Below are 72,089 nucleotides of genomic sequence, written 5' to 3'. Positions count from 1 at the left end.
GTGTGAGTCCTTTCGTTATTGTTGGGTGTTGTCCTGGAAGTTTCATCGTTCACTTGAGGGAATCTTTGCTGTCCTAGCCTAGATCCAACTGAGCACTGACTACACGTGGTCATCTTGGTTCGTTTGACATTGTGAGATGATAAACTCCAGGTTCGAGGTTATCCTGGCAACCACTTTCACTGGCCCAATGGTTCCGACACAAATTAGATGAATCTGATGAAGTCCTCTCTGCAGGTGAGAGACCTTCTGTCCCTTTTCTGGATTTGGGAAGTTTCGAGCTTGACCACTGATCCTTGAACTTTCCACTAGATTACGTCTAGATACTGGCTTACTTTATTTCTACAGGGTTTGTTATTTGTGTGATTTACATCCTCAGCTGTGGCATGTTTATTTTTCTTTAAGTATAATGGTAATGTTCTAATTTTCTGCCATCCTCTCTACGTGTGGTTTCGAAACACATAATCAATACTCCTTCTACGGTAAGAGATATGGGGAGAGAATCTCACTGATCCCACTGAGCCCTGTAACCTGGGAGGCCAGCCTTCACAAAGGATGGAAGCCCTCTGCAAAAGGGTACTTTTCAGCACACTTCTAGAGCCCTTCCAAACCAAGAGACATACGCAAGCATGGCAGGGGTCCATTCCTTCAAGGCATCAATGAGCTCTCTTGTGACATATTGGCATATACCCAGTGGGCCCCCAAGACTTGAGAGCTGTGGAAAGTGAGAATTCTCTTCAAGAATGCTAGGGGCCTAGGAAAGGAGGCCTCGATTCTTCTCTTCAATGTCCTCAATTGATCATTCTTGACTTTGTATTATGGGTAAGGCAGAAGGACAACGTAGGTCTGATAAGCCCCAGGTCTGGCCTCGTTTTTCAGAACACATTTCCAGCTTGAATCAGCATGGCCTCCCCAGACTTCCGTAGATGACAATGTTGTCCTCTGAGTACTTGACCCTCTATTGTCTCTTCTTCCCAATGATTCCTTTCTCATCCCTTGAATTAGCGTCTCTTTGATGTCTTCAAGTTTCTGTGCCCGGTTTGTGTTTGGAAAAGCTGTTTCTGTGTACCTCTCACTTGAATATTCTAGCCCAGGCCAATCTTTGAGCTGGAAACCTATGGCCAACTTTGGTGACATGGTCACCGTGATGTCATAAACACGCTCAGAATTCTAAGTTGTCCTGACAACCTCCATGCACACAGTGTTTCAGAGCCATCTCATACCAGTCTGACGACTCCTCCTTTCCAGGTGTGATAGTTTTCCTTTTTCTGGACTTGTCAGTTTCTAACTTTATCCTCGAACCTTGAAAGTTCTACTACATTCCTTCTAGACAGTGGTTTCTTTCCTTTAAGATATTCCTGGGATTTATCTCTTATCTTTTGTGGATGTGGCCAAATGTGTGGCCTTTCCCCACAGAAAGTCCTGGAGTCCCTGCAAAGCTGAAGTTACCCAAGCAATCCTCTGATGAGCAATGATCATGTCAACTCATAGCAGTCTGGTGTTTCCACCTTGGCAGGTCAGATGTTTTCCTTCCTTCATCATTTGGGGAAATGTACCTGATGTCTTCATAGATTGTAATATTCTCATGGTTCATTTCCTGGTGTGTAGTCATAAGGTATCCTCACAATTTCTACTTCTTCATGATCTCTGTCGGCACCATACCTTGAAATCTATATTTTCTAATGATCCTAATCGGATCTGGACCTGCGATGCCAGCCTGCCACTCCCAGGCCGCCCAATTGGAACACGGACAGTTACCCACTACACCAGAGGGCTGGCCCTGAAGTGGACTTTTGGACCAACCTTTGGCTTGAACTTGGGAAGATGTTGGTCTGCATTGTTTATTCGTAAAGGTAATTAGCAGTAACAACGTGGACAGCAAAATTTTCAGTTGGCTCAGGTGTTTAGCACGGGTCATGTTCTGTTGGTAGTGTTCCTCTTCATCTCTTTGCAATGTTCTACCTTTATGTTGCATCATTAAACATTTCGAGGTGATTATCAATCCTTTGAAGTTCATAATCTCTAAACTCTTTCAGCCTGCAAACTTTATCCCTTAAACCTGCTTGCCTTTATGGAGTTTTGATTTTAGGTGAATTGATTTCCATAACCTAGCATTAGAAAATCCTATAGCTTTCAGATTTACATCCTCATAGATTTAGACTTCTGTGTATGCTACATCTTCTTCCCCACAGTAAGCCTAATTACAGGCCCACACCGCACACTTGTGCCTAATCAACTCTTTCTCCCACCGTCCACTGCCACCCGTTCCCTCTGGGAACCACCAATCCCATATCACGTTCTACCTGTTTGTTGGTCCTTATTTTAATCTTCTGCTTGTAAGTGAGATGCGATGGTATTTGATTTCTCCCTTGGGCTTGTTTCAGTTCCCCTCCCACCCTCAGGAGTGATTCAGCTGTCACAAATCGAGTGTTTTGCCTTTGTGTGGATATAGCCCAACTTCCTTCTCCATTGGTCCTTTGATGGGCACCAGGGCGGCTTCCAAGTCTTGGATATCGGGAGTAAGGCTGTGGTGAACACAGTGGGGCACGGATCTGTGTGCATTAGTGTTTTGCAGTTCTTTGGATAAACACGCCGGAGAGGAATAGCTGGATCATATGGTAGATGGATTTGGAAATTTCTGAGGCAATTTCACATGGCTATGCCTAGTGGCCTCACCGGTTTGCACTCCCACCAGTGGTGCAGAACTCTTCCCTTCTCTCCACCTTCTCTCTGACACTTGTTGTTTCCTGTTTTGTTCCTTATAGCCACTCTGAACACAGGGAGCTGTCATCTCATTGCCGTGAGGATTTGCGTTGGCCTTATACTTAATGGTGTTGAACATGTGTTCATACAGCTGTTGGCCACCTTTCTGTCTTCTTGGGGTAAATCTCTGTTTCCATCTTCTGCCCAGGTTTTAATGGGCTTGTTGTTTTTTCTCTTGTGGAGACGTGTGTGGTCATTGGGTCTTTTGGCTATTCAGCCCTTCTCAGATGTGTGGTTTGAAACATCCTCTCCCTGTTGTTGTGCTGTCTTTCCATTGAGTGGACGGTTTCCCCGGCTGGACAGAAGCTTCTACTTTGGATGGCGGCCTGCTTCTTTCTTCTTTTCTTTGTTGCCCTTGCCCAGTCACACATGCTTCTTCCAAATAGGCGGCTACCCCAGATGGCAAAGAGCAAGCTGCCTGTGTTTTCTCCTAGAAGTTTCACTGTTTCAAGACTTCCGTTGAAGGCTTTAATCCATTTCGAGGTGGTGTGTGTGCCTGGTGTAACATCATGATCTACTCTTATTGTGTTACATGTGGCTGTGCAGTCTTCCCAGCACCATTTATTTTAGAGACTCTCCTTTCTCCACTGTCTCCTCTTGCCTTCCTCATTGCAAATGCGCTGTCCATATATGTGTGAGTTGACCCTTGTGTTCTCCATTTTGTTCCACTGGGGTTTGTGCCTGTTTTTGGGACCAGGCTGTGCTGGTTCGGTAATAAGCGCTTCGTCCTACATGTTGAAATCAAAGTGTGATAGTCCTGCTTTGTTCGTTCTCCTCAGAATTCCTTTGGGTATTCAGGGTCCCTTGTTGCTGGATAGAGACTTTAGGATTTTCTCTTCTATTTCTGTGGAAAAGATTGCTGCAAATTTGACTGGGATTGCATGCAACCCAGAGACTGCTTTATCCATTGCAGACGTTTCAGGTGTTTCAGATCTTACATTCCTAGAGCACGGAATACCCTTCCATTTCCTTGTGTTTTCTGGAATTTCTTTCCCTAAAGCTTTGCTAGTTTTTGGTTTCCATAGCTTGCACATGTTTGTCTAAGCTTATTCCTAGAAATCTTATTCTTCTTACTTGCATGTTTTTTTCCAGAGGTTCAGTTTTTCTATTCTTTGAAACTTTTCATTGTTTTTGTTTTTGCAGATGTTTATGGCTGTACGCACATCTGGTGGAGATGCTGCTGTATTAGCTGGGCAAGAATGACGCTGTCTGACGTTGCTTCCCATCTGCCTCTACACTACCTTGGACGCCTGCCCCAGTATATCTGGACCATCGGTGAGGAGGTTCACCTCCAGCATTCTGCATGGTCTGCCCTGGGTGCCAACCCAGAATTTGCAGACTTCACCACTGCACCACTGGCCAGCACCTTTCATGTTCCATTGGAAACCTGCATTTGATGTGGAATGTGAGTTGAATATGCTATTTGGGACAAATCTTGCACTGTGTAGACGAGGCCAGTTTGTTTTTCTTCTCCACTCTGATGTCAGATGATTTCTCAGAATTGTGTCTCTGCTATCATGGCAAACTTCATCGACACAGGTTTTCAGAGCCAGATTTTAACAGTCTCATAACTCACCCTTACCAGTTAGCCTAGGTTTGACATTTGCTACAGTTTTTGGGTTTGTGACTTTCTCTGTCTTTCGAACGTTCAGGGAATGTCTAAAACGGACATCTTTCATTGTGGATTATTCAGGTGTGATTTCTGTGTGCCTTCCATTTTCTGGGACGGTTTTTTGTTTTCCATGTTATAATTTTTGATATGGGCTCGGCGAGCTGAAAACTCGAATGAAAGATTTCTCGGACATTGAAGGTCTGGCACTGGTGCTCTTTTATTTAGAGAATAGTATGGGATAGCATGGGGACAGGACCCATGGGTAGTGAAGAGCTGCTGCTGCTCCCTGGGCATGGGACCCATGATCAGTCAAAGCTCCTGCTGCTGCCCTGAGTTGAGGGTTAGGGCTAGTTTTATAAGTCATGGGTACATGATTTATTTTTACTGGAAAAAGAAATGATGTGGTAAAATGTCTTTAAATGATTTCAGTGCAGATGGGGTCTGGTTAATGTGCAGTCATATAACTTTAGATACGGATCTGGCCCTGTAGATCAGCATGTAGGTTAGGATGCGCTGAGCTTCTCTCCCTGAGTCAGCCCTAATTCCACCTGCTCATATAGTTTGGCATGTAGGCCAGATCACCTTGGGCTTCCCTAGCTGGGGAAGCCTTAATCCACATCATAAACACCCCCTGAACCCATTTTGACTGGAGAGGTTTGGGGATATGGACGATGGTCAGTCTTCTGTAACTACTTATGGCTGTACAAGGTTGCAGAGCTGTCCCTAAATGGGGTCATAGGTACAGGTAGGATGTTCAGTGGACTGGAAGCCTTCACCTGTGAAGTTCAAGGCTGACAAGGTATACAGAGCCTCTGGAGACGAGAGAATCATTTGACGAGAGGTGGTCCAGGAGGTGAAACTTTTTTCACGTGCGGATGACAGACAATGAAACAGACAACAAACAATAATAAGAAATACAAGCAGTATGTTTAACTCAATGTATAACGTATTGAAGTAGTGCAGAAACCTGGTCCTGACTTGGAGTTCAACCAATCATTTAGAGTTAGGGTTGATAAGACACGGATTTAATTTGGTGGTTGGGATAGGAAGCCAGAAATATTTTGACAGTAGTCAGGAATATAGACACAACATTCAGTTTTTATAATGGCATAGGTGCCCCCTTGTGCTGCTGTCAAGACATCCAGTGTCATTTGGATTTGGAGGACTGCCTTACACATTTCGGATACTTCTAAATTGAGCAGCGAAATGCTATGTTGTGCATCATTTAATGCCTTCATAATAAATTTGTTTAGGACTTCCATGTGCAAGATGACACTTTCGATTCCTAATTGGGGAAGGAAAATTGCGGAAAGATGGTCATACCAGTGGAAGACAGACCTGGTTCAGCGCTGCTGCAGGTTGGGTAGGATAGCAGGAGGAGATGTAGTAAATGTAGTTCTACCCTGCATCCAGCTAAAGCCTAGTGTGCATCGTGCAATCCACTTAGGTGGCAGCAAAGGCCATAAATTGGAGCCGCATAGCCACTGAGCACGATTAGAGACTAACCAAAGCGTGCTGGGCTGTCTATCCCAGTCAGTCCCAAACCAATCAGTACTTTTTTAAGACTATGATATGAGAACACATATAACAGCGAATTTTTCCCATATGTCGGCTGTTATTAGGCCATGTATCACAAGTGTGATTGGTTTGTTCCCAACAGAGAGTGACCTTTTACTGAGTTGACCACTAGTAGGAGTGAACCAAATACATTCATCCCAAATTTCATATTGTCCATCCTGTGTGTATTGATAAGTTGGGGACTTTCCCTTTGGAACTTGTTTCTGATCCACCTGTGACAAGGCAAATCTAGTTAGTATTTGGGAGTAGTTTTAAAGGAAAATGTTTGATTGTGGCCAGGGAACTCGCAGGTGTCAGACATAGATGAGCACAAGGAGACATTACGATTAGTAATACATGAATCTTGTGGATGAAAAGAGCTAGAATCTAATATCCATGAATGCCTACTATAGCTTCTACAGATACATAATTTTTTCTCTCTTAAATCACCCTCATTTTTACAAAAGATAGCCAAATCAGGATTAACAGGTTTGCAAGTAAAGTGTAGTTTCAATACAACTTGCTCCAATTATTTAGATAACAGCTACAAGAATAGCAATTGTTTATACAGGCTTTTTAAAGTATGCTTTGCTGGAAATTTTTATGAGGAATCACAGATTGAACTGTGAAGGCCTCTAGAGGTCAGAAAAGCCAAGCCAAGGATTTGCCATCAGATTTTGCCTGCAGTACTTACAGATTTGAGTGGAGTTCTCTTTCAGGTCCCCCAAAGTATTTGGAGGTTACTTGCACCTGCCAGATAAGCACGCTTCCTTACTTAACGGGTAAGATTGCCAAAATCTCTGTAAACAAGGTACCAGGCCCGTGTTTCCGAGTGGCCGTATTCCAGAAAGTCCAATCTTTGTTCCTGAAATGCTGTCTTGTCATATCTGAGCCTGTATGTTTCAAATATGACATTCCAGTCAAAGCCTTGGTAATATAACCAATGTGACCTGTTATAAGGAGAACAGATTCTTATGGAACTTATGCAACTATTGCCACAAAATGACCATACTCAGTAACAAAGGGTTTGACAATTCCTTAGGGATAAGGTAGGGAGAAAAAGATAAATGTTTCAGTTTTGCTCATAAAGGTATAATTTCACCAAATTGCTGTAAGTCAAAGTTAGCATAAGAGAAAAGAGAAAAAGACTTCCTTCATTATGAGAAAACAAAACAACACATCAAAACTCAACAATATTTCAAACAGAAGTCCTAAAAAATTATAATCCTCCTCATCAGTTCACACAGTCCTGTATAATCAATTCTTGAGCTAAATCTGTCCTTAGCAGATCGAGGAGCTTAGTTTCTGTTACAATTCTGTAGTTTCTTACTCAGCTCAGTTTTACAATCTGAAAGTTTATCAGAAACCTGTAGTTTAGATCCTCTGTGTCAGAATCCTTTCCCAGAATATCTCGAAAGATGAAACATATTTGCAAAAGAAAAAAGCATCAGAGAAAAGCAACAATTATCTGCAAATGGACAAAGGACTCAAAAGGGCAATTGACAAAGAAACTTGGATACTTCTGTGACATATGACCCTTACAGATAATAAGTGGACTTATGACTGATAACCAGGACAGATCAGAATCTTAGGAATTCTATATAATTTGAAGACATCTATATTAATAACATTTACCCATCTAATACCACCTAAGAATATCTATCATCACTTGCTTCACAATGTTTCCCATGTAATTTAATAGAAAAAATAAGCCTAATTAGTTTATTGTTTTCCTCCTTACAGGAACAGAGAGCAAATTTTTTTGAGAAGACTCAGGGGCCCTCTGAAAATCCTCAGAGTAATTTCTCTTCTGTCCACTAGGTCAAAAGAAAGACTTCATTCAGCATTTGAATATTTTTGAGGGAGAAGCTTGTCAAAACATATCCAAAGTTTTTTAAATGCTTCTTCAAATAGGAAACAACACTCACTGTGAAACAATGCTCAGGTATCTATTCAAAGTGGTGACAGAAAGAGTCAAAAATCTTAAGAGTGATCTCAGTCATTATTTTCACAAAACACGTTTCTCTCTTAGGTAGACTTACTCAAAGGAAGAGCTTTTATAACCGCTTTATCAAGAGCAGATCCAAAGTTCAAGAAAAAGTATCCTTTTAGAGAAAACCAAATTTCAATTTCTGCACCTACTTATTTTGAACATTCAAACTCATTCACTTAATTGAACTTACTTTAGTCTACTTGAGTAGGCATAAAACTCTTTTCAGAATTTCTACTTCACAAACCTTCTACAACTTTCTTTTTCGTTTTCAGAATGTGTCAACAACTCTTTCTTTTTTCCTTTCTAGTACATTAGGATAAATTTATGTTTCTTAACCCATCAAACAAAAATATTTCCATTCTTTATACCTTTTTTACTGAAAGCATACATTTTAACTTCCCTGAATACAGAGCTCTTTTCCTTATTAATTTTCTGTAGCTTTAATTCCATAAGTTAATTAGAACTTTTAAGCCTTAACAGATCTACTAAACACAAAAAAGTAAGCAATTATGAATTGTCTTTTATATCAGCATTCTAAACACTTCATAACTTTAGAAACATGCAGCTTTACAATAAAACACAGGCATGCTTTTTGATACACCCACACGCTTTTAGCCTCTTCAAGAAGAAGCCCAAAGTAGATAACTTAGATATGTTTATTAATAATGATGCAGTGTTTCATCCTATCCAAAAATGACCCGCATATTCATCTTTTTATCATTTAACTTAACTTTCCAAAAGTCAAGATTGTTACACAGAAAAATTTTGAAGCTGCTTTGTTTCAACAAGTATACTGACCATAAAAGTTATTGTACTCCCCTTTATGAGTTTTATGTATTTAAACCATTTGTTTCCAACAACTATGTTCAGATTACCTATGGAAACCTCATGAGGAATTAGACAAAACTGGTCATCATTTAAAGCTATTATTTTACTGACAAATTTAAGAAAGTGAACTTATATGACTAGATAACCCAGGCTGAAATGCCTGCGTCCTATGCAAATACAGACAACTCTGACAAGAAGATAATTTTCAATCAAACCAACAAACTTTAACAAGTTTTCATTTACCAAAGTTTAATTCACATCACATTAACTTTGAAAGGCACTGAGTTAATTTCTACTACATTTAGAATTTATGTAAGCACTTTCTTTAAGCCAACTAAACAGAGATCTTAATTTTGGCCAGACCATCCAGGGGTAAAAATATCACACGTATAATGTACACATAGACACACATAGACACAGACTCTACAACCATTGTTTTAAAAACTACTCCAGTGAATCAGGTACAATAATATAAAGCTCACCAGTTATGAATCCACACTTTGTTTTGTGCCTTTTTATTAATACTTATGGAGAAGACCCTCGAGATGGTAGACATTTTGCAAGGGTGCACTTATGACAATTTATCGTTTCCCCTCCTTTTTTTTTTTTCAGTCTTAAGAATGAGTGATGGGCTAAATAGTAGTTCCTGGAGAGGAGGGATGAGAATCCTTTTCATGATAAAGGAAGTAGGTGGAATCTGAACTGCCTCTAGAGCTGTCTTTCCAGTCTTGCAAGGATTTTGTAAGGACAGTTGCTCTTGATTTCTCAGAAACTGGACTGAAACTTGAAGGACATTCTAGGTTGATCTTCCTGTCCAACTGCACCAGAAAGGCACAGAGATACATCACAAATTTTCTCCCAGATGAAGTTTCTGGGGCATACCCATACAATTGAAAGTGTTTCTAATTAGTTAGAATGACCCTAAGTGCTGAGTCTCTTGGGATGCTTACGTCATTCCCCATGGCAGTAAAGCCAGTGTCAGAGTGACAGTGAACTGGACAAGGGTGCAGTGCCTACAAAGGCCTGGAACATGCTGGAGGCCGGGGCTCCCAGTAGCTGGGTTGAGAGTTAAGTCCCTTGCAAAATATATTCAAGTTTTTGAATTTTACAGAATGTCCAGGTTCTGGTCAACTCCAGCCTGAACTTAACCAAGACTTGGTGACAACAGAGGACATGATGAGCAAAACAAAGAAATTAAAAGAAGACACCAGACCTCACCCTCATGGCCGTTCCCAGAGGGTTATCATGATAAAAGTCACACAACAGTTCCCATGCTGGGGCACACTACCCTAGCATGACAGTTCACAGAATAAATCACAGGTCTGCTACCCTCATAGCCAACTCAGTAGGTGACTAAATTACTCAATGAGTCAACCGCCACCAGAGGGTAGCCTACTTGGCATCACCAGGGTGATCAGGCCCAGAAAGCCAAAGTTGGGGCTCCCAGTGTTGGAGGACTTGACTCTTGAAAGATTTCTTTGTTTCCCAGTTGCAAAGCTCAAAAGAAGACGAAAATGGCCATTGTAACTCTAAGAAAGATGAAAGAGACACGTCCATTACCTTGAAAATCCCCCCTGAACCTAGGGAAGCATCCTACCTGTTGTTCCTACTGTGGGGTGCCTATAGCAAGGGGTGATGGGGGTGTCCCCCAGAATTGCATCCCTTGGATACCTTCCCTGCTATGCCTGGCAGTAACAGGTGCCTGGTGAACATCTTTCCTATTCTGCCTGGAAGTAATAGGTGCCTGGTGAGTGGTCCCCAAGAGAAAAGGAGAAGTTTAAGAGAGAACATGATGGAGAGAAATAGTGAAGACGTTTCCGCCATGCTGGGGTCATTCTACCCAATGCGTGTTGGAGCCATTCTCCAAAGAAGGGTTTCCAATGCTCAGCCAAAGGTTAGATGTTGGTACTTTCCCTGAACTGAAGTCCCGATTGGGACATTCACACAGTTCAGATGGTCAAGTGCATGGGAGGTATCCCAATCCAACTTTAGGGATAGAAACCTTCCACGAGAGTCTTGGAGATTGCCAACCATCCTAATGACTGAAATGGCTGACCCGTTCCCACGTAAAATTTATGTATTAGAGACAGGGTCAGGAAGGAATGGATTAAATCATTCTACATCACTCTTAGGCTTAAGGTACTGATTCTCTTCAAGCTGAATGCCAGATTTGCACCATAGAGTAGCCATGGGCAGCAAACATGAATTCATACAGCTATTCAAGACAGTTCCTGATGGAGAAGTGAATTTAGATCCATCCTCGAAAAAGAGAGAGGCACAAGGAAAGAAAGGGCACTTACCAGAATTCGAGCTCAGAAACCAATGAAGCACGATCCCCATATGGGCCACGAGATATGATGTGGGGTCGGCAAGCTCAAGAGTTGAAAATAAGATTTCTTGGACCCTCAAGGTCTGGCAGTGGTGCTCTTTTATTTAGAGAATGGTACAGGATAGCATGGGGACAGGACCTATGGGCAGTGAAGAGCTGCAGGCATGGGGACAGGACCCATGGGCAGTGAAGAGCTGCTGCTGCCGCTGCATTGGGAAAGGTCCCATGGGCAGTCACAGCTCCTGCTGCTGCCCGGAGTTGAGGTTAAGGACTAATTTTCTCAGGCATGGGTACGTGACTTATTTTTCCTGGAAAAAGAAAAGATGATGTAAAAAGTCATTAAATGATTTCAGTTTAGAAGGGTTCTGGATATTGTGTGGTCATATAACACTAGATACGAAACTGGCCCCATAGATAGGCATGTAGGTGAGCATGACCTGGGCTTCTCTCACTGGGGCACCTCTAATTCATACCAAAAGAAATTCAACGGGTCATATAGTTCTGCATGTTCACCAGCTAACCTTGGGCTTTCGAGTGGGGGCAGCCTTAATCCACATCAATCCTCATGGTCTTTCACAGCTGTCTCCCATAGATATGCTCATCAGTGTGTTCTCCTTCATTCCAAGTTAGGAATTTTGTATTTCTTTAATCACCATGTGTTCTCTAGGCCGATGTGAGTGCTTTCGTGATTGTTGGGTTTTGTCTTTGAATTTCCATCGTTCACTTGAAGGAATCTTGGCTATCCTAACTTAGGTCCAACTGAGCACTGAGAACACGAGGTCATCTTGGTTGGTTTGACATTTTGAGATCAGAAACCCCAAATTCTAGTTTGTCCTGGCAACCACCTTATGGACATAATGTTTCTGAGACAAATTAGACAAATTTGATGAATTCCTCTCTCCAGGTAAGATATTTTTATGTCTTTTTTTCTGTATTTGGGTAGGCTAGACCTTAACTTCGGATCCTTCATTGTGCCAGTAGATTACATCTAGATACTGGTTTACTTTATTTCTGTAGGGTTTGCTAGTTGTTTGGTTTACATCCTCAGCTCTGGCATGTTTATTTTTCGTTAAATATAAGTGTAATGTTCTAATTTTCAGCAAACTTCCTCACATACGGTGGCAAACCACATAATCAATACTCTTCTATGACAAGAGATAGGGGGATAGAATTTCATTGGGGCCAAATGGAGCATTTTTGCTTTGATGGCAGCCTTCACTTTGGATTGGTGGTTCCAAGAGGGAAAGAAAAAATCCAAAAAGCTGTGCAGATTCATGGCAGAAAGCTTTTGAGGCTGAAGGGATTAGAGAAGATAAACTTTCAAGGATTGTGAATCTCCTCCAAATGCTTAATGATGCTACAGAAAGGTAGACCATTGGAAATGTATTAAGAAGAATACTACAAAGACAACGTGTTCCATGCTAAACTCATGAACCAAGGGAAAATGTTACCTTCTGTGAGGTTACTACTCATTACCTTCACGAATAATCACAGCAGGCCAGCTTCTTCCCAAGTTCAGGCAAAAGATTGGTGCAAAAGTAAAATTCAGGGCCAGTCATGTGTTCTGGTGTGTAAGAGCCCACGTTCCTAGTCTGTGGCCTGGGACTCATGGATTCGCATCACGGGTGCTGATCAGATTAGTAACATCAGGAGAGATAGATTTCATGGTATGGTGCGGGCAGAGATCATACATAAGTGGAAATTGTGAGCATACCTTATACATACGCACCAGGAAAACAACATGAAAATATTGCAATCTATGACGCATCTGGTAGACTTCTCAAATACAGAATGGAGGAAGTGATGTGACTTGCATAGGTGGAATTGTCGGACTGCACAAGATGACACGATCATTGAACATCAGAGGATTGGCTGGGCAAATTCAACTTGGGTTGGACTCGTGGACTTTTTCTGGGGAAAGTCTACATATTTGGCCATATCCACAAAATGTGACAGATAAAACCAAGGATAAACTTAAAGTAAAGAATTCAGTGTCTAGAGAGAATGTAGTAGACATTTAAAAGTCCAAAGATAAAGTTATAAACAGACAAGAAATCCAGGAAATGGAAAACTATCAGATTGGTATCAGATGGCTCTGAAATACTGTGTGCATGGACGATGCCGGGACAACTGAGAAGTTTGAGGGTGTTTATGACATCACAGTGAACATGTCACCCAAAAGGGCCTCATCTATATAGTCCGAGCATTGTCCTAGGCTACGATACTCAAGTGAGAGATACCCAGAAAAGAATTTAAAAACAGAAACCAGCACTGAAACTTGAAGAGTTAGAATTGCCGCTGATTAAAGGGATAAGAAAGAAGTCATTGTGGAGAAGCAATAAATAACAGAGAGACAAGCACTGAGTGGAGAACATTGTGATCTACTAAAGTAGATGTGGAGGCCGTGCTGATTGAAGCTTGCAACTTGATTTGAAACCAGAGGCTGGACTTGGGTCTTATCAGACCTACGTTGTCCTTATGCCTTAATCATAATCCCAAATCAAGAATGATCTCCTGAGGACATTGTAGAGAAGGATCGATGCTTCCCTTCCTATGCCCCTAGCACTCATTGAAGAGGAGTCTCACTTTCCATAGCTCTGGCATTACGGAGGCCCACTGGGTACATGCTAATGTGTCACAATACATCTCTTTGAACCCTTGAAGGACTAGAACCCCGTCATGCTCCAGGTATGTCGCATTGTTTGGCAGGGCTCCAGAAGTGTGCTGAGAATCACCCTTTTCCAGAGGGCTTCATTGCTTTGTGAGGGATGCCCTACCAGGCTAGTGTGCTCAGCTTGGCTCCAATGAAATACTCCTCCCCCATCTCTTGGAGAAGAATGATTACTGATGACGTGTATTGACACCATGTGAAAGGAGGTTGTCTGAAAATTAGAACATTACAATTATCTTTATAGAAAAATGAACATGAGGTTGTAAATCAAACAAATAACACCCCTTATAGAAATACAGTAAGCCAGTATCTAGACGTAATCTACTGGAACGTTCAAGGATCGGGGGTCAAGATCGAAACTTCCCGAATCCAGAAATGAGACAGAAAAGTATCTTACCTGGAACGGAATTCATCACATCTGTCTAATTTGTCTCGGGTACATTATGTTCATGAAGAAGGTTAACATGACAAACTAGAATTTGGAGTTTAAGATGTCAGAACGTCAGACCAACCAAGATGAACACGTGTTCACAGTGCTCATTTTGACCAAGGCTAGCATGGTAAACATTGCTACAAGTGACCAATGTAAATTCAAAGACAACACCCAACAATGAAAAGCACTCACACGTAGGCCTATAGAACATAGGGTGGTTAAAGAAATAGAAAATTGATACCTTGGGATGAAGGAGAAGTGGCTGACAAGCACACCAAAGGGGAAAATCTGAGAAAGACCATGATGATTATACTATGGAAAAACAAAATGGGCTCAGAATAGGGAAGGCAAACACAAATAACACCTGAATAATCCACAACGAAAGGTGTCAGACTTTAGACACACTCTGCTTGAACTTTTGAAAGTCAGAAAGTGTCACAAACCAAAAAACAGCAGCGAGGTAAAACCTGGGCTACCTGGAAAGGGTGGGTATGAGACTCCTCCAAACGTCCTATGAAACCCTGTGTCCATGAAGCTTGCCGGGAGAGCAGAGACACAATTATGACAAATTCTCTGACATCGCAGTTGACCGAAAATACAAACTGGCTACATCTACTCAGTGCCAGAGTTGGGCTGAAGTAGCCTATTTAAGTCACATTCCACTCAAATGCAGGTTGCTGAGGAAACATGAATGGGGCTGGTCAGTAAAGAATTGGGGAAGTCCACACACTCTGAGTTGGCAGCCAGGAGTTGGCAGGGTAGAATCCTGGGGGTAAACCTCCTCACCGCTGGTACAGCCATTCTTGGGCGGGAGTGGGAGGTAATGTAGAGGCAGATGAGAAGCGACATTACACAGAGCCACTCTTCCTCAGCAAATACAGGAGCATTTCCAGCAGATGTGAGCACAGTGATAAATCTCTTTCAAAAGGAAACAAATTAAAAGTTGCAAAGAATAGGAAAATTGAACCTCAATAAAAAAGAAAAAGGATGCCAGTAAGAAGAATAAGATACCTAGGAATAACCTCACCCCAACAGGTGAAAGCTCTGTAAACAGAAAACTAGCAAACCTTTGCAGAAAGAAATTGGAGAAGACACAAGGAAGCGGAAGGATATTCCATGCTCTTGAAATGGAAGAATTAACACACTTGAAATGTCCACACCCCATAGAGAAATCTCTTGATTCCATGCAGTCCCAGTCAAAGTTGCAGCAATATTTCTCACAGAGATAGAAGCGAGCATCCTAAAGTTCACATCCAGCAACAAAAGACCCCGAATAGCCAAAGGAATCCTGAGGAAAAAGAACAAATCTCAAGGTATCACACTTTCTGATTTCAACATATAGGACGAAGAAATTGAAATGGAAACAGCGCAGGCTGGGATGCAAAACAGAGAAACAGAACCATGGAACAGAATCAAGAGCCCAGAGGTATAGGGACACATATATGGACAGCCCATTTTCGATCACGGCGCCAAGAGGAGACAGTGGAGAAAGGAAAGTCTCTACAATGAACGGTGTTGGGAAGAGTGCAGAGTCTCATGTAAGACAAGGAGAGTAGACTATGGTGTTACACCAGGCACAAACACCAACTCGAAATGGATTGAAGTCTAGAATGTAATACTGGAAACCATGAGACTTCAGGAAGCAAACGTAGGTAGGGTGCTCTTTGTCATTTTTCTTAGCCTCATATTTGGAAGAAGCATATCTGTCTGGGCAAGGGCAATAAAGGAAACTAGAAACAAATGGGACTACATCAGACACAAAAGCCTCTGCATAGCCAAGGAAATCATTGATTCAATGGAAAGACAGCACAACAACTGGGAGAGGATGTTTGCAAACCACACATTGGTGAAGGGGTGAATAGCCAAAAGATCCAATAAACTCATACGGCTCCACAAGGAAAAAAAAAAAAAAACAAGCCCCATTAAAATCTGGGCAAAAGCTGGAAACAGACATTTCTCCCAGGAAGATAGAAAGATGGCCAACAGGCTGTATGAAAACATGTTCATCATCATTAAGTCTCTGGTCAGTGCAAATCTGAAAGGCAATGAAATAGCAGCTCACGGCAGTCAGAATGGCTATAACGATGAAGAAAGGAAATAAGTTTCGGAGAGGAGGTGGAGAGAAGAGACGCCTCCTGCACTGCTGGAAGGAGTGTAAACAGGTGCAGCCATGACATAAAACGGTGTGGAGTTGCCTTAGACATTTCAGAATACATCGACCATATGATCCAGCTATTCCTCTGTGGTGTGTTTATCCAAAGAACTTGGAAACACTCATACACAGAGATCAGTGCACACCTCTATTTACCCTGGCCTTATTCCCAATATCCAAGACTTGGAAGCCTGCCTGGTGCCCATCAAGGGATGAATGGAGAAGGAAGACGGGCTATAGCCACACAAAGGCATAGCACTCAGCTATAGGAACGGATTCAGGCCAGCCATTTGTGATCACCAGAATGGCTCCTGACGGTTTTAGGGGAACTGAAACAAGCCCCAGGGGTATGGTCAAATACCACAGGATCTCACGTACAAGGAGAAGAGCAAGGACGGACCAAGAAACAGGTATCACATGACAATGGATTGGCATTTCCCAGAGGGAAAGTGGGGCAGTGGCCAGAGAGAGAAAGTGTTGATTAGGCACAGGTGTGTGGTTAGGGACAGTAATTAGGCTTACGTTGGTGAAGATGATGTAACCTACTCTGAAGTCTAAATCTATGTGGATGTAGATCTGAAAGCTATAGGTCATTATAATGTTGGGTTACGGCAATCAATTCACATAAAACCAAAACTCCCAAAAGAGATGCAGATTTACAACCAGAAGCTTTGGAGACAGAAAGAGGTTAGAGAAGATGAACTTCCAAGTATTGGTAATCACCTCAACCTGCTCAATGTTGCTACAGAAAGGTAGACCTTTGCAAAGAGATGAAGAGGAATACTACCAAGAGAACATGTTCCATGCTAAACTCATGAACCAACAGCAAACGTTACCGTTCATGATGTTACTACTGATTCCTTCACGAATGATCGAAGCAGGCCAACATCTTCACAGGTCAGGTCAAAGGTTGGTCCAAAAGTTCAATTCAGGGCCGGCCCTGTGATGTAGCAGGTAGGTTCCTATGTTCCACTTGGGCGGCCCGGGCGTCACCAGCTAGCATCAGGGGTGCGGATCAGATTACTAGCATTAGGAAATATAGATTTCAAGGTATGGTGGGCACAGAGATCATAAAGAAGGAGAAATTGTCACAAGACCTTAACAATATGCACCAGAAAAAGAACCATGAGTATATGACAATCTATGAACGCATCAGGAACACTTCCCCAAATGATGAAGGAAGGAAAACATGTGACCTGCCAAGTGGAATTTTTAGACTGCTAGGAGATCACACGATCATTGTGCATCAGGGGATTGCCTGGGCAACTTCCAATTGGGAGGGCCTCCAGGACTTTCTCTGAGAAGGGTCCAGCCAATTGGGCATATACACAATGGATAAGATATAAAACAAGGCATAATCTTAAAGGAAAGGAACTGGTGGGTAGAGGGAATGTAGCATACCTTTCAAGTTCACCGAGAAAGTTAGAAACTGACAAGAAACCCAGAACAAGGAAAACTATCCTACCTGGAAAGATGGAGTCAGCAGACTGATATGAGATGGCTCTGAAACACTGTGTGCCTGGAGGTTTTCAGGACAACTTAGAATTCTGAGGGTGTTTATGACGTCACGGTGAACGTGTCACCCAAGATAAGAGCAAGTTTAGAGTCCGAGGATTGCCGTGGCTAGGATACCCACGTGAGAGATATCCAGAAACAGCTTTTCCAAACACAAACCCCACACAGAAACTTGAAGAGATCAAAGAGGCACTGATTCAAGGGATAAGAAAGGAATCATTGGGAAGAAGGGACACTAGAGGGGCAAGCACTGAGAGGAGAACTTTGTTATCTACTCAAGTAGATGTGGAGGCCGTGCTGATTGAAGCTTGCAACTTGATTTGAAACAAGAGGCTGGACTTGGGGCATATCAGACCTACGTTTTCCTTCTGCCTTACTCATAATCCCAAGTCAAGAATGATCTCTTGAGGACATTGAAGAGAACAATTGAGACCTTCTTTCCTAGGCCCCTAGCATTCTTTGAAGAGAGGTCTCCCTTTGCATAGCTCTGGCGTCACGGGGTCCCACTGGGTACATGCTAATGTGTCCCAAGACATCTCTGTGAAGACTTAAAGGAATGGATGATTGTCATGCTTGGGGTGTGTCCTTTGGTTTGGAGGGCTGTAGAAGTGTGCTTAAAAGCACCCTTTTCGAGAGGGCTTCGTTCCTTTGTGAAGGCTGCCCTTCCAGGCTACAGTGCTCAGTTGGGCTCCAGTGAAATTCTCTCCCCCACCTCTTGCCATGGAAACAGTATTGATTTCTTGTTCTGACAACATATGGAATGAGGTTTGCTGAAAATTAGAAAATTGCCATTATGTTTAAATAAAAATACACCTGCCAAAGTTCAGAATGAAAATCACACCAATAGGAAACCATGTAGAAATAAAAAGCCCAGTATCCAGACGTACTCTGTTGGAGCATTCAAGGATCAGGGGTCAAGTTTGAAACTTCCCAAATCCAGAAAAGAGACAGACAAATCACTTACCTGGAGGGAGGAATTCATCAGATTTCTCTAATTTCTCTCGAAAACATAATGTCCGTGAAGGTGGTTGTCGGGACAACCTCGAATCTGGAGTTTCTGATCTGAGAATCTCAAACCTACCAAGACGACCATGTGTTCTCAGGGCTAAGTGTCACCTGGGCTGGGATAGCAAAGATTCCAAGTGACCGATGGAAATTCCAAGACCACACCCAACAATCACGAAATGACTCACACGTCGGGCTACAGAACCTATGGTAATTAAAGACATACAAAACTCCTAACTTGGAAGGAAGGAGAACGCACTGATAAGCAAATCGAATGGAGATATCTCAGCAAGACCATAACAAGTAGACTATAGAAAAGAAAAAAGGATCCCGGAATATGGAGGCCAACAGAAATCAAAGCTGACTAATCCACAGTGAAAGACGTCAGTCATTAGACACACTCTGAACGTTTGAAAGTCAGAGAAAGTCACAACGCCAAAAAGAGCAGCAAAGGTCAAACCTGGCCTAAATGAGAAGGGTGAGTTATGAGACTGCTCCCTGCGGGCTCTGAAAGCAGGTGTCCACGAAGCTAGACTGGACAGCAGAGACACGATTCTGACAAATCACCCAACATCACAGTGGGCCAGAAAATCAAGCTGGCCTCATCTACACAGGGCCAGAGTTGGGCTCAAGTAGCATATTCAAGTCACAATCCACTCAACTGCAGGTTGCCAATGGAACATGAAAAGGGCCAGCCAGTGGGGCCGTGGTGAAGTCTGCACATTCTGGTTCAGCAGACCAGGGTTGGCGATGTGGAATCCTGGGGGTGAGCCACCTCACAGCTCGTCCAGCCATTCTGGGGAAGGCGTCTGAGGTAGTGTAGAGGGAGATGGGAAGCGACGATAGACATCGCCATTCTTCCTCAGGAAATGCAGCAGCATGGCCAGCAGATGTGAGCACAGCCATAAACTTCTGTCAAAACAAAACCAATTGAAAGTTGCAAAGAATAGGAAAACTGATCCTCAAAAAAGAAAGCATGCCAGTAGGAAGAAAAAGATATCTAGGAATAAACGTGGCCAAACAGCAGAAAGCTATGGAAACAGAAAGCTTGCAAAGGTTTGGGCGAAGATATTACAGAAGACACAAGGGAACGGAAGGCTATTCCATGCTCTTCCAATGGAAGAACGAACACACTTCAAACATCCATACCGCATAAAGCAGTGTCTGGATTGCATGCAGTCCCAGTCAAAGTTGCAACAATCATTCCCACAGAAATAGAAGACAGAATCCTAAAGTTTCTATTCAGCAACAAAGGACCTGGAATAGCCAGAGGAATCCTCAGGAAAACGAACAAAGCAGCAAATCTCACACTTTCTGATTTCAACATATAGGACGAAGCCCTAGGTACGGAAACAGCACAGCCTGGCGCCCAAAAGAGGCACACAGACTCATGCAACAGAATGAGAGCCTGGAGGCCAACTCACACATCTACTGACAGCGCATTTTCGAACAGTGAGCCTAGAGGAGAAAGTGGAGAAAGGAGAGTCTCGACAAGAAATGGTGCTGAGAAGACTGCACACCAACAGGTAACACAATGAGAGTAGACCATGATGTTACACCAGACATACGCACGACCTCGAAATGGATTAAAGCCTTGAATGGAATACTTGAAACCGTGCAACTTCTAGGAGACAACCCAGGCAGCTTGCTCTTTGCCATCTGGCTTGGCTGCCTATTTGGAAGAAGCACGTGTCAGTGGGCAAAGGCAACAAAGGAAACAAAAAGCAAGCGGGACTCCATCCAATGCAGAAGCTTCTCCCCAGCCAACGACTCCATCGACTCATTGCAAAGACAGCACAACTGTGACAGGCTGTTTGCAAACCACACATCAGAGAAGGGGTGAGTACCTAAAAGATCCAATGAACTCATACGTCTTCACACGAATAAAAACAACTAGCCCAATAGAACCTTGGCAAAAGATGGAAACAGACATTTCTCCCAGGAAGATAGCAAGATAGCCAACAGGCTGTATGAAAACATGTTCATCATCATTAAGTCTCTGGTCAATGCAAATCCGAACGGCAATGAGATAGCAACACACAGTGGTCAGAATGGCTATAAGGATGAAGACGGGAAACAATAAGTTTCACAGAGGAGGTGGAGAGAAAGGAAGCCTCCTGCACTGCTGGTAGGAATGTGAACCTCTGCAGCCACTACACAAAGTGGTGTGGAATTGCCTCAAAAATTTCAGAATCCACCTACCACATGATCCATCTTTTCCTCTGTGGCGTATATATCCAAACATCATGGAAACACTAATGCACAGAGATCGATGCACTGCTATGTTCACCACAGCCTTACTCCCGATATCCAAGACTTGGAAGCGTCCGTGGTGACCATCAAGAGATGAATGGAGAAGGAAGATCGGCTATAGCCACACGATGGTATAGCTCTCAGCTGTAGGAATGGATGCAGTCCAGCCATTTGTGACCACCAGAATGGCTCCTGATGGTCTTACGGGAACTGAAGCAAGGCCCAGGGATAAAGTTGAATACCACAGGATCTCATGTACAAGGAGAAGAGGAAAAACGGAGCAACAAAAAGGTAGGACGTGACATGGGATTGGTAGTTCCCAAAGGGAAATGGATGCAGGGGTCTGAGGGAGAAAGAGTTGATTAGGCACAAGTGTGTGGTGAGGGCCTGTAATTAGGCTTACAGTGGTGAAGATGATGTAACGTACACAGAAGTCTAAATCTATGAGATTGTAGATGTGAAAAGCTATAGGATGTTATAATGCTGGGTTACGGCAATCAATTCACATAAAATCAAAACTCCAAAAAACGGTGCAGATTTACGGCCTAAGCTTTGGAGGCTGAAAGAGAGTAGAGAAGATGAACTTCCAAGGATTAGTAATCACCTCCAAATGCTTAATGATGCTACAGAAAGGTAGACCTTAGCAAAGAGATGAAGCGGAATACTAGCAAGAGAATATGTTCCTTGCTAAACTCATCAACCAAAGGTAAATGTTACCGTCATTCATGTTACTACTGATTCCCTTCACTAATAATCGAAGCAGGCTAACATCCTCCCACGATCAGGCCAAAAGTTGGTCCAGAAGTCCAATTCATTGGCGGACCTGTGATGTAGCAGGTAAGTGCCCGCTTTCCGCTTGGGTGGCCGGAGCTTCACAGGATAGCACCACGGTTTTGGATCAGATTACTAGCATTAGGAAATCCAGATTTCACGGTCTGGTGGGCACAGAGATCATAAAGAAGTAGAAATGGTGAGGGAAACTGAGCAATATGCACCAGAAAAAAACCATGTGAATATTACAATCTATGAACGCATCAGCTACACTTCCCCAAATGATGAAGGAAGGAAACATGTGACTTGCCTGGTGGAATTGTCAGACTGCTAGGAGATGACATGATAAGTGTGCATCAGGGGATTGCCTGGACAACTTCAACTTGGGAGGGAGTCCATGACTTTCTCTGGGGAAAGTCCACCCATTTCACCATATCCACAAAACATAAGAGATAAAATCTTTGATAATCGTAACGGAAAAAGACTGGTGTGTAGAGAGAATTTAGTAGACCTTTCAAAGTTCGAGGAGAAAGTTAGAAACCGACAAGAAATCCAGAGAAAGGAAAACTATCCTACCTGGAAATGGGGAGTGGTCAGACTGGTATTCGATGGCTTTGAAACACTGTGTGCATGGAGGTTGTCAGGACAACTTAGAATTCTGAGGGTGTTTATGAACATGTCACCCAAGATGGCCACATCTATACAGTCCGAAGTTTGGCCATTGTGTGGCTATAGATCGTCTTCCTTCTCCATTCGTCACTTGATGGACACCACGTAGGCTTCCAAGTCTTGGATATTGGGAGTAAGGCTGTGGTGAACACAGTGGTGCATGGATCTCTGAGCATTAGTGTTTCCAAGTTCTTTGGATATATATGCCACAGAGGAATAGATGGATCATATGGTAGATGGATTCTGAAAATTCTAAGGCAATTCCACAGCACTTTGGGTAGTGGCTGCACCTGATTACACTCCCCCCAGCAGTGCAGGAGTCTTCCCTTCTCTCCACCTCCTCTCCGAGACTTGTTGTTCCCTGTCTTCATCCCTATAGCCATTCTGACCACTGTGAGCTGCTATCTCAGTGCCGTTCGTATTTGCATTGCCAAAGACTTAATGATGATGAACATGTTTTCATACAGACTGTTGGCCATCTTTTATCTTCCTGGGAGAAATATCTCTTTCCATCTTTTGCCCACGTTTTATGGGGCTCGTTGTTTTTTTATTGTGGAGACATATGAGTTCATTGGATATTTTGACTAATCACCCCTTCTCCGATGTGTGGTTTGCAAACATCCACTCGCAGTTGTTGTGCTGTCTTTGCATTGAGTCGATGGAGTCGTTGGCTGTTCAGAAGCTTCTGCGTTGGATGGAGTCCTGCTTGTTTCTTGTTTCCTTTGTTGCCCTTGCCCAGTTACACATGCTTCTTCCAAATAATCAGCTAAGCCAGATGGCAAAGAGCAAGCTGCCTGCGTTTTCTCCTAGAAGTTGCATGGTTTCAAGCCTTCCATTCAAGGCCTTAATCCATTTCCAGGTGGTGTGTGTGGCTGGTGTAACATCATGGTCTACTCTCATTGTGTTACATGTGGCTGTGCAGTCTTCCCAGCACCGTTTCTTGTCGAGACTCTCCTTTCTCCGCTGTCTCCTCTTGGCTCCTTGGTCTAAAATGGGCTGTCCATATATGTGGGAGTTGACCTCTGGGCTCTCGATTCTGTTCCTTGTGTCTGTGTGCCTCTTTTTGTGGCCAGCCTTTGCCGTTTCGGTACCTAGCAGTTCGTCCTATATGTGGAAATTCGAAAATGTGGTACTTGCTGAGTTGTTCGTTTTCCTCAGGATTCCTTTGGCCTTCCCTGCTCCTTTGTTGCTGGATAGAAACTTTAGGATTCTCTCTTCTATTCCTGTGGGAAAGATTGCTGAAACTTCGATGGGGCTTGCGTGGAATCCAGAGATTGCTTTATCCAATATGGACGTTTCAAGTGTGTTTGTTCTTCCATTTGAAGAGCGGTGAATAGACTTCCGTTTCCTTATGTGTTCTTTAATTTCTTTCCGCAAAGCTTTCCAGTTTGTTGGTCCTTGTTTGTCTCTTCTCCTTGTAAGTGAGCTCCTACGGTACTTGAGTTTCTCCCTGCGAGCTGTTTCACTTCCAATGAAACCCTCAAGAGCCATCCTTCTGGTCACTAATGGCTGGATTCTCTCTTTTGTTATGGCTCAGAGATATGCCATTGTGTTCATAAAGCCCAGCTTCCTTCTCCAATCTTCTTTCTCTATTCGTCCTTCTGCCTTGATGGGCATCAGGGCGGCTTACCAGTCTTGGATAACGGGAGTAAGGCCAGGGTGAACACAGAGGTGCACATATATCAGTGCACGACTTCTTCCAAGGTCTTTGGATAAACCCGCCACTGAATAATAGCTGGATCATATGGTAGAATCCATCTACCATGGATGGATTCTGACATGACTGAGGCAATTCCACACTGATTTGCGTCGTGGCTGCACCAGCTTACACTCACCGCAGCACTGTAGGAGTCTTCCCATCTCTGCAGCTCCTCTCTGACACTTGTTTCCTGACTTTTTACCTATAGTCATTCAGACCACAGTGAGCTGCTATCTCACTGCCATTTGGATTTCAATTGCCCTGAGTCTTGATGATGATTAACGTGTTTTCATACACCTGTTGGCCATCTCTATCTCTTCTTGGGTGAAATCTCTGTTAGCACCTACTGCCCTGGTTTTAATGGGCTTATTTTTTTTTCTCTTGTGGACCCATATGAGTTCACTGCATCTTTTGGCTATTCACCCGTTCACCGATGTGTGGTTTTCAAACATCCTCTCCCAGTGGTTGTATTGTCTTTTCATTGAGTCGATGGTTTCCTTGGCTGGGCAGAAGCTTTTGCATTTGATGTAGTCCCATTTGTTTCTTGTTTCCGTTGTTGCCCCTGCGCAAGCAGACATGCATCTTACTTATAGGAGGCTAAGACAGATGTCAAATAGCATGCTGCCTAGGTTTCCTTCCAGAAGTCTCGTGGTTTGCAGTCTTACATTCAAAACTTTAATGCATTTTGTGTTGGTGTTTGTGCCTGGTGTAACATCGTGGTCTACTCTCCTTGTCTTACATGAGGCTCTGCAGTCGTCCCAGCACCGTTTATTGTAGAGACTTTCCTTTCTCCACTGTCTCCTCTTGGTTCCGTGGTCGAAAATGGGCTGTGCATGTATGTGTGCGTATACCTCTGGGCTCTCGATTGTGTTCCATGGTTCTGCGTGTCTGTTTTCATCCCAGCCTGCGCCATTTCCAATCCTATTTCTTCATCCTATATGTTGAAATCAGAAAGTGTGATACATTGAGCTTTGTTCATTTTCCTCAGGATTCCTTTGGCCATCCGTGGTCTTTTGTTGCTGGATGTGAACTTTAGGATGCTCGCTTCTATCTCTGTGAGAAATATTGCTGCAACTTTGCCTGGGACTTCATGTAATCTAGAGATTGCTTTATCCGGAGTGGAGGTTTCCAGTGTGTTAATTCTTCCATTTCAAGAGCATGGAATATCCTTCTGCTTCCTTGTGTCTTCTCCCATTTCTTTCCACAAGGTTTGCTAGTTTTCGATTTACCGAGCTTTCACCTGTTGGGGCGAGGTTATTCCTAGGTATCTAAAGCTTCTCACTGGCATTTTTTTTTGAGGTTCAATTTTCCTATTCTTTGCAAGTTTTAATTTGCTTCCTTTTGACAGAAGTTTATCGCTGTTCTCACATCTGATGACAGTGCTCCTGTATTTGCTAAGGAAGAGTGGCCCTGTCTATCGTCACTTCTCATCTGCCTCTACACTCCTTCCCAAGCCTGCCACAGAATGGTTTGGCCAGCGGTGAAGAGGTTTACCCCCACTATTCCACCCTGTCAACTCCAGGCTTCCGACCCAGAATGCACAGACTTCCCCAATTCTCCACTGGCCGGCCCCTTTCATATTCCTTTGGCAGCCTGCAGTTCAGTATAATGTGACTTAAATATGCTACTTCAGCCCAAGTCTGGCACTGAGTAGACGTAGCCAGTTTGCATTTTTGGTCAACTGCGAAGTCAAACAATTTGTCAAAATTGTGTCTCTGCTGTTCCGGCAAGCTTCATGGACACAGTGTTTCTGAGCACGTTTGGAGCAGTCTCATTCTCACCCTTCCCAGGTAGCCCAGGTTTTACCTCACTGCGGTTTTTTGGTTTGTGACACTCTCTGACATTCAAAAGTTCAAGCATAGTCTGCCTAAAGTCTGACATCTTTCATTGTGGATTATTCAAGTGTGATTTGTGTTTGCTTTCCCTTTTCTGAGCCCATTTTGCTTTCCATAGTATAATCATCATGGTCTTTCGCAGATTTCTCCCTATGGTATGCTTGTCAGTCAGTTCTCCTTCATCCCAAGGTATCAATTTTCTATTTCTACAATCACCCTATGTTCTATAGGCCTACGTGTGAGTGCTTTTCATTTTGGGTGTTGTCTTTGAATTTACATTGGTCACTTGTTGCAATCTTTGCCATGCTAGCCTAAGTCAAAGTGAGCTTGAGAACACGTGGTCATCTTGCTTGGTCTTACCTCCTGAGATCTTAAACTCCAAACTATAGGTAGTCATGGCAACCTCCTTCATGAACATAATGTATCTGAGACAAATTAGACGATTCTGATGAATCCGCTTCAGGGAAGGTACTTTTCTGTTTCATTCCTGGATTTGGGAAGTTTCGAACTTGACCACCGATCGTTGAACGTTCCCTTAGACTACGGGTAGATATTGGTTTACTTTATTTCTATAGGGTGTGTTGTTTGTTTGATGTACATCCTCAGATTTGGCATGTTTATTTTTCTATAAAGATAATGGTAATGTTCTAATTTTGAGCCAACCTCCTTACATATGGTGTCAATACACGTTATCAATAATCGTTCTACTCCAAGAGATGGGGGAGAGTATTTCATTGGAGCCAAAGTGAACACACTAGCCTAGCAGTGCAGCCCTCACAAAACAACGAAGCCATCTGGAAAAGGGTGTGTCTCAGCGCACTTCTGGCGCCCTGCCAAAAAATGAGGCATACTAGAAGCATGACGGGGTTCCATTCCTTCATGGGTTCCAAGAGATGTATTGTGACACATTAGCATGTACCCAGTTGGCCTCCGTAATGCCAGAGCTATGGAAAGTGAGACTTCTCCTCAATTAATGCTAGAGGCAAAGGAAAGGAGGCATCAATCCTTCTCTACAATGTCCTCAGGACACCATTCTTGATTTTGGATTATGATTAAGGCAGGAGAATTTGTACGTCTGATAAGCCCCAAGTCCAGCCTCTGGTTTCAAATCAAGTTTCAGGCTTGAATCAGCATGGCCTCGCCATATACTTGAGTAGATAACAATGGTCTCCACTCAGTGCTTGTCCCTGTATTATTGCTTCATCACGATGACTTCTTTCTTACCCATTTAATCAACGTCTATTCTATGTCTTCAAGTTTCAGTGCTTGGTTTCTGTTTTTAAATTCTTTTCTGGGTATCTCTCACTTGAGTATCGTATCCCAGGATAATCCTCAGACTATAAAGATGAGGGCATCTTGGGTGACAGGTTCACTGTGGTGTCATAAACACCCTCAAACTTCTAAGTTGTCCCGGCGTCTTCCTTGCACACAGTATTTCAGAGCCATCTCATACCAGTCTGACACTCACCCTTTCCATTTCCTGGATTTCTTGTCGGTTTCTAACTTTATCCTTGAACGTTTAAATGTCTAGTACATTCTCTCTAGACACTGGATTCTTTATTTTAAGTTTATCCTGGGTTTTATCTGTTACATTTTGTGGATATGGCCGAGTGTTTAGATTTTCCCCAGTGAAAGTCTTGGAGTCCCTCCCAAGTGGAAGCTGCCCAGGCAATCCTCTGACGTGCAATGATCGTGTCATCACGTGCAGGCTGACAATTCCACCTATGCAGGTCACATCACTTTCTTCCCTCTGTATTTAGGGAAGTGTGCCAGATGTGTCATAGATTCCAGTATTTTCATGTTTTTTTCCTGGTGCATATCTATAAGGTATGCTCACAATTTCCACTTATTTATAATCTCTGTCTGCACCATACCATGAAACCTACCTTTCATAATGTTACTAATGTGATCCGTACGTGTCATACGAATCCATGAATCCCAGGCCGCCCACTAGTAACATGGACTCTTACACACCAGAACACATGGCTGGCCCTGAATTTTACTTTGGGACCAATTTTTTGCCTGAACTTGGGAAGAAGCTGGCCTGCTGTGATTATTCATGAATGTAATTAGTAGTAACCTCATAGACGGTAACATTTTCCCTTGGTTCATGAGTTGAGCACGGAACACGTTCTCTTCATAGTAGTCCTCTTAATCTATTTGAAATGGTCTACCTTTCTGTATCATCATTAAGCATTTGGAGGAGATTCACAATCCTTGGAAGTTTATTTTCTCTAATGTCTTTCAGCCTCAAAAGCTTTTTGCCACAAATCTGCATGCCTTTTTGGATTTTTTCTTTCCCTCTGGGAAACTCACATCCAAAGTGAAGGCTGCTATCCAAAGCTAGAATGCTCAGTGGCCCCTGTGCAATTCTCTCCCCCAATGTATTACCATAGAAGAGTATTGATTATGTGTTTTGACACCATAATGAGGAAGTTGTCTGAAAATTACAACATTACACTTATATTTAATGAAAAATAAACATGCCAGAGCAGAGGATGTAAATCAAACAACTAACAAATCCTACAGAAATAAAGTAAACCAGTATCTAGACATAATCTACCCAAACGATCAGGGATCTGGACTCAAGTTCGAGCCTTCCAAAATTCAGAAAAGAGACATAAAAATATCTTACCTGGAGACAGGAATTCATCAGATTTGTCTAATTTGTCTCAGAAACATTATGTCCATAAGGTGGTTGCCAGGACAACCTAGAATTTGGAGTTTCTGATCTCAGAATGTCAAACCAACAAACATGACCACGTGTTCTCAGTGCTCGGTTGGACCTAGGCTAGCTTAGCAAAGATTCCTTCAAGTGAATGATTGAAATTCAAAGACAATACCCAACAATCAGGAAATCACTCATACATCAGGCTGGAGAACATATGGTGATGAAAGAAATACAAAATTAATAACTTGAATGAAGGAGAACGGACTGATAAGCATATCTATCGGAGATAGCTGAGAAAGTCCATGACGATTGATGTGGATTAAGGTTGCCCCAGCTCAAAAAGCCCAAGGTTACCTGGCCTACATGCCAAACTACATGACGCGGTGAATCATTTTTTGGTATGAATTAGAGGTGCCCCAGTGAGAGAAGCCCAGGTCATGCTCACCTACATGCCTATCTATATGGCCAGATTCGTATCTAACTTTATCCGATCACACAATAACCAGACCCCAATTGAACTGGAATCATTTCATGACATTTTACATCATATTTTCTTTTTCCAGCAAAAGTAAGTCACGTAACTATGCTTATAAAATTAGCACTTACCCTGTACTCAGGGCAGCAGCAGGAGCTGTGACTGCCCATGGGTCCTGTCCCCATGCAGCAACTCTTTAGTGCCCATGGGTCCTGTCCCCATGTCTGAAGCTCTTCACTGCCCATAGCTCCTGTCCCCATGCTATCCTGTACCGTTGTCTAAATAAAAGAGCATCACTGCCAGACCTTGAGAGTCCAACAAATCTTTATTTTGACTTTTCAGTTCGCCAACCTCGCATCATATCTTGTGGCCCTTACGGGGATTTTGCTTCATCGGTTTGTGAGCTTGACTTCTGGTAAATGCCCTTTTCTTCCTTGTGCCTCTCTCCTTTTCGAGGATGGATCTAAATTCACTTCTCCATCAGGAACTTTCTTGGATAGCTTTATGAATCCATGTTTGCTGCCCATGGCTACGCTGTGGGGCAAATCATGGCATTCGGCTTGAAGAGAATCAGTACCTTAAGCCTAAGGGTGATGTAGATGAATTAATCCGTTCCTTCCTGACTCTATCTCTAATATATAAATTTTACGTGGGCACGGGTTGGCCACTTAAGTCATTAGGATGGTTGGGAATCTGCAAGACTCCTGTGGAAGGTTTCTTTTCCTCAGGCTGTATTCAGATACCTCCCATGGCACCTGACCATGCTCTGAACTGTGTGAATGTCCCAATTGGGACTCCAGTTCAAGGCAAGTAAGAAAGTCTAACCTTTGGTTGAGTATGGAAAACCCTTCTCGGAGAATGGCTCCAACACGCAATTGGGTAGAATGTCCCCCAAAGCGGCGGAAAATTCCTCACTATTTTTCTCTATCCTGTTCTCTCTTAAACTTCTCCTTTTCTCTCAGGGACCATTCACCAGGCATCTATTGCTGCCAGGCAGAATAGGAAAGATGTTCACCAGGCACCTGTTACTGCCAGGCATCTGAGGGAAGGTACACAAGGGATGCAATGCTGGTGGACTTCCCCATCACCCATTGCTATAGGAACCCCACATTAGGAACGACGGTTGGGATGCTGCCCTAGATTCACAGGGGATTTTCAAGGAAATGGACGTGTCTCTTTCATCTTTGTTAGAGTTACACGGGCCATTTTCATCTCCTTTTGAGCTTTGCAACTGGGGAAACAAAGGAATCTTTGAAGAGTCAAGGCCTCCACGCCTGGGAGCCCCAACTTTGGCTTTCTACCCTGATCACCACGGCAACACCAAGTAGGGTGCCCTTTTTTTCAGATGACTGATTGAAGATTTTAGTCACCTACTGAGTTGGCTATGAGCGTAGCAGACCTGTGATTTATTCTGTGAACTGTCGTGCTAGGGTAGTGTGCCCCAGCATGGGAACTGTTGTGTGACTCTTATCTTGATAACCCTCTGGGAGTGGTCATGAGGGTGAGGTCTGGTGTCTTCTTTTCCTTTCTTTGTTTTGCTCATCATGTAGTCTGTTGTCACCAAGTCGAGCTTAAGTTCAGGCTGAACCTGACCAGAACCTGGACCTTCTGTAAAATCGAAAAACTTGAAAACATTTTGCAAGGGACTTAACTCTCAACCCGGCTGCTGGGAGCCCTGACCTCCAGCCAGTTCCCGGCTTCTGTGGGCACTGCACCCTTTTCCAGTCCACTGTCAGTCAGACACTGGCTTTACTGCCATGGGGAATGCCGTAAGCATCCCAAGAGACTCACCACTCAGAATCCTTCTAACTAATTAGAAACACTTTCAATTGTATGGTGATGCCCCAGAAACTCCAACTAGGAGAAAATTTGCGAGGTATCTCTGTGCCTTTCTGGTGCAGTTGGACAGGTGGATCAACCTAAAAGGACCTTCAAGTTACAGTCCAGTTTCTGGGAAATAAAGAGCAACTGTCCTTACAAAATCCTTGCAAGACTGGAAAGACAGCTCTAGAGGCAGTTCAGATTCCACCTAGTTCCTTTATCATGAAAAAGATTATCATCCTCCCTCTCCAGGAACTACTGTCCAGTCCATCACTCATTCTTAAGACTGAAAAACAAAAAAGGAAGGGAAAGGAAAATGAACATAAGTGTGCCTTTGCCAAAAGTCTAGCATGTCAAAGGTCTTCTCCATAAGTATTAGTAAAAAGGCTCAAAACAAAGTTTGGATTCATAACTTGTGAGCTTAATATTATTGTTCCTGACTCACAGCAGTAGTTTTTAAAAGGATGGTTGTACAGTCTCTCTGTATGTGTGGCTATGTGTATGTTATAGGTGTGATACTTTTATCCTGGATGCTATGGCCAAAATTAAGATCTCTGTTTAGTTGGCTTAAAGTAAGTGCTTACTTAAATTCTAAATGTAGTAGAAATTAACTCAGTGCCTTTCAAAGTAAACGTGATGTGAATTAACCTGTGGTAAATGAAAACTTGTTTAAGTTTGTTGGTTTGATTGAAAATAGTCTTCTTGTCAGAGTTGTCAGTATTTGCATAGTATGCAGGCATTCATCCTGGGTTTACTAGTCACATAAGCTCACGTTGTCTGTTAAATGTTTTCAGCAAAATAATAGCTGTAAACGATGACCAGTTTTTTCAAATGCCTCATGAGGTTTATGTAGGTAATCTGAACATAATTGTCGGAAAAAATGGTTTAAATACATAAAACTCACAATAACTTTTACAGTCTGTATACTTGGGGAAAAAAACAGCTTCGAAATTCTTTTTGGTAACAATCTTGAGTTTTGCCAAGTTAAGTTAAATGATAAAAATCTGAATATCTGGGTCATTTATGGATAGGATGAAACACTGAAACATTATTAATAAACATAGCTAAGTTATCTGATTTTGGCTTCTGAGTGAAGAGGCTAAAAGCGTTTGGGCGTATTAAGAAGCATGCCTTGTGTTTTGTTGTAAAGTACCACGTTTCTAAATTTATGAAGTGTTTAGAATGCTGATATAAAAGACAATTCATAATTGTTTACATTTTAGTGTTTACTAGGTCTGTTAAGGTTTAAATGTTCTAATTAACCTATGGAATTAAAGCTACTGGAAATTAATAAGTAAAAGAGCTGTGTATTCAAGGAAGTTAAAATGGATGTTTTCACAAAAAAGGTATAAAGAATGGAAATATTTTTGTGTGATAGGTTAAGAAACATAAATTTGTCATGACGTACTAGAAAGGAAAAAGAAAGACTTTGGGACAAAGTTGTAGAATGCTTGTGAAGGAGAAATTCTGAAAGGAGTTTTATGCCTGGTCAAGTAGACTAAAGTAAGTTCAATTAAGTGCATGAGTTTGAATGTTAAAAATAAGTAGGTGCAGAAATTCAAATTTGGTTTTCTCTGAAAGGATACTTTTTCTTGAACTTTGGATCTGCTCTTGATAAAGAGGTTATAAAAGCTATTCCTTTCAGTAATTCTACCTAAGAGACAAATCTGTTTTGTGAAAATAATGACTGAGGTCACTCTTAAGATTTTTCACTCTTTCTGTTATCACTTTGAATAGATAGCTGAGCATTGTTTCACAGTGAGTGTTGTTTCCTATTTGAAGAAGCACTTTAAAAACTTTTGATATGTTTTGACAAGTTTCTCCCTGAAAAATATTCAAATCCTGAACGAAGGTTTTCTTTTGACCTGGTAGACAGAAGAAAAATTACTCTGAGGATTTTCAGAGGCCCCCTGAGTCTTCTCAAAGAAATTTTCTCTCTCTTCCTATAAGGAGGAAAATACCAAACTAATTAGGCTTATTTGGTCTATTAAATTACATGGAAAACATTGGGAAATAAGTGAAGATAGACTTTCTTAGGTGGTATTAGATGGGTAAATGTTATTAATATAGATGTCTTAAAATTATATGGCATTCTTAAGATTCCGATCTGTCCTGGTTATCAGTCATAAGTCCAATTATTATCTGGAAGTGTTATATGTCACAGAAGTAGCCAAGTTTCTTTGGCAATTGCCCTTTGGAGTCCTTTGTCCATTTGCAGATAGCTGTTGTTTTACTCTGATGCTTTTTTCTTTTGCAAATATCTTTCATCTTCCGTGAAATTCCTGGAAAGGATTCTGACACAGAGGTTCTAAACTACACGTTTCTGACAAACTTTCAGATTGTAAAACTGAACTGAGTAAGAAATGACAGAATTCTAACAGAAACTAAGTTCATCAATCTGCTGACAGAAGATTCAGCTCAAGACTTGATTATACAGGACTGTGTGAACTGATGAGGATGATTATAATTTTTTAGGACATCTGTTTGAAATATTGTTGAGTTTTGATGTGTTGTTTTGTTTTCTCACAATGAAGGAAATATTTTTTCTTTTCTCTTATGCTAACTTTGACTTACAGCCGTTTGGTGAAATTATGCCTTTATAAGAAAAACTGAAACATTTATCTTTTTCTCCCTACCTTATCCCTCTGGAATTGGGAAACCCTTTGTGACCGAGTATGGTTATGTAGTGGCAATATTTGCATAAGTTCCATAAGAATCTGTTCTCCTTATAACAGGACACATTTGTTATACTACCAACGCTTTGACTGGAATGTCATATTTGAAACATACAGGGTCAGGTATGACAAGACAGCATTTCAGGAACAAAGATTGGACTTTCTGGAATACAGCCACTTGGAAACAGTGGCCTGGTACCTTGTTTACAGAGATTCTGGCAATCTTACCCAGTAAGTAAGGAAGCTTGCTTATCTGACAGGTGTAAGGAACTCCGAATATTTGGGGGACCTCAAAGAGAACACCACTCAAATCTGTAAGTACTGCAGGCCAAATCTGATGGCAAGTCCTTGGCTTGGCTTTTCTGGCCTTGCAAGACCTTCACAGTTGAATCTGAGATTCCTCATAAAAAAGTCCAGCAAAGCAGATTTTAAAAAGCCTGTATAAGCAATTACTATTCTTGTTCCTCTTATGTAAATAATTGGAGCAAGTTGTATTGAAGCTACACTTTATCTGCAAACCAGTTCATCCTAATTTGGCTATCTTTTGTAAAAATGAGGGTGATTTAAGAGAGAAAAAATACGTTTATGTAGAAGCTATAGTAGGTATTCCTGGATATTAGATTCTAGCTGTTTTCTTTTGCAAGATTCATCTATTGCTAGTCATAATGTCTCCTTGTGGCCATCTATCTCTGACACCTGGGAGTTCCCGGGCCACCATCAAACATTTTCCTTCAATACTACTGCCCGAATACTAAATAGATTTGCTTTGTCACGGGTGGATCCTAAACAACATGTTCCAAATTTAAAGTCTCCAGCTTATCAAGACACAGGATGGACCATTTCAAATTTGGAATGAATATATTTGGTTCACTCCTACTAGTGGTCAACCCAGTAAAAGAGCACTCTCTGTTGGGAACAAACCAATCACACCTGTGATACATGGCCTAATAGCACTCGACTTATGGGGAAAATTCCCTGTTATTTGTGTTCTCGTATCATAGCCTTAAAAAAATACTGACTGGTCTGGGACTGACTGGGATAGACGGCCCAGCACGTTTTGGTTAGCCCCTAATGGTGCTCAGTGTTGATGTGGGTCCAATTTATGGCCTTGGCTGCCACCTGGATGGATTGGATGATGCACCCTAGGCTTTGTCTGCATGCAAGGTAGAACTACATTTAATATATCTCCTCCTGCTAACCTACCCAACTTGCAGCAACACTGAACAAGCTGTGTCTTCCACTGGTATTTCCATCTTTACTCAATTATCCTTCACCAATTAGGAATTGAAAATGCTGTCTTGCACATGGAAGTCCTAATCAAATTCAGTATGAAGGCATTAAATGACGCACAATATAGCATTTCGCTGCTCAATTTAGAAGTATCCCAAATGTGTAAGGCAGTCCTCCAAATCCAAATGGCACTGGATGTCTTGACAGCAGCACAAGGGGGCACCTGTGCCATTATAAAAACTGAATGTTTTGCCTATATTCTTGACTACCGTCAAAATATTTATGGCTTCCTATCCCAGCCACCAAATTAAATCCATGTCTGACCAACCCTAACTCTAAACGATTGGTTGAACTCCCAGTCAGTACCAGGTTTCTGCACTACTTCAAAACCTTATTCATTGGGTTAAACATACTGCTTGTATTTCTACTTGTAGTTTGTTGTCTATTTCGTTGTTTGACTTCTGCATGCCAAAATATTTCACCTCTTGGAGCACATCTCATCAAATGATTCTCTCCTCTCCAGGGGCTCTGTATAACTTAGCCTTGGACTCCACAGGTGAAGACTTCTGGGCCACTGAACTTATACCTGTGCCTATGGCCCCATTAAGGGACACCTCTACAACATTGTACAGCCAGAAGCATTTACGGAAGAGTGAACATCGTCCATATCCCCAAATATTTCTGGTCCAAATGGGTTCGAGGAGGTTTATGTCGTGGATTGAGTCTGCTCCAGCTAGAAAAGCCCAAGGTGACCTGGCCTACATGCCAATCTATATGACCCGGTGGAGTTTTTGTTGATATGAATTAGGGCTGTCCCATGCAGAGCATCTCAGGGCATACTAACCTACATGGTAATATATATGGGCAGATCTGTATCTAAAGTTATATGACCGCACAATAACCAGACCCCATCTGCACTGAAATCATTTAAAGACATTGAACATCATCATTTCTTTTTCCACTAAAAACAAGTCATGTACCCATGCCTTATAAAATTATCACAAACCCTCAAATGAGAGATGCAGCAGGAGCTCTGACTGCTCATGGGTCCCTTCCCCAGGGAGCAGCAGCAGCTCTTCACTGCCCATGGGTCCTGTCCCCATGCCATTCCGTACTATTCTCTAAATAAAAGAGCACCAATGCCAGACCTTGAGAGTCCAAGAAATCTTATATTTGAGTCTTCAGCTCGCCGAGCCCATATCAACAATTATACCATGGAAAAGAGAAAACGGTCACAGAAAATGGAAGGCACACAGAAATCACATCTGAATAATCCACAATGAAACAATTAAGTTTTAGTCATACTCTGAACGTTCGAAAGTCAGAGAAAGTCACATCCACAAAAACTGGAGCAAATGTCAAACTTAGGCTAATTGGTAAAGGTGAGTTACCACACTGCTAACATCGGGCTCTGAACACCTGTGTCAATGAAGTGTGCCAGGACAGCAGAGACAGAATTCTGACAAATCTTCTGACATCACAGTGGAGAAGAAAAATAAACTGGCCTCATCTACACAGTGCCACATTTGGCCCAAGTAGCCCATTCAAGTCACGTTCCACTCAACTGCAGGTTGCCAATGGAACATGAAAGGTGCCGGCCAGTGGTGTAGTGGTGAACACTGCATGTTGTGGTCAGCAGCCCCGGGCAGGCCATGCGGAATCCTGGGTGTGAACCTCATCACAGCTGGTCCAGCCATTCTGGGGCAGGCGTCTGAGGTAGTGTAGAGGCAGATGGGAAGCAACGTCAGACAGTGTCAATCTTCCTCAGAAAGTACAGCATCATCGCCAGCAGATGTGAGCACAGCCATGAACATCTGCCAAAACAAAACCAATGAAAAGTTGCATAGGATAGAAAAACTGAACCTCAGAAAGAAGAAACATGCACGTAAGAACAATAGGATTTCTAGGAATTAGCTTAGACAAACAGGTGCAAGCAATGGAAACCGAAAACTAGCAAAGCTTTGGCGAAAGCAATTCCAGAAGACACAAGCAAACGGAAGGGTATTCCATGCTCTAGGAATGTAAGAACTAAAACAACTGAAATGGCCGTAAAGGATAAATCAATCTCCAGATTCCATGGAATCCCAGTCAAAGTTGCAGCAAACTTTCCCACGGAAATAGAAGAGAGAATCCTAAAGTCTCTATACAGCACCCAGAACCCTGAAAACCCAAAGGAATCCTGAGGAAAAAAGCAGGACGAACAAAGCAGGATGTAAAACACTTTCTGATTACAACATGTAGGACGAAGAGCTAGGTACCGAAACATAGCCTGCTCCCAAAAACAGGCACACAGACCAATGGAACAGAATCCAGAGCCCAGAGGTCAACTCACCCATATATGAACAACTCATTTGCAACGAGGAAGGCAAGAGGAGACAGTGGAGAAAGGTGAGTCTCTAAAAGAAATGGTGCTGGGAAGCCTGCACAGCCACATGTAACACAATGAGAGTAGACCATGATGTTACACGAGGCACACACCCCACCTCGAAATGGATTAACCCCTTCAAGTTAAGACTTGAAACCGTGAAACTTCTAGAATAAAACCCAGGGAGCTTGCTCTTTGCCATCTGGCGTAGCCGCCTATTTGGAAGAAGCATGTGTGACTAGTCAAGGTCAACAATGGAAACAAGAAACAAACGGGACTCCATCCAACGCAGTAGGTTCTGTCCAGCCAAGGAAACCCTCGACTCAATGCAAGGACAGCACAACAGCAGGAAGAGAATATTTCAAACCGCACATCGGAGAAAGGCTGAATAGCCAAAAGATCCAATGACCTCACACGTCTCGACAAGAGAAAAAACAACAAGCCCATTGAAACCTGGGCAAAAGATGGAAACAGAGATTTACACCAAGAAGACAGAAAGGTTGCCAACAGCTTTATGAACTCATGTTCATCATCATTGAGTCTAAGGCCAATGCAAATCCAAATGACAATGAGATAGCAGCTCACTGTGGTCAGAATGGCTATAAAGAACAAGACAGGAAACAACAAGTGTCGGAGGGGTGGTGGAGAGATGGGAAGAGTTCTGCACCGCTGGTGGGAGTGCAAACCAGTGAAGGCACTAGGCATAGCCTTGTGGAATTGCCTCAGAAATTTCAAAATACATCTACCATATGGTCCAGCTATTCCTCTGCGGCGTGTTTATCCAAAGAAATTGGGAACACTACTGCACAGAGATCCGTGCAGCGCTGTGTTCACCACAGCCTTCCTCCCGATATGCAAGACATGGAAGTTCCTCTGGTGCCCATCAAGGGACCCATGGAGAAGGAAGGTGGGCTATATCCACACAATGGCATAGCACTCAGCTGTAAGAAAGGGTGCAGTCCAACCATTTGTGACACCAGAATGGCTACTGAGTGTACGAAGGTAACTGAAACAATCCCCAGGGAGAAAGTCAAATACCATAGGATCTCACTTACAAGGAGAAGGTTAAAACAAGGAGCAACAAAGAGGTAGCATGTGACAGAGGATTGGTGGTTCCCAGAGGTAACACGTGGCAGGGGACGGAGGGAGAAACAGTTGATTAGGCACAAGTGTCTGGTGTGGGCCTGTAATTAAGCTTAGAGTGGTCAAGATGACGTAGTATACACAGAAGTCTAAATATATGAGGATGTAAATCTGAAAGTTATAGGATGTTATAATGCAGGGTTCCGGAAACCAGTTCACATAAAATCAAAACTCCATAAAGGCAAGCAGGTTTATGGCATAAAGATTGCAGGCTGAAAGAGTTTAGAGAAGATGGGCTTCCATGGATTGATAATCACCATCAAATGCTTAATGATGCTACAGAAAGGTAGACCATTGGAAAGAGATGAAGAGGAACACTACCAAGAGAACACGTTACATGCTAAGCTCATGAGAGAACGGAAAATGTAGCTGTCTATGATGTTACCACTAATAACCTTTATGAATAATCAAAGCAGGCCAACATCTTCCAAAGTTCAGTACAAATGTTGGTTCAAAAGTCCTATTCAGGGTCGGCCCAGTGGTGTAGCGGGTAAGTGCCCATGTTCTGCTTGGGTGGCCTGGGCTTTGCTGGCCGGCATCACAGGTCCGGATCAGATTAGGAGCATTTGGAAATATAGATTTCAAGGTATGATGCAGACAGAGATCATGAAGAAGTAGAAATTGTGAGGATACGTTATGAATACACACCAGAAAAAGAACCATGAGAATATCACAATCTATGAACACATCAGGTACACTTTCCCACATGATGAAGGAAGTAAAACATGTGACCAGCCAAGGTGGAATTGCCAGAGTGCTATGAGATGACACGATCATTGTGCATCAGAGGATTGCTGGGAACATAAAGTTGGCAGGGACTCCAGGACTTTCTGTGGGGAAAGTCCACACATTTGGCCACATCCACAAATGATAAGAGATAAATCCCAGGACGATCTTAAAGGAAAGAAACCAGTGTCTAGAAGGAATGTAGTAGACCTTTCAAGGTTCGAGGAGAAAGTTAGAAACCAACAAGTCCAGAAAAAGGAAAACTGTCCTACCTGGAAAGGGAGAGTAGTCAGACTGGCATGAGATGGGTCTGAAACACTGTGTGCATGGAGGTTGTCAGGACAACTTAGAATTCTGAGGGTGTTTATGACATCATGGTGACCATGTCACCCACGTTGGCTGAGGTTTCCAGCCCGAGGATAGGCCTAGGACAGTATATTCAAGTGACAGTTACCCAGAAACAGCTTTTCCAAACAGAATCCTGGCACAGAATCTTGAAGAGATCAAAGAGACGCTGATTCAAGAGTTGAGAAAGGAATCATTGGGAAGAAGCGATACTAGAGGGGCAAGCACTGAGAGGAGAACAGTGTCATCTACTCAAGTAGATGGGGAGACTGTGCTGATTCAAGCTTGAAACTTGTTCAGAAAAAAGAGGCTGGACCTGGGGCTTATCAGACCTACGTTGTCCTTCTGCCTTACTCATAATCCAAAGTCAAGAATGATCACTTGAGGACATTGAAGAGAAGAAGCGTGGCCACCTTTCTTAGGCCTCAGCAAACTTTGAAGACAAGTCTCCCTTTCCATGGCTCTCAAGTCATGGGGGCCCACTGGGTACATGCAAATGTGTCTCAAGAGATCTCATTGAAGCCTGGAAAGAATGGCCCCCTGCCATGTTTGGGTATGTTGCTTGGTTTGGAAGGGCTGTAGAAGTGTGCTGAAAAGCACCTTTACTAGAGGGCTTTGTTCCTTTGTGAAGGCTGCCCTCCCAGGCCTGAGTGTTCAGTTGGGATCAATGAGATTCTCTCCACCCTCTCTTGCCGTAAAAGGAATATTGATTACGTGTTTCGATACCACACGTAAGGAGGTTTGCTGAAAATTAGAACATTACCATTATATTTAAAGAAAAATAAACTCGCCACAGCTGAGGAGGTAAATCAAACACATAAAACCTGTAGAAACAAAGTAAGCCAGTATCTAGCCATAATCTAGTGGAAAGTTCAAGCATCAATGGTGAAGTTTGAAACTTCCCAAATCCAGAATAGAGACAGAAGGTCTCTCACCTGGACAGAGGAATTCATCAGATTCATCTAATTTGTTTCAGAAACATTGGGTTCCTGAAGGTGGTTGCCAGGACAACGTCGTACCTGGAGTTTCTCATCTCACAATGTCAAACGAACCCAGATGACCACGTGTACTCAGTGCTCAGTTGCACCTAGACTAAGAGAGCAAAGACTCCCTCAAGTGACCGATGGAAATTCAAAGACGACACCCAGGAATCACGAAAGCACTCACACATCGGCCTACAGAACATATGGTGATTAAAGAAATATAAAATTCCTAACTTGGAATGAAGGAGAATGTACTGACAAGCACCTCGAAGGGATATACCTCAGAAAGACCATGACGATTAGACTATGGAAAAGAAAACAGGGTCCCAGAAAATGGAAGCCCAACAGAAATCACACCTGAATAATCCACAGTGCAATACGTCAGTCTTTAGACAGACTATGCTTGAACGTTGGAAAGACCGAGAAGGTCACAACCCCAAAACTTGCAATGAAAGTCAAACCTGGGCTAACTGGGAAGGGTGAGTTATGAGACTGCTCCAAGCGGGCTCTGAAACCCTGTGTCCATGAAGCTTGCTGGGACAGCAGAGACACAATTCTGACAAATCCTCTGACATCACAGTGGACCAGAAAGAAAACCAGGCCTAGTCTACACAGGGCCAGATTTGGGCTTATGTAGCATATTTAATTCACATTTCACTCAACAGCAGGTTGGCAATGGAACATGAAAGGGGCCAGCCCGTGTTGTAGCAGTGAAGTCCGTGCATTCTGGGTTGGAAGCCCGTGCTAGGCCACATGGATTCCTGGGGGTGAGCCTCCTCACCGTTGGCCCAGCCATTCTGGGGCAGGCGTCCGAGGTAGTGCAGAGGCATATGGGAAGCAACGTTAGACAGGGCCACTCTTCTTCAGCAAATACAGCTGCAGTGTCAGCAGATGTGAGCACAGCCATAAACATTTGCCAAAACAGAACCAATTAAAAGGTGCAAAGAACATAAATACTGAACCTCAAAAACAGAAGCATACCAGTAAGAAGAATAAGATATCTATGAATGAACTTAACCAAACGGGTGCATGCTATGTAACCCGAAAGGGAAGAAAGCTTTTGGGAAATAAATTCCAGAAGAGAGAAGGAAACGGAAGGCTACACCGTACTCTTGGAATGGAAGAACTAACACACTTGAAAAGTTCGTAACAGATAAAGCAATCTCTGGATTCCATGCAATCCCAGTCAAAGTTGTAGTAATTTTTCCCACAGAAATAGAAGAGAGAATCCTAAAGTCTCTATCCAGGCATAAGGGACACTGAATAGCCAACGGAATCCTGAGGAAAATGAACAAAGCTGGACGTATCCCCCTTTCTGATTTCACCATACAGGACGAAGCACTAGGTACTGAAACAGCACAGTCTGGGCCCCAAAACAGGCACCCAGACGAATAGAACACGATCAAGAGCACAGAGGTCTACTCACACAAATATGGACAGCTCATTTTCGACCAGAGGGACAAGAGAAGACAGCAGAGAAAGGAAAGTCTAGAGAAGAAATGTTTCTTGGAAGACTGCACAACCACAGGTAACAAAATGAGAGTAGGACATGATGTTAAACGAGGCACATGCCACCTCGAAATGGATTAAAGCCTTGAATGGAAGACTTGAGTCCGTGGAACTTCTAGGAGAAAACCCAGGCAGCGTGCTCTTTACCATCTGGCTTAGCTGCCTATTTGGAAGAAGCATGTGTGACTGCGCAAGGGCAAGAAAGGACACAAGAAACAAACGGGACTCTATCCAACGCAGAAGGTTCTGCCCAGCCAAGGAAACCATAAGTCAATGCAAAGACTGCACAGCAACTGGCAGTGGATGTTTGCAAACCACACATCAGAGAAGGGCTGAATAGCCAAACGATCCAATAACCTCACACGTCTCCACAAGAGGAAAAACAACAAACCCAGTAAAACCTGGGCAAAAGATGGAAACAGAGATTTCTCCCAAAGAGAGAAAGATGGGCAACAGCTGTATGAAAACATGTTCACCATCATAAATTCTCAGGCCAGTGCAAATCCAAACGGCAATGGGATAACAGCTCCCTGTGGTCAGAATGGCTATAAGGAACAAGACAGGAAACAACAAGTGTCAGAGAGGAGGTGGAGACAACGGAAGCCTCCTGCACCACTGGTGGGAGTGTAAACCGGTGCAGCCAGTAGGAAAAGCAGTGTGGAATTGCCTCAGAAATTTCTACCATATGATCCAGCTATTCCTCGGCAGCTTGTCTATCCATAGAACTTGGAAACACTAATGCATAGAGATCCGTGCACCACTGTGTTCACCACAGCCTTACTCCCGAGATACAAGACTTGTAAGCCGCCCTGGTGCCCATCAAGGGACGAATGGAGAAGGAAGATGGGCTATATCCACACAATGGCATAGCACTCAGCTGTAGGAATGGATGCAGTCCAGTCATTTGTGACCACCAGAATGGCTCCTGAGGGTATGAGGGGAATTGAAACAAGCCCAGGGAGAAGGTCAAATACCATGCGATCTAAGTTACAAAGAGATATAGAAAAAAAAGGACAAACAAGCTGGAATCACGTGAGATGGAACCGGTGGTTCCCAGAGGGAATGGGAGCCTGGGCCCCGAGGGAGACATAGTTGAATAGGCACAAGTGTGTGGTGAGGGCCTGTAATTAGGCTTATGGTGGTGAAGATGATGTAACCTACACAGAACTTTAAATCTGTGAGGATGTAAATGTGAAAGATATAGGATGTTATAATGCAGGGTTACGGCCACCAATTCACATAAAATCAAAACTCCAAAAAGGGGTGCAGATTTACGGCCTAAAGCTTTGGAGGCTGAAACAGATTACAGAGGATGACCTTCCAAGGATTGGTAATCACCTCAAAATGCTTAATGATGCTACAGAAAGGTAGACCTTTGCAAAGAGATGAAGAGGAATACTAGGAAGAGAACATCTTCCGTGCTAAACTCATGAACCAACGGAAAATGCTACCTTCCATGTTGTTACTACTGATTCCCTTCATGCATGAGCCAAGCAGGCCAACATCTTCCCAATTTCAGGCCAAAGTTTGGTCCAAAAGTCCAATTCAGGGCCTGCCCTGTATTGCAGCAGGTAAGTGCCCACGTTCCGCGTCGGTGGCCGGGGCTTCATTGGCTAGCATCACGTGTGTGGATCAGATTACTAGCATTAGGAAATCCAGATTTCATGGTCTCGTGGGCACAGAGATCATAAAGAAGTAGAAAGTGTGAGATGACCTTATCAATACTCACCAGAAAAAGAACCATGAGAATATTACAATCTATGAACGCGTCAACTACACTTGCCCAAATGATGAAGGAAACAAAACATGTGAGATGCCAAGGTGGAATTGTCACACCGCTAGGAGATCACATGATCATTGTGCATCAGGGGATTGCCTGGACAACATCAACTTCTTACAGAGTTCAGGACGTTCTCTGAGGAAAGTCCATTGGCCATATCCACAAAAGATGAGAGATAAAACCAGGGATGATCTTTAAGGGAAGAAACCGGTGTCTAGAGGGAATATAGTAGACCTTTCAAAGTTCGAGGAGAAAGTTAGAAACTGACAAGAAATCCAGAACAAGGAAAACTATCCTACCTGGAAAGGGGGAATAGTCAGACTGGTATGAGATGGGTCTGAACCACTGCGTGCATTGAGGTTTTCAGGACAACTTAGAATTCTGAGGGTGTTTATGACATCGCGGTGAACATGTCACCCAAGATGGCCACATGTTTCCAGTCCTAGCATTGGACTAGGCTAGGATAGTCAAGTGAGAGATACCCAGAAACAGCTTTTACAAACAGAAACCAGGCACAGAATCTTGAAGCGACCAAAGACACGCTGGTTCAAGGGATAAGAAAGGAATCATTGTGATGATACGTCATGATTTCTTTGTTTTCCTCAGGATTCCTTTGGTTCTTCAGGGTCTTTTGTTGCTGGAGAGAAACATTAGGATTCCCTCTTCAATTTCTGTGGGAAAGATTGCTGCAACGTTGACTGGGATTGCATGGAATCCAGAGATTGCTTTATCCAGTACGGACGTTTCAAATGTGTTACATCTTCCATTCCAAGAGCACTGAATGCCCTTCCAGTTCCTTGTGTCTTGTGGAATTTCTTTCCTCAAAGCTTTGCTATTTCTCGGTTTACATAGCTTTCACCTGTTTGGCTCAGGTTATTCCTAGATACCTTAATCTTCTAAAGCATGCTTTTATTTTTTTTTGAGGGTAAGTTTTTCTATCATTTGTAACTTTTAATTGCTTCTGTTTAGGCAGAAGTTTATTGCTGTGCTCACATCTGTTGGCAATGCTCCTGTATTTCCTGATGAAGAGGGCCCTGTCTAACGTCTCTTCCCATCTGCCTCTACACTACCTCGGACGCATGTCCCAGAGTGGCTGGACCAGCCGTGAGGAGGTTCACGCCAGGATTCTATGCGGCCACCCCTGGCTGCCGACCCAGAGCGTGTGGACTTCACCGTTGAACCACTGGCCGGCCCCTTCATGTTCCATTGACAGCCTGCAGTTGAGTGGAACGTGACTCGAGTATGCTACTTGAGCCCAACTCTGGCCCTGTGTAGATGAGGCCAGCTTGTTTATCTGGTCCAGTGTGATGTCAGAGGATCTGTCAGAATTGTGTCTCTGCTGTCCCGGCAAGCTTCATGGACACCGGCTTTCATAGCCCTCTTGGAGCAAACTCGTAACTCACCCTTCCCAGGTAGCCCAGCTTTGACCTTCGCTGCAGTATTTGGGATTGTGAATTCCTCGGACTTTCAAACATTCCAGCAGAGTCTGTCTAATGAATGACATATTTCACAGTGGATTATTCAGGTGTGATTTCAGTTTGCCTTCCATTTCGGGGACCTTGGTTTCATTTCCATAGTCTAATCATCATGGTCTTTCTCAGCTATCTCCCTTACATATGCTTATGAAGCCGTTCTCCTTCATGCCAAGTTATTAATTTTGTATTTTTTTAATCACCATATTTTCTGTAGGCCGAGGTGTGAGTCCTTTTGTGATTGTTGGGTGTTGTCTTGGAATTTCCATCTGTCACTTGAAGGAATCTCTGCTATCCTAGCCTAGGCCAAACTGAGCAATGAGAACACCAGGTCCTCTTGGATGGTTTGACATTCTGAGATCAGAAACTCCAGATTCATGGGTGTCCTGGCAACCACCTTCACGGAAATGATGTTTCCGAGACAAATTAGACAAATCTGATGAACTCCTCTCTCCAGGCAACAGATTTTTCTGTCTCTTTTCTGGATTTGGGAAGTTTCTAACTTGAGCCCTGATCCTTGAACATTCCACTAGCTTACGTCCAGATACTGGCTTGCTTTATTTCTATAGGGTTTATTTGTTTGATTTACATCCTCAGATCTGGCATGTGTAGTTTTCTTTAAATGTCACTGTAATGTTCTAATTTTCCACCAACTCCTTACATAAGGTGTCAAAACACATAATCAATACTCCTTCTAGGGTCAGAGATAGGGGGAGAGAACTTCATTAGAGTCCAATGGAGCAATCTAGCCTGGGAGGGCAGCCTTCACAAAGAAACGAAGCCCTCTGGAAAAGGGTGCATTTCAGCACACTTCTGGAGCCCTTCCAAACAAGGAGACATACCCCAAGCATGACAGGTGCCCACGCCTTCAGGGCTTCAAAGAGTACTATTGTGAGACATAACCGTCTACCCAGTGGGCCCCCATGATGCCAGAGCTATGGAAAGGGAGACTTCTCCTCAAAGAATGCTAGGGGCCCAGGAAAGGAGGCATGGATTCTCCTCTTTGATGTCCTGAAGACTTCCTTCTTGACTTTGGATTAAGATTAAGTCAGAAGGACAATGTCGGTCTGATAAGCCCCAAGTCTGGCCTCTTGTTTCCAATCAAGTTTCAAGCTTGAATCAGCATGGTCTCCCCATCTACTTGAGTAGATGACAAAGTTCCCCTCTTGGTGCTTGTCCCTCTATTATCGCTTCTTCACAATGATTCCTTTCTTATCCCTTGGATCATAGTCTCTTTGATCTCTTCAAGATTCTGTGCCCGGTTTCTGTTTGTAGCAGCTGTCTCTGGGTATCTCTCACTTGAATATCCTAGCCTAGTCCAACGCTCCGACTGGAAATATGCGGCGATCTTGGGTGACATGTTCACCGTGATATCATAAACACCCTCAAAGTTACAAGTTGTCCTGACAACCTCCCTGCACACCATGTTTCAGAGCCATCTCATACAAGTCTGACCACGCACCTTTTCCAGGAAGGATAGTTTTCCTTTTTCTGGATTTCTTGTCGGTTTCCAACTTTATCCTCCAACTTTGAAAGGTGTACTACATTCTCTCTAGACACCGATTTCTTTCCTTTAAGATTATCCTAGGTCATCTCTCATAATTTGTGGCTATGACCAAATGGGTGGACCTTCCCCATAGAAAGTCCTGGAGTACTTCCCAAGTTGAGGTTGTCCAGGCAATCCTGTGATGCGCAATGATCGTTTCATCTCATAGCACTCTCACAAGTCCACCTTGGGAGGTTACAAGTTTTCCTTCCTTCTTCATTTGGCAAGTGTACCAGCTGCGTTCACACATTGTAGTACCCTCATGTTTCTTTTTCTGGTGCATATTGCTAACACATCCTCACAATTTCTACTTCTGCACCATACCGTGAAATCTACATTTCCGATTGCTACTAATCTGATCCCCACACCTGATGTGAACCACTGAAGCCCGGGCCGCCCAAGCGGAACGTGGGCACTTACCCCCTACACCACAGGGCCGGCCCTGAATTGGACTTTTGGGCCAATCATTGGCCTGAACTTGGGAAGATGTTATCCTCCTTTGATTATGGGTGAATGGCATTACTAGCAACATCATGGACGGGAACATTTTCCGTTGGTGCGTGAGATTAGCACGGAACATGTTCTCTTGGTAGTATTCCTCATCATCTCGTTGCAATGGTCTACCTTTCTGTAGCACTATTAAGCATTTGGAAGTGATTGTCACTACTTGGAAGTTTATCTTCTCTCATCTCTTTCAGAGTCCAAAGCTTTATGCCGTAAATCCACACGCCTTTCTGGATTTTGGATTTTATGTTAGTTTATTGTTGTAACCCTGCGTTATAACATCCTGTAGCTTTCAGATTTACACCCCCAGAGATTTAGACTTCTGTGTAGGTTATATCATCCTCCCCTCCAGAAGCCTCATTACAGGCCTGAACCACATGCTTGTGGCTAATCTTCTCTTTCACCCTCCCTCCGCCCCCCAGTCCCCTTGGGAACCACCAATCCACTGTCCCATGGTACCTGTACATTAGCCCATGTTTTTCTGTTCTCCTTGTAAGTGAGAACCTACGGGATTTGACTTTCTCCCTGTTACCGGTTTCACTTCCCATAAGACCCTCAGGAGCCATTCTGGAGGTCACAAAGGGCTATTACATCCTTACTTATAGCTGAGTAGTATGCCCTTGTGTCGCTATAGCCCATCTTCCTTCTCCATTGGTCCCTTGATGGGCACCAGGGCAGCTTCCAAGTCTTGGATATCAGGAGCAAGGCTGTGGTGAACACAGCGGTGCAGGGATCTCTATGCATTGATGTTTCCAAGTTCTTTGGATAAATACACCACCGAGGAAAAGCTGGATCATATGGCAGATGGAATCTTAAATTTCTGAGGCAAGTCCACACTGCTTTGTGGAGTGGCAGCATCGGTTTACACTACCACCAGCAGTGCTGGAGTCTTCACTTCTCTCCACCTCCTCTCAGACACTTGTTTCCTGGCTTGTTACTTAGGGCCATTGTGACCACAGTAAGCTGCTATCTCATTGAAGTTTGGATTTGCACTGGCATGGGACTTCCTGATGAGGAACATGTTTTCATACAGCCTATTGGCCATCTTTCTATCTTCTGGGGAGAAATCTCTGTTTGCATCTTCTGCCCAGGTTTTAGTGGGCTTGTTGTGTTTTCTCTTTTGGAGCCATATGAGGTCATTGGATCTTTTGGCTCTTAACCCCTTCTATGATGTGTGTTTTGAAAACATCCTCTCCCAGTTGTTGTGCTGACTTTGCACTGAGTTGATGGTTTCCTTGTCTGGGCAGAAGCTTCTGCAGTGTATGAAGTCCCGTTTGTTTCTTGTTTCCTTTGTTGCCCTTGACTAGTCAAACATGCTTCTTCCAAATAGGTGGGTAAGCCAGATGGCAAAGAGCAAGCTGCCTGGGTTGTCTCCTAGAAGTTGCACGGCTTCAAGTCTTCCATTCAAGGCTTTAATCTATTTCGAGGTGGTGTGTGTGCCTGGTGTAACATCATGGTCTACTCTCATTGTGTTACATGTGGCTGTGCAGTCTTCCATGCACCGTTGCTTGTCGAGACTCTCCTTTCTCCGCTGTCTCCTCTTGGTTCCCTTGTCGAAAATGGGTTGCCCATATGTACGTAAGTTGACCTCTGGCCTCTCGATTCTGTTCCATGTGTCTGTGTGCCTGTTTTTGGACCCAGACTGTGCCATTTCGGTTCATTGCGCTCCGTCCTACATGAGCAAATCAGACAGTGTGATATGTCATGCTTTGTTCGTTTTCCTCAGGATTCCTTTTGGTATTCAGATTCCTTTGCTGCTGGATAGAGGCTTTACTATCCTCTCTCTATTTCTGTGAGAAAGATTGCTGCAACTTGGAGTGGGATTGCATGGAATCCACAGATTGCTTTATGGGGTATGGAGATTTCAAGTGTATTAGTTCTTCCATTTGAAGAGCGTGAAATAGCCTTCCGTTTCCTTAGGTCTTCTGGAATTTCTTTCCGCAGAGATTTGCCAGATTTTAGTTTACATAGCTTGCATCTGTTTGGTGAAGCATAGTCTTAGATATCTTATTTCTCCTACTGGCATGCTTCCCTTTCTGAGGTTCATTATTTCTATTCTTTGCACCTTTTAATTGGTTCTGTTTTGGTAAACGTTTATTGCTATGCTCACATCTGCTGACAATGCTGCTGTACTTGCTGAGGATGAGTGGCACTGTCTAACGTCGTTTCCCAACTGCCTCTACACTACCTCGGACGCCTGCCCCAGATGGCTGTAACCACCATGAGGAGGATCACCCCAGGATTCCACACTCCCGACCGCGGCCGGCCGACCAAGAACACGTGGACTTCACCCCTGCAACACTGGCTGGCCATTTACATGTTCCATTGCCAAACTGCAGTTGAGTGGAATGTGACTTGAATATGCTACTTGAGCCCAACTCTTGCCCTGTGTCGACTAGGCCAGGTTGTTTTTCCGGTGCAATGTGATTTCACAGGATTTGTCAGAATTTTGTCTCTGCTGTCCCGGGAAGCTTCATGGACACACGGTTTCAGAGCCCGTTTGGAGCAGCCTGAGAACTCACCCTTCTCAGTTAGCCCAGGTTTGACCTTCACTGCAGGTTTTGGGGTTGTCACTTTCTCAGACTTTCCAACATTCAAGCAGAGTCTGTCTAAAGACTGACGTTTTTTACTGTGGATTATTGAGGTGTGATTTCTGTTGGCCTTCCATTTTCTGGGACCATGTTTCCTTTTCCATAGTCTAATTGTCATGGTCTTTCTGAGCTATCTCCCTTTGACATGCTTATGATTGCATTCTCCTTCATTCCAAGTTAGGAATTTTGTATTTCTTTAATCACTGTATGTTCTGTAGGCTGGTGTGTGAGTGCTTTTGTGATTGTTTGGTGTTATCTTTGAATTTCTATTGGTAACTTGAAGTAATCTTTGCTATGCTAGTCTAGGTGCAACTGAGCACTGAGTACATGTGGTCATCTTGGTTCGTTTGACATTGTGAGATGAGAAACTCCATGTTGTCCTGGCAACCACCTACAAGGACCCAAGGGTTTCGAGACAAATTAGATGAATCTGATGAATTCCTCTCTCCAGGGGGGAGGTCCTTCCATCCCTTTTCTGGATTTGGGTGGTTTTGTACTTCAGCCCTCATCCCTGAACGCTCCACTAAATTACGTGTAGATCGTTTCTTACTTTATTTCTACAGGGGTTTTTTATTTGTTTGAGTTACATCCTCAGCTGGGGCATGTTTATTTTTCTTTAAATATAATGGAAATGTTCTACTTTTTCAGCCAACCTCCTTACATGTAGTTTGAAACACATAATCAATACTCCTTCTAAGATAAGAGATGGGGGAGAGAATCTCATTGATCCCAACTGAGCACTCTAGCCTGGAAGGGCAGCCATCACCAAGGAACAAAGCCCTCTGGAAAAGGGTGCTTTTTAGCACACATCTAGAGCCTTTCCAAAGCAAGAAACATAGCCAACCATGGCAGAGATCCATTCCTTCCAGGCTTCAATGAGATCTCTTGAGACACATTGGCATGTACCCAGTGGACCCCTGTGAAGCCAGAGCTATGGAAAGAGAGACTTGTCTTCAAGATGCTAGGGGCCTAGAAAAGGAGGTCTTGATTCTTCTCTTCAATGTCCTCAAGTGATCATTCTTGACTTTGGATTATGAGTAAGGCAGAAGGACAACGTAGGTCTGATAAGCCCCAGGTCCAGCCTCTTTTTTCTGAACAAGTTTCAAGCTTGAATCAGCACAGTCTCCCCATCTACTTGAGTAGATGACACTGTTCTCCTCTCAGTGCTTGCCCCTCTAGTATCGCTTCTTCCCAATGATTCCTTTCTCAACTCTTGAATCAGCGTCTCTTTGATCTCTTCAAGATTTTGTGCCAGGATTCTGTTTGGAAAAGCTGTTTCTGGGTAACTGTCACTTGAATATACTGTCCTAGGCCTATCCTCGGGGTGGAAACCTCAGCCAACTTGGGTGACATGGTCACCATGATGTCATAAACACCCTCAGAATTCTAAGTTGTCCTGACAACCTCCATGCACACAGTGTTTCAGACCCATCTCATGCCAGTCTGACTACTCTCCCTTTCCTGGTAGGACAGTTTTCCTTTTTCTGGACTTGTCGGTTTCTAACTTTATCCTCGAACCTTGAAAGGTCTACTACATTCCTTCTAGACACTGGTTTCTTTCCTTTAAGATCGTCCTGGGATTTATCTCTTATCATTTGTGGATGTGGCCAAATGTGTGGACTTTCCCCACAGAAAGTCCTGGAGTCCCTGCCAACTTTATGTTCCCAGCAATCCTCTGATGTACAATGATCGTGTCATCTCATAGCACTCTGGCAATTCCACCTTGGCTGGTCATGTGTTTTACTTCCTTCATCATGTGGGAAAGTGTACCTGATGCGTTCATAGATTGTGATATTCTCATGGTTCTTTTTCTGGTGTGTATTCATAACGTATCCTCACAATTTCTACTTCTTCATGATCTCTGTCTGCATCATACCTTGAAATCTATATTTCCAAATGCTCCTAATCTGATCCGGACCTGTGATGCCGGCCAGCAATGCCCAGGCCACCCAAGCAGAACATGGGCACTTACCCACTACACCACTGGGCCAACCCTGAATAGGACTTTTGAACCAACATTTGTACTGAAATTTGGAAGATGTTGGCCTGCTTTGATTATTCGTAAAGGTTATTAGTAGTAACATCATAGACAACTACATTTTCCGTTCTCTCATGAGCTTAGCATGTAACGTGTTCTCTTGGTAGTGTTCCTCTTCATCTCTTTCCAATGGTCTACCTTTCTGTAGCATCATTAAGCATTTGATGGTGATTATCAATCCATGGAAGCCCATCTTCTCTAAACTCTTTCAGCCTGCAATCTTTATGCCATAAACCTGCTTGCCTTTATGGAGTTTTGATTTTATGTGAACTGGTTTCCGGAACCCTGCATTATAACATCCTATAACTTTCAGATTTACATCCTCATATATTTAGACTTCTGTGTATACTACGTCATCTTGACCACTCTAAGCTTAATTACAGGCCCACACCAGACACTTGTGCCTAATCAACTGTTTCTCCCTCCGTCCCCTGCCACGTGTTACCTCTGGGAACCACCAATCCTCTGTCACATGCTACCTCTTTGTTGCTCCTTGTTTTAACCTTCTCCTTGTAAGTGAGATCCTATGGTATTTGACTTTCTCCCTGGGGATTGTTTCAGTTACCTTCGTACACTCAGTAGCCATTCTGGTGTCACAAATGGCTGGACTGCACTCTTTCTTACAGCTGAGTGCTATGCCATTGTGTGGATATAGCCCATCTTCCTTCTCCAAGAGCCCTTGATGGGCACCAGGGAGGATTCCAAGTCTTGGATATCGGGAGTAAGGCTGTGGTGAACAAAGCAGTGCAGGGATCTCCATGCCTTAGTGATTCCAATGTCTTTGGATAAACACGGAGATGAATAGCTGGATCATATGGTAGATGGATTCTGAAATTTTTGAGGTAATGTCACATGGCTTTACGTAGTGCCTGCACTGGTTTACACTCCCACAAGCTCTGCAGGACTCTTCCCTTCTCTCCACCTCCTCTCCAACACTTGTTGTTTCCTCTCTTGTTCCTTGTAGCCATTCTGACCACAGTGAGCTGTTATCTCATTGCCGTTTGGATTTCCATTGGCCTTAGACTTAACGATGATGAACATGTGTTTATATAGCTATTTCCCAACCTTCTATCTTCTTGGGGTAAATTTCTGTTTCCATCTTTTGCCCAGGTTTTAATGGGCTTGTTGATTTTTCTCTTGTGGAGACGTGTGTGGTCATTGGATGTTTTGGCTATTCAGCCCTTCTCTGATGTGTGGTTTGAAACATCCTCTCCCTGTTGTTGTGCTGTCTTTGCATTCAGTAGATGGTTTCCTTGGCTGGACAGTAGGTTCTGCATTGGATGGAATCCCGTTTTTTTCTTGTTTCATTTGTTTCCCTTGCCCAGTCACACATGCTTCTTTCAAATAGGTGGCTAAGCCAGATGGTAAAGAGCAGGCTGCCTGCGTTTCCTCCAAGAAGTTTCACGGTCTCAAGACTTCCATTGAAGGCTTTAATCCATTTCGAGATGGTGTGTGTGCCTGGTGTAACGTCATGGTCTACTCTCATTGTGTTACATGTGGCTCTGCAGTCTTCCCAGCACTGTTTCTGTTAGTCTCTCCTTTCTCCACTGTCTCCTCTTGCCTTCCTCGTTGCAAATGTGCTGTCCATATATGTGTGAGTTGAACTCTGGGTTCTGGATTCTGTTCCATTGGTCTGTTTGCCTGTTTTTGAGACCAAACTGTGCCGTTTCAGTACCTAGCACTTCGTCCTACATGTTGAAATCACAAAGTGTGATACGTCCTGCTTTGCTTGTTTCCCTCAGGATTCCTTTGGGTATTCAGCGTCCCTTTTCACTGGATAGAGACTTTAGGATTCTCTCTTCTATTTCTGTGGGAAAGATTCTGCAACTTTGACTGGGATTGCATGGAATCCAGAGATTGCTTTATCCATTATGGAAGTATCAAGTGTTTTAGTACTTACATTCCTAGAGCACGGAATACCCTTCCGTTTGCTTGTGTCTTCTGGAATTTCTTTCCCCAAAGCTTTGCTAGCTTTCAGTTTCCATAGCTTGCAGCTGTTTGGCTAAGCTTATTACTAGAAATGTTTTTGTTCTTACTGGCATTTTTTTCTTTGAGTTTCAGTTTTTCTGTTCTTTGCATCTGTTCATTGATTTTGTTTTGGCATATGTTTATGTGTGTGCTCACATCTGCAGGCGATGCTGCTGTATTTTCTGAGGAAGAGTGATGCTGTCTGACATCATTTCCCAGCTGCTTCAACACTACCTCGGAGGCCTGCCGGTAAACGGCTGGACCAGCAGTGAGGAGGTTCACACCCAGGATACCACGTGTCCGGCCCAGGGCTGACGACCCAGAACATGCAGACCTCACCCCTGTGCCACTGGTGGCGCCTTTCATGTTTCATTGGCAACCTGCAGTTGAGTGGAATGTGACTTGAATATGCTACTTGAGCCCAACTCTGGCGCTGTGTAGATGAGCCCAGTTTGTTTTTCTTCTCCACTGTGATGTCAGAGAATTTGTCAGAATTTTGTCTCTGCTATTCCAGCAAACTTCATCAACACAGGTTTTCAGAGCCCGATTTTAGCAGTCTTGTAAATCACCCTTCCCAGTTAACCTAGGTTTGACCTTCGATGCAGTTTTTGGTGTTGTGACTTTCTCTGATTTTAGAACGTTCAGAGTATGTCCAAAATTGACGTCTTTCATTGTGCATTATTCAGGTGGGATTTCTGTGTGCCTTCCATTTTCTTGAACCATTTTTTCTTTTCCATGGTATAATCGTTGATAGGGGCTCGGCGAGCTGAAGACTCGAATGAAAGATTTCTTGGAATCTAAAGGTCTGGCATTGGTGCTCTTTTATTTAGAGAATAGTACGGGATAACATGGGGACAGGACCCATGGGCAGTCAGAGCTCCTGCTGTTGCCCTGAGTTAAGGGTTATGGCGAATTTTATAAGGCATTGGTACATGACTTACTTTCACTGGAAAAAGAAATTATGATGTAAAATATCTTTAAATGATTTCCGTGCAGAATGGGTCTGGTTATTGTGTGGTCATATAACTTTAGATACGAATCTGGCAATATAGATCAGCATGTACGTGATGATGCCCTGGGCTTCTCTCCCTGGCTTCTCAGCCCTAATTCATACCATAAAGAAATCCAGCTGGTCACATAGTTTGGCATGTAGGCCAGGTCACCTTGGGTTTCTCTAGCTGGGGCCGGCTTAATCCACATCATAAACCCCCCTGAACCCATTTGGACCGGAAATCTTTGGGGATATGGACGATGGTCTGTCTTCTGTGACTACTTCTGGCTGTACAAGGTTATAGAGCTGTCCCTAAATGGGACCATAGGCACAGGTAGGAAGTTCAGTGGACCGTAAGTCTTCACCCATGGTGTTCAAGGCTGACAAGGTATACAGAGCCTCTGGAGACAAGAGAATCATTTGACGAGAGGTGGTCCACGAGGTGAAACATTTTTGACATGCAGAAGACAAACAACGAAACAGATAAGTTATCACAAGAAATACAAGCAGTATGTTTAACCCAATGAATAAGGTTTTGAAGTAGTACAGAAAACTGATCCGGACTAGGAGTTCAATGAATCGTTTAGAGTTAGGGTTAAGACATGGATTTAATTTGGTGGTGGGGATAGGAAGCCAGAAATATTTTGATGGTAGTCAAGAATATGGACACAACATTCAGTTTTTATAATGGCACAGTGCTGCTCTTGTGCTGCTGTCAAGACATCCAGTGCCATTTGGATTTGGAGGACTGCCTTTCACATTTGGGATACTTCGAAATTGAGCAGTGAAGTGCTATATTGAGTGTCATGCAATGCCTTCATAATAAATTTGTTTAGGACTTCCATGTGCAAGACGACATTTTGGATTCCTAATGAGGGAAGGAAAATTGAGGAAAGATGGTCACACCAGTGGAAGACACAGCTTGTTCAGTGTTGCTGCAAGTTGGGTAGGTTAGAAGGAGGAGATATAGTAGATCTCGTTGTACCTTGCATCCAGACAAAGCCTAGGGTGCATCATCCAATCCATCCAGGTGGCAGCCAAGGCTGTAAATTGGAGCCACATAGCCACTGAGCACAATTAGGGGCTAACCAATGTGTACGGGGACATCTATCCCAGTCAGTCCCAAACCCATCAGTATTTTTTTAAGCCTATGATATGAGAACACATATAACAGCGAATTTTTCCCATCGGTCAGGTGTTAATAGGCGATGTATCACAAGCGTGATTGGTTTGTTCCCAACAGAGAGTGACCTTAGACTGAGTTGACCACGAGTAGGAGTGAACCAAATATATTCATCCCAAATTTGATATTGTCCATCCTATGCGTATCAATAAGTTGGGGACTTTACATTTGGAACTTGTTGTTTAGGATCCACCTATGACAAGGCAAATCTAGTTAGTATTTGGGCAGTAGTATTGAAGGAAAATGTTTGATGATGGCCAGGGAACTCCCAGGTGTCAGACATAGATGGCAACAAGTAGATATTACGATTAGTAACAGATGAATCTTGCCAAAGAAAACAGCTAGAATCTAGTATCCAGGAATGCCTATTATGGCTTCTACAGAAACATAATTTTTGTCTCTTAGATCACCCTCATTTTTACAAAAGATAGCCAAATTAGGATTAACTGGTTTTCAAATAAAGTGCAGTTTCAATACAACTTTCTCCAATTATTTACATAGCAGCAAGAATAGTAATTGCTCATACAGGCTTTTTAAAATCTGCTTTGCTAGAATTTTTTCTGACGAATCTGAGATTGAACTCTGAAGGCCTCTCGAGGCCAGAAAAGCCAAGCCAAGGACTTGTCATCAGATTTTGCCTGTAGTACTTACAGATTTGAGTGGAGTTCTCCTTGAGTTCCCCCAAAATATTCGGAGGTTCCTTACACCTGGCAGATAAGCAAGCTTCCTTACTTACCGGGTGAGATTGCCAGAATCTCTGTAAACAAGGTACCAGGCCCATGTTTCCAAGTGGCTGTATTCCAGAAAGTCCAATCTTTGTTCCTGAAATGCTGTCTTGTCATACCTGACCCTGTATGTTTAAAATATGACATTCCAGTCAAAGCCTTGGTAGTATAACAAATGTGTCCTGTTATAAGGAGAACAGATTCTTATGGAACTTATACAAATATTGCCACCAAATAACTATACTCAGTCACAAAGTGTTTCCCAATTCTGGAGGGATAAGATAGGGAGAAAAAGATAAAAGTTTCAGTTTGGTCATAAATGTATAATTTCACCAAATTGCTGTAAGTCATAGTTAGCATAAGAGAAAAGAGAAAAAGATTTCCCTCATTCTGAGAAAACAAAACAACACATCAAAACTCAACAATATTTCAAACAGAAGTCCTAAAAATTTATAATCATCCTCAACAGCTCAGACAGTCCTGTATAATCAAGTCTTGAGCTGAATCTTCTGTCAGCAGATCGAGGAGCTTAGTTTCTGTTAGAATTCTGTAGTTTCTTACTCAGTTTAGTTTTACAATCTGAAAGTTTATCAGAAATCTGTAGATTAGATACTCTGTGTCAGAATCCTTTCCAGAAATTTCTCGGAAGTTGAAACATATTTGCTCAAGAAAAAAGCAGCAGAGTAAAACAAGAACTAACTGCAAATTTGCAAAGGAATCAAAAGGGCAATTGACAAAGAAACTTGGCTACTCCTGTGACATATAACACTTCCAGATAATAATTGGACTTATGACTGATAACCAGGACAGATCAGAATCTAGGAATGCTATATAATTTTAAGACATGTATATTAATAACATTTACCCATCTAATACCACCTAAGAAGATCTATCATCACTTATTTCCCAATGTTTCCCATGTAATTTAATAGACCAAATAAGCCTAATTAGTTTAGTATTTTCTTCCTTATAGGAAGAGAGAGCAAATTTCTTTGAGAAGTCTCAGGGGCCCTCTGAAAATCCTCAGAGTAATCATTCTTCTGTCTGCCATGTGAAAAGATAGCCTTCATTTAGGATTTGAATATTTTTGAGGGAGAAGCTAGTTAAAACATATCAAAAGTTTTTAAAATGCTTCTTCAAACAGGAAACAATACTCACTGTGAAACAATGCTCAGGTATCTATTCAAAGTGATAACAGAAAGAGTCAAAAATATTAAGACTGACCTCAGTCATTATTTTCACAAAACAGATTTGTCTCTTGGGTAGACTTACTCAAAGGAACAGCTTTCATTACCTCCTTATCAAGAGCAGATCAAAGGTTCAAGAAAATTTATCCTTTTATAGAAAACCAAATTTGAATTTCTGCACCTACTTATTTTTAACATTCAAACTCATTCACTTAATTGAACTTACTTTAGTCTACGTGACCAGGCATAAAACTCCTTTCAGAATTTCTCCTTCACAAACCTTCTAAAACTTTCTTTTTTGGTTTCAGATTTTGTCCCAAAATCTGTCTTTTTTCCTTTCTAGTACATTAGGACACATTTATCTTTCTTAACCCATCAAACAAAAATATTTCCATTCTTTATACCTTTTTTACTGAAAGCATAGACTTTAACTTCCTTGGATATGGGCTCTTTTCCTTAGTAATTTCCAGTAGCTTTAATTCCATAGGTTAATTAGAACTTTTAACCCTTAACAGACGTAGTAAACACTAAAAAGGCAAACAGTTATGAATCGACTTTTATATCACCATTCTAAACACTTCATAACTTTAGAAACACGCCACTTTACAATAAAACACAAGGCATGCTTTTTATACACCCAAACGCTTTTAGCCTCTTCAATAAGAAGCCAGAAGTAGATAACTTAGATATGTTTATTAATAATGTTTCTGTGTTACATCCAATCCAAAAACAACCCAGATATTCAGATTTTTATCATTTAACTTAACTTGGCATAACTCAAGATTGTTACCAAAAAGAATTTTGAAGCTGTTTTTTTTTCAACAAGTATACTGACCATAAAAGTTATTGATACTCATTTTTATGAGTTTTATGTATTTAAACCATTTGTTTCCAACAATTATGTTCAGATTACCTAGAGAAACCTCATGAGGCATTAGACAAAACTGGTCATCATTTAAAGCTATTATTTTGTTGACAAATTTAACAGACAACGTGAACTTATATGACTAGAAAACCCAGGCTGAATGCCTGCATGCTATGCAAATACCAACAACTCTGACAAAAAGACTATTTTCAATCCTTAATCCACATCAATCGTCTTTTTCTTTCTCAGCTCTCTCTCATAGGTATGCTTATCAGTCCATTCTCCTTCATTCCAAGTTATTAATTTTGTATTTCTTTAATCACCATATGTTCTGTAGGCCGATGCATGAATGCTTTTGTGATTGTTATGTATTGTCTTTGAATTCCCATTGTTCACTAGAAGGAATCTTTGCTACCCTAGCCTAGATCCAACTGAGCACTGAGAACACATCGTCATCTTGGTTGGTTTGACATTCTGAGATCAGAAACTCCAAATGCTAGGTTGTCCAGCCAACCAACTTATGGACATAATGTTTCTGAGACAAATTAGACAAACCTGATGAATTCTTCTCTCCAGGTAAGATATTTTCATGTCTCTTTTCTGAATTTCTGAAGGCTCGAACTTGATCGTTAGAGTAGATTACGTCTAAGGACTCCTTTACTTTAATTCTGTAGGGATTGTTAGTTGTTTGATTTACATCCTCAGCTCTGGCATGTTTATTTTTCTTTTAATATAAGTGTAAAGTTTCAATTTTCAGCCAACTTCCTCACATATGTTTCAAAACACATAATCAATACTCTTCCAAAAAGGCATGCAGATTTGCACCATGAAGCGTTTGAGGCTGAAAGACGTTAGAGAAGATGAACTTACAAGGATTGTGAATCTCCTCCAAATGCTTAATGATGATACACAAAGGTAGACAATAGCAAATAGATTAAGAGGAATACAACGAAGAGAACGTGTTCCATGCTAAGCTCATGAAGCAAGGGAAAATGTTACCATGAGTGAGGTTACTACTAATTACCTTCATGAATAATCACAGCAGGGCAGCTTCTTCCCAAGTTCAGGCAACAGACTGGTCCAAAAGTAAAATTCAGGTCCAGCCATGTGTTCTGGTGTGTAAGTGCCCACGTTCCTAGTGGACGACCTGGGATTCATGGATTCAATGATGGGTGCTGATCAGATTAGTAACATTAGGAAAGATAGATTTCTGAATCTATCACCATGGTATGGTGCAGACAGAGATAAAAAATAAATGGAAATTGTGAGCATACCTTATAGATACGCACAAGGAAATAAACATGAAAATATTGCAGTCTATGACACATCTGGTACACTTCTCTAAATACAAAATGAAGGAAGTGATGTGACCTGCATAGGTGGAATTGCCGGACTGCACGAGATGACATGATCATTGCACATCAGAGGATTGGCTGGGCAACTTCAACTTGGGAGAGACTCCAGGACTTTCTCTGGGGAAAGTCTACACATTTGGCCATATCTTCAAAATGTAACAGCTAAAACCCAGGATAAACTTAAAGTAAAGAAACTAGTGTCTAGAGAGAATGTACTAGACGTTTAAAAGTTCAAGGATAAAGTTAGAAACCGACAAGAAATCTTTGAAATGGAAAAGTATTCTAGCTGGAAAGCGTGAGTAGTCAGACTGGTATGAGATCGCTCTGAAATGCTGTGTGCATGTAAGATGCCAGGACAACTGAGAAGTTTGAGGGTGTTTATGACATCACAGTGAACATGTCACCCAAGATGGCCTCATGTTAATAGTCCGAGGATTGTCTTAGGCTACTGATACTCAAGGGAGAGATACCCAGAAGAGAATTTAAAAAGAGAAACCAGGCAGTGAAACTTGAAGAGATAGAATAGACGCTGATTAAAGGGATAAGAAAGAAGTCATTGTGAAGATACAATAATAGAGGGACAATCACTGAGTGGAGACCACTGTGATCTACTCAAGTATAGGGGGAGGCCATGGAGATTCAAGCTTGAAACTTGATTTGAAACCAGAGGCTGGACTTGGGTCTTATCAGGCCTACATTTTCCTTCTGCGTTAATCATCATCCAAAATCAAGAGTGATCTCCTGAGGACATTGTAGAGAATGATTGATGCTTCCTTTCCTATGCCACTAGCATTCATTGAAGAGAAGTATCACTTTCCATAGCTCTGGCATTACGGAGCTCCAAAGGGTACATGCTAATGTGTCACAAGACATCTCTTTGAACCCTTGAAGGAATGGACCCCCGTCGTGCTTTGCGTATGTCTCATTGTTTGGCAGGGCTACAGAAATGTGCTGAGAAGCACCCTTTTCCAGATGGCTTCCTTGCTTTGTGAGGGCCACCATAACAGGCTAGTGTGCTCAGTTTGGCTCCAATGAAGTTCTATCCCCGTATCTCTTGGAGTAGAATGATTATTGATGACGTGTATTGAAACCATATGTAAATAGTTTGGCTGAAAATTAGAACATTACAATTATCTTTATAGAAAATAAACTTGCCAGAGCTGAGGATGTAAATCAAACAAATAACACACCCTATAGAAATAAAGTAAGCCAGTATCTAGACGTAATCTAGAGGAACGTTCAAGGATGGGGGTCAAGATTGAAACTTCCCAAATCCAGAAATGAGACAGAAAAGTATCTTATTTGGAGCGGAATTCAGCAGATTTGCCGAATTTGTTTCGGCTACATTATGTTCATGAAGGAGGTTGCCATGCCTACCTAGAATTTGGAGGTTAAGATCTCAGAATGTCAGACCAACCAAGATGAACACGTGTTCTCAGTGCTCATCTTCACCAAGGCTAGCATGGCAAAGATGGCTACACGGGACCATGTAAATTCAAAGACAACACCCAACAATGAAAAGCACTCACATGTAGGTCTATAGAACATAGGGTGCTTAAAGAAATAGAAAATTGATACCTTGGGATGAAGGACAACCGACTGACAAGCATACCAAAGGGGGAAATCTGAGAACGACCATGATGATTATACTATGGAAAAACAAAATGTGCTCAGAAAAGGGAATGCAAACACAAATAACACCTGAATAATCCACAACAAAAGATGTCAGACTTTAGACACACTCTGCTTGAACTTTTGAAAGTCAGAAAGTCACAAACCAAAAAGCTGCAGCGAGGTAAAACCTGGGCTACCTTGAAAGGGTGAGTCTGAGATTGCTCCAAACCTGCTCTGAAACTCTGTGTCCATGATGCTTGCCTGGACAGCAGAGACACAATTATGACAAATTCTCTGACATCACAGTTGAGCAAAAATACAAACCGTCTACATCAACTCAGTGCCAGAATTGGGCTGAAGTAGCCTATTTAAGTCACATTCCACACAACTGCAGGTTGCAAGGGAACTTGAAAGGGGTCGGGCAGTGGGGAACTGGGGAAGTCCGCGGGTTTTGGGTCGGCAGCCTGCACTTGGCTGGGTGGAATCCTGGGGGCAGACCTCCTCACCGCTGGTCCAGCCATTCTGGGGCAGGCGTGGGAGGGAGTGTAGAGACAGATGAGAAGCGACGTGAGACAGGGCCACTCTTCCTCAGCAAATACAGGAGGACTTCCAGCAGATGTGAGTCCAGCAATAAACCTCTGTCAAATGGAAACAAATTAAAAGTTGCAATCAATAGGAAAATTGAACCTCAAAAAAAATGCCAGTAAGAATAATAAGATACCTACGAATAACCTCACCCCAACAGGTGAAAGCTCTGTAAACAGAAAACTAGCAAACCTTTGCAGAAGAAAAATGGGAGAAGACACAAGGAGGCGGAAGGATATTGCATGCTCTTGAAATGGAAGAATGAACACACTGGAAACCTCCACACCGGCTAAAGCAATCTCTAGATTACATGAAATCCCAGTCAAAGTTGCAACTATATTTCTCACAGAGATAGAAGCGAGCATCCTAAAGTTTACATCTAGCAACAAAAGGCCCCAAATAACCAAAGGAATCCTGAGGAAAAAGAACAAAGCTCAATGTATCACATTTTCTGATTTGAATATAGAGGACGAAGAACTAGGAATGGAAACGGCACAGGCTGGGATGCAAAACAGACACACAGAACCATGGAACAGAATCAAGAGCCCAGAGGTATAGGCACACCTATATGGACAGCCCATTTTCGACCACGGCGCCAAGAGGAGACAGGGGAGGAAGGAAAGTCTCTACAATAAATGGTGGTGGGAAGACTGCAGAGCCTCACCTAAGACAAGGAGAATAGACCACGGAGTTACACCAGGCACAAACACCAACTCGAAATGGATTAAAGTCTTGAATGTAAGACTGGAAACCATGAGACTTCTGGAAGAAAACGCTGTTAGCTTGCTCTTTGTCATCTGCCTTAGCCTCCTATTTGGAGGAAGCCTTTCTGTCTGGGCAAGGGCAATAAAGGAAACAAGAAACAAGTGGGACTACATCAAATGCAAAAGCTTCTACCCAGCCATGGAAACCATCGACTCAATGCAAAGACAGTACAACCACAGGGAGAGGATGTTTGAAAACCACACATCAGTGAACGGATGAATAGCCAAAAGATGCAGTGAACTCATATGGGTCCACAAGAGAAAAAAAAATAAGCCCATTAAAACCAGGGCAGTAGGTGGAAACAGAGATTTCAAACAAGAAGAGATAGAGATGGTCAACAGGTGTATGAAAACATGTTAATCATCATTAAGACTCAGGGCAATTGAAATCCAAATGGCAGCGAGATAGCAGCTCAATGTGGTCAGAATGACTATAGGTAAAAAGTCCGGAAATAAGTGTCAGAGAGGAGCTGCAGAGATGGGAAGACTCCTACAGTGCTGCTGTGAGTGTAAGCTGGTGCAGCCACGATGCAAATCAGTGTGGAATTGCCTCAGATATGTCAGAATCCATCTACTATATGATCCAGGTATTATTCAGTGGCGTGTTTATCCAAAGACCTTGGAAAAAGTCGTGCACTGATATATGTGCACCCCTGTGTTCACCCTGGCCTTACTCCCGTTATACAAGACTTGAAAGCCGCCCTGATGCCCATCAAGGCAGAAGGAAGAATAGATAGGGAAGATTGGAGAAGGAAGCTGGGCTTTATGAACACAATGGCATATCACTGAGCCATAACAAAGTAGAGAATCCAGCCATTAGTGACCAGAAGGATGGCTCCTGAGGGTTTCATTGGAAGTGAAACAACTCGCAGGGAGAAACTCAAATACCGTAGGAGCTCACTTACAAGGAGAAGAGACAAACAAGGACCAACAAACTGGAAAGCTTTGTGCAAAGAAATTAAAGAAGACACAAGGAAACGGAAGTCTATTCCACACTCTTCGAATGGAAGAACGAACACATTTGAAACGTCCGTACTAGATAAAGCAATCTCTGGATTCCACGCAAGGCCCATCAAAGTTTCAGCAATCTTTTGCACAGATATAGAAGAGAGAATCCTAAAGTTTCTATCCAGCAACAAAGGAGCAGGAACGGCCACAGGAATCCTGAGGAAAACGAACAAGGCAGCAAGTACCACATTTTCGAATTTCCACATATAGGACGAACTGCTAGGTACCGAAACGGCAAAGGCTGGCCACAAAAAGAGGCACACAGACACAAGGAACAGAATCGAGAGCCCAGAGGTCAACTCCCACATATATGGACAGCCCATTTTAGACCAAGGAGCCAAGAGGAGACAGCGGACAAAGGAGAGTCTCGACAAGAAATGGTGCTGGGAAGACTGCACAGCCACATGTAACACAATGAGAGTAGACCATAAGGTGACACCAGCCACACACACCACCTGGAAATGGATTAAGACCTTGAATGGAAGACTTGAAACGGTGCAACTTCTAAGAGAAAACGCAAGTAGTTTGCTATTTGCCATCTTGCTTAGCCAATTATTTGGAAGAAGTGTGCGTGACTGGGCAAGGGCAACAAAGGAAACAAGAAACAAGCGGGACTCCATTCAATGCAGAAGCTTCTGCCCAGCCAATGACTCCATCGACTCAATGCAAAGACAGCACAACAACTGCGAGTAGATGTTTGCAAACCACACATCGGAGAAGGGGTGATTAGTCAAAATATCCAATGAACTCATATGTCTCCACAGTAAAAAAACAACGATCCCCGTAAAACTTGGGCCAAAGATGGAAACAGCTATTTCTCCCAGGAAGATAAAAGATGGCCAACAGTCTGTATGAAAACATGTTCATCATCATTAAGTCTTTGGCAATGCAAATACGAACGGCAATGAGACAGCAGCTCACTGTGGTCAGAATGGCTATAGGGATGAAGACAGGGAACAAGTCTCGGAGAGGAGGTGGAGAGAAGGGAAGCCTCCTGCACTGCTGGGAGGAGTGTAATCAGGTGCAGCCACTACCCAAAGTGCTGTGGAATTGCCTTAGAATTTTCAGAATCCATCTACCATATGATCCATCTATTCCTCTGTGGCATATATATCCAAAGAACTTGGAAACACTAATGCTCAGAGATCCATGCAGCACTGTGTTCACCACAGCCTTACTCCCAATATCCAAGACTTGGAAGCCTACGTGGTGCCCATCAAGTGACGAATGGAGAAGGAAGACGATCTATAGCCATACAATGGCCAATCTTCGGACTGTATAGATGTGGCCATCTTGGGTGACATGTTCATAAACAGCCTCAGAATTCTAAGTTGTCCTGACAACCTCCATGCACACAGTGTTTCAGAGCCATCGCATACCAGTCTGACCACTCCCCATTTCCAGGTAGGATAGTTTTCCTTTCTCTGGATTTCTTGTCAGTTTCTAACTTTCTCCTCGAACTTTGAAAGGTCTACTACATTCCCTCTACACACCAGTCTCTTTCCGTTACGATTATCAAAGATTTTATCTCTTATGTTTTGTGGATATGGTGAAATGGGTGGACTTTCCCCAGAGAAAGTCATGGACTCCCTCCCAAGTTGAAGTTGCCCAGGCAATCCTCTGATGCACACTTATCGAGTGATCTCCTAGCAGTCTGACAATTCCACCAGGCAAGTCACATGTTTCCTTCCTTCATCATTTGGGGAAGTGTAGCTGATGCGTTCATAGATTGTAATATTCTCATGGTTCTTTTTCTGGTGCGTATTGCTGAGTTTCTCTCACCATTTCTACTTCTTTATGATCTCTGTGCCCACCAGACCGTGAAATCTGGATTTCCTAACGCTAGTAATCTGATCCAAAACCGTGGTGCTATCCTGTGAAGCTCAGGCTGCCCAAGCGAAAGGAACGTGGGCACTTACCTGCTACATCACAGGTCGGCCAATGAATTGGACTTCTGGACCAACTTTTGGCCTGATCTTGGGAGGATGTTAGCCTGCTTCGATTATTCGTGAAGGGAATCAGTAGTAACATGAATGACGGTAACATTTACCTTTGGTTGATGAGTTTAGCAAGGAACATATTCTCTTGCTAGTATTCCGCTTCATCTCTTTGCTAAGGTCTACCTTTCTGTAGCATCATTAAGCATTTGGAGGTGATTACTAATCCTTGGCAGTTCTTCTCTAATCTCTTTCAGCCCCCAAAGCTTAGGCCGTAAATCTTCACCCCTCTTTGGAGTTTTGATTTTATGTGAATTGATTGCCGTAACCCAGCATTATAACATCCTATAGCTTTTCACATCTACAATCTCATAGATTTAGACTTCTGTGTAGGTTACATCATCTTCACCACTGTAAGCCTAATTACAGGCCCTCGCCACACACTTGTGCCTAATCAACTCTTTCTCCCTCAGACCCCCGCATCCATTTCCCTTTGGGAACTACCAATCCCATGTCACGTCCTACCTTTTTGTTGCTCCGTTTTTCCTCTTCTCCTTGTACGTGAGATCCTGTGGTATTCAACCTTATCCCTGGGGCTGGCTTCAGTTCCCCTAAGACCCTCAGGAGCCATTCTGGTGGTCACAAATGGCTGGACTGCATCCATTCCTACAGCTGAGAGCTATACCCTCGTGTGGCTATAGCCGATCTTCCTTCTCCATTCATCTCTTGATGGTCACCACGGACGCTTCCAAGTCTTGGATATCGGGAGTAAGGCTGTGGTGAACACAGCAGTGCATCGATCTCTGTGCATTAGTGTTTCCATGATGTTTGGATATATACACCACGGAGGAATAGACGGATCATATGTTAGGTGGATTCTGAAATTTCTGAGGCAATTCCACACCACTTTGCGTAGTGGCTGCACTGGTTCACATTCCTACCAGCAGTGCAGGAGGCTTCCTTTCTCTACACGTCCTCTGTGAAACTTATTGTTTCCCGTCTTCATCCTTATAGCCATTCTGACCACTGTGTGTTGCTATCTCATTGCCGTTCGGATTTGCATTGACCAGAGAATTATGATGATGAACATGTTTTCATACAGCCTGTTGGCTATCTTCCTATCTCCCTGGGAGAAATGTCTGTTTCCATCTTTTGCCCAGGTTCTATTGGGCTCGTTGTTTTTATTCCTGTGAAGACGTATGAGTTCATTGGATCTTTTAGCTACTCACCCCTTCTCTGATGTGTGGTTTGCAAACAGCCTGTCGCAGTTGTTGTGCTGTCTTTTCATTGAGTCGATGGAGTCGTTGGCTGGGCAGAAGCTTCTGCATTGGATGGAGTCCCGCTTGTTTTTTGTTTCCTTTGTTGCCTTTGCCCACTGACACATGCTTCTTCCAAATAGGCAACCAAGCCAGATGGCAAAGAGCAAGCTGCCTGGGTTGTCTCCTAGAAGTTGCACGGTTTCAAGTATTCCATTCAAGGCTTTAATCCATTTCGAGGTCATGTATATGTCAGGTGTAACATCATGGTCTACTCTCATTGTGTTACCTGTTGGTGTGCAGTCTTCTCAGCACCGTTTCTTGTGGAGACTCTCCTTTCTCCACTTTCTCCTCTAGGCTCACTGTTCGAAAATGCGCTGTCAGTAGATGTGTGAGTTGACCTCCAGGCTCTCGTTCTGTTGCATGAGTCTGTGTGCCTATTTTGGGGGCCAGGCTGTGCTGTTTCCGTACCTTGGGCTTCGTCCTATATGTTGAAATCAGAAAGTGTGAGACTTGCTGCTTTGTTCGTTTTCCTGAGGATTCCTCTGACTATTCCGGGTCCTTTGTTGCGGGATAGAAACTTTAGGATTCTGTCTTCTATTTCTGTGGGAATGATTGTTGCAACTTTGACTGGGACTGCATGCAATCCAGACACTGCTTTATGTGGTATGGCCGTTTGAAGTGTGTTCGTTCTTCCATGGGAAGAGCACGGAATAGCCTTCCGTTCCCTTGTGTCTTCTGTAATATCTTCACCCAAACCTTTGCAAGCTTTCTGTTTCCATAGCTTTCTGCTGTTTGGCTACGTTTATTCTTAGATATCTTTTTCTTCCTACTGGCATGCTTTCTTTTTTGAGGTTCAGTTTTTCTATTCTTTGCAACTTTCAATTGGTTTTGTTTTGGCAGAAGTTGATGGCTGTGCTCACATTTGCTGGCCATGCTGCTGCATTTCCTGAGGAAGAATGGCGATGTCTATCATCGCTTCCCATCTCCCTCTACACTACCTCAGATGCCTTCCCCAGAATGGCTGGACGATCGGTGAGGTGGCTCACCCCCAGGATTCCACATCGCTGACCCTGGGCTGCTGAACCAGAATGTGCAGACTTCACCACGGCCCCACTGGCTGGCCCTTTTCATGTTCCATTGGCAACCTGCAGTTGAGTAGATTGTGACTTGAATATGCTACTTGAGCCCAACTCTGGCCCTGTGTTGATGAAGCCAGCTTGATTTTCTGGCCCACTGTGATGTTGGGTGATTTGGCAGAATCGTGTCTCTGCTGTCCAGTCTAGCTCCGTGGACACAGGGTTTCAGAGCCCGCGGGGAGCAGTCTCATAACTCACCCTTCTCATTTAGGCCAGGTTTGACCTTTGCTGCTGTTTTTGGCGTTGTGACTTTCTCTGACTTTCAAATGTTCAAACAGAGTGTGTCTAATGACTGACGTCTTTCACTGTGGATTAGTCAGCTTTGATTTCTGTTGGCCTCCATATTCCGGGATCCTCTTTCCTTTTCTATAGTCTAATTGTTATGGTCTTGGTGAGATATCTCCATTCGATTTGCTTATCAGTGCGTTCTCCTTCTTTCCAAGTTAGGAGTTTTGTATGTCTTTAATTACCATAGGTTCTGTAGCCTGACGTGTGAGTCATTTCGTGATTGTTGGGTGTGGTCTTGGAATTTCCATCAGTCACTTTAAGAATCTTTGCTATCCCAGCCAAGGTGACACTTTGCCCTGAGAACACATCGTCGTCTTGGTAGGTTTGAGATTCTCAGATCAGAAACTCCAGATTCGAGGTTGTCCGGACAACCACCTTCATGGACATTATGTTTTCGAGAGAAATTAGAGAAATCTGATGAATTCCTCCCTCCAGGTAAGTGATTTATCTGTCTCTTTTCTGGATTTGGGAAGTTTCAAACTTGACCCCTGATCATTGAATGCTCCAACAGAGTACGTCTGGATACTGGGCTTTTTATTTCTACATGGTTTCCTATTGGTGTGATTTTCATTCTGAACTTTGGCAGGTGTATTTTTATTTAAACATAATGGCAATTTTCTAATTTTCAGCAAACCTCATTCCATATGTTGTCAGAACAAGAAATCAATACTGTTTCCATGGCAAGAGGTGGGGGAGAGAATTTCATTGGAGCCCAACTGAGCACTGTAGCCTGGGAAGGCAGCCTTCACACAGGAATGAAGCCCTCTCAAAAAGGGTGCTTTTAAGCACACTTCTACAGCCCTCCAAACCAAAGGACACACCCCAAGTATGACAATCATCCATTCCTTTATGTCTTCACAGAGATGTCTTGGGACACATTAGCATGTACCCAGTGGGACCCCGTGACGCCAGAGCTATGCAAAGGGAGACCTCTCTTCAAAGAATGCTAGGGGCCTAGGAAAGAAGGCCTCAATTGTTCTCTTCAGTGTCCTCAAGAGATCATTCTTGACTTGGGATTATGAATAAGGCAGAAGGAAAACGTGGGTCTGATATGCCCCAAGTCCAGCCTCTTGTTTCAAATAAAGTTGCAAGCTTCAATCAGCACGGCCTCCACATCTACTTGAGTAGATAACAATGTTCTCCTCTCAGTGCTTGCCCCTCTAGTATCCCTTCTTCCCAATGATTCCTTTCTTATCCCTTGAATCAGTGCCTCTTTAATCTCTTCAAGTTTCTGTGTGCGGTTTCTGTTTGGAAAAGCTGTTTCTGGATATCTCTCACGTGGGTATCCTAGCCACGGCAATCCTCGGACTCTAAACTTGCTCTTATCTTGGGTGACACGTTCACCGTGACGTCATAAACACCCTCAGAATTCTAAGTTGTCCTGAAAACCTCCAGGCACACAGTGTTTCAGAGCCATCTCATATCAGTCTGACAACTCCATCTTTCTAGGTAGGATAGTTTTCCTTGTTCTGGATTTCTTGTCAGTTTCTAACTTTCTCGTGGAACTTGAAAGGTACACTACATTCCCTCTACGCACCGGTTCCTTTCCTTTAAGATTATCCCTTGTTTTATATCTTATCCATTGTGTATGTGCCCAATTGGGTGGACTTTCCTCAGAGAACGTCCTGGAGGCCCTCCCAATTGGAAGTTGCCCAGGCAATCCCCTGATGCACAATGATCGTGTGATCTCCTAGCTGTCTAAAAATTCCACTTGGCAGGTCACGTTTTCCTTCCTTCACCATTTGGGGAAGTGTTCCTGATGCCTTCATAGATTGTCTTATATTCATGGTTCTTTTTCTGGTGCATATTGTTAAGGTCTCATGACAATTTCTCCTTCTTTATGATCTCTGTGTCCACCATACCTTCAAATTTATATTTCCTAATGCTAGTAATCTGATCCGCACCCCTGATGCTAGCTGGTGAAGCCCGTGCCACCCAAGTGGAACGTAGGAACCTACCTGCTACATCACAGGGCCGGCCCTGAATTGGACTTTTGGACCAACCTTTGACCTGACCTGTGAAGATGTTGGCCTGCTTCGATCATTCGTGAAGGAATCAGTAGTAACATCATGAACGGTAACGTTTTCTGTTGGTTCATGAGTTTAGCACGGAACATGTTCTCTTGGTAGTATTCCTCTTCATCTCTTTGCAAAGGTCTACCTTTCTGTAGCAACATTGAGCATGTTGAGGTGATTACCAATACTTGGAAGTTCACCTTCTCTAACCTCTTTCTCTCTCCAAAGCTTCCGGTTGTAAATCTGCATCTCTTTTGGGAGTTTTGGTTTTATGTGAATTGATTGCCGTAACCCAACATTATAATGACCTACAGCTTTCAGATCTACATCCACATAGATTTAGACTTCAGAGTAGGTTACATCATCTTCACCAACGTAAGCCTAATTACTGTCCCTAACCACACACCTGTGCCTAACCAACACTTTCTCTCTCTGGCCACTGCCCTACTTTCCCTCTGGGAAATGCCAATCCATTGTCATGTGATACTTGTTTCTTGGTCCGTTCTTGCTCTTCTCCTTGCACGTGAGGTCCTGTGGTATTTGACCATACACCTGGGGCTTGTTTCAGTTCCCCTAAAACCGTCAGGAGCCATTCTGGTGATCACAAATGGCTGGCCTGAATCCGTTCCTATAGCTGAGTGCTATGCCTTTGTGTGGCCATAGCCCATCTTCCTTCTCCATTCATCCCTTGATGGGGACCAGGCAGGCTTCCAAGTCTTGGATATCGGGAATAAGGCCAGGGTAAATAGAGGTGTGCACCGATCTCTGTGTATGAGTGTTTCCAAGTTCTTTGGATAAACACACCACAGAGGAATAGCTGGATCATATGGACGATGTATTCTGAAATGTCTAAGGCAACTCCACACCGTTTTATGTCGTGGCTGCACCTGTTTACACTCCCTCCAGCAGTGCATGAGGCTTCTCTTCTCTCCAGCTCCTCTCTGAAACTTATTTCCTGTCTTCATCGTTATAGCCATTCTGACCGCCTTGAGCTGCTATCTCATTGCCTTTCAGATTTGCACTGACCAGAGACTTAATGATGACTAACATGTTTTCATACAGCCTGTTGGCCATCTTTCTATCTTCCTGGGAGAAATGTCTGTTTCCAGCTTTTGCCCAGATTTTAATGGGGCTTGTTTTTTTTTTTCTTGTGGAGCCGTATGACTTTATTGGATCTTTTGGCTATTCACCCCTTCACCAATGTGTGGTTTGCAAACATCCTCTCCCAGTTGTTCTGCTGTCTTTGCATTGAA

The sequence above is a fragment of the Equus asinus genome, chromosome 4 (assembly GCF_041296235.1).
Source record: "Equus asinus isolate D_3611 breed Donkey chromosome 4, EquAss-T2T_v2, whole genome shotgun sequence".
Classification (NCBI taxonomy): Eukaryota; Metazoa; Chordata; class Mammalia; order Perissodactyla; family Equidae; genus Equus; species Equus asinus.
This window is presented reverse-complemented; position numbering follows the sequence as displayed.